This window comes from Ptychodera flava (genome assembly GCF_041260155.1).
Source record: "Ptychodera flava strain L36383 chromosome 3 unlocalized genomic scaffold, AS_Pfla_20210202 Scaffold_25__1_contigs__length_14229661_pilon, whole genome shotgun sequence".
Taxonomy (NCBI): Eukaryota; Metazoa; Hemichordata; class Enteropneusta; family Ptychoderidae; genus Ptychodera; species Ptychodera flava.
Window position 1 is genome coordinate 1,037,521 of NW_027248279.1, and position 72,089 is coordinate 1,109,609.

At 39.6% G+C, this 72,089-nt stretch overlaps 4 protein-coding genes across 4 annotated transcripts in view; 1 reads left to right on the top strand and 3 right to left on the bottom strand.

The window, feature by feature from the left end:
- Positions 1-44,122: 44,122 nt before the first annotated feature.
- LOC139125386 (uncharacterized) lies at positions 44,123-47,921 on the top strand. The gene is made up of 3 exons (XM_070691474.1): positions 44,123-44,373; positions 45,937-47,213; positions 47,576-47,921. The coding sequence occupies exons 1-2, from the start codon at positions 44,270-44,272 to the stop codon at positions 46,631-46,633; spliced, it is 801 nt and encodes a 266-aa protein (XP_070547575.1). The 5' UTR covers positions 44,123-44,269; the 3' UTR covers positions 46,634-47,213; positions 47,576-47,921.
- A 2,864-nt stretch (positions 47,922-50,785) lies between these two features.
- On the bottom strand, positions 50,786-51,211 carry LOC139125166 (protein NYNRIN-like). Its single transcript, XM_070691271.1, has one exon. The coding sequence runs from the start codon at positions 51,209-51,211 to the stop codon at positions 50,786-50,788; it is 426 nt and encodes a 141-aa protein (XP_070547372.1).
- A 649-nt stretch (positions 51,212-51,860) lies between these two features.
- Positions 51,861-52,779, bottom strand: LOC139125167 (uncharacterized). Its single transcript, XM_070691272.1, has 2 exons — positions 52,546-52,779; positions 51,861-52,355 (listed from the first exon to the last, which is right to left on the bottom strand). The coding sequence occupies exons 1-2, from the start codon at positions 52,777-52,779 to the stop codon at positions 51,861-51,863; spliced, it is 729 nt and encodes a 242-aa protein (XP_070547373.1).
- An 18,187-nt stretch (positions 52,780-70,966) lies between these two features.
- The window catches only part of LOC139125170 (transcription factor Sp4-like), a 1,161-nt gene continuing 38 nt past the window's right edge, over positions 70,967-72,089 (bottom strand). The window contains exon 1 of the mRNA XM_070691276.1: positions 70,967-72,089. This exon is cut by the window's right edge and continues 38 nt beyond it. Within this exon, the coding sequence (XP_070547377.1) occupies positions 70,967-72,089 (1,123 nt within the window).

Consider the following 72,089-nt stretch of genomic DNA (forward strand, 5'->3'; position numbering starts at 1 on the left):
AAATTATATTTAATTATATATGTAGGCTCACGTGTTACCGGCACGATTTTGCTTGGGTGTCACGGGCAACCCGGGAACTTCTCTGGTGTTATCTATGGTAAGCTTTTCACGGACAAAATGCCACTGCCAACTTTGGAAAAATTTGAATACATCGAATCAGATGTTATCGAGATATTCTATAGGAAAACGATATCTTCGAAGCTGATCTAACGCTAGGATTTAAGATGGAGAGCAGCCAGACAACAAGACAACATTCGATTATGACGAGGAAGAAAAGACTAAATGGAAAGAGTTACCTTCAACTCAGGTAAGTTTCAATTGAAGTATGCTTAAATAGTTTATGTTTATGCGGACTTGATATAAAAGCAGATTAAAATCACTACAGCCAAAATAAGTTGGACATATTGACTGTCTTGACAAAAAATAAAACCTTTATATTTCATGAGCTTTTCAGTGCAACTAAGAAAGCCAACGAGATATCGAAGGCTGTGATTCTATGAAACATCAACTAATCTCGGCGGTATAAGTTAATAAAAAAACGCAGACTGTGTCAATTATTTCAGTTTAATTTAAATAAGGCCGGGCCCTTTACTAAACAGAGTCGTTCTGCGGTCGAGACATTTGACTCTGAATGTATACAAAGACATAGTATATAGCTCTATTATTTGCCTCAGATTAGCTGGTTTTTTCTCCGTTATTTTCACAATTTGCTTCAATGCACATTGTACAAGATACACCCTCGAACAGCCACAGAGCAGGATATATATTTCCATATGGTTTGAAAGGACGCAAGGCATGTCAACAATAACAATTTTGCACTCTCCCCGCAGGTAGATAATGTTATCATCGCCAGCATTCCGAATTCCGGTTACTTCATTGTGAAGTCAAAGCAATATCAAGATCAATTTACAATTGATGAAAGGGTTGTGAATATAACATGTGCCCTGGACAGACTTTTAAGAATAAGTGTGCCACCAAAGGCAGTGCTCAAAGCAATAACGTATAACATAACTGTAAGTCTTTTATTTGTTTTAGGATATTGCGAAAAATAACATTTTGTTTTTATCGTCCAAATTCATTTTATTTTAGCCATTTAACTTCTAACAAGCATTCAAAATAAATATCGATTGTCTTAAGTTATTCAAGAAACATGACTGTCGACATTTCGGGAATGATGTATAACAATACAAATTTACTGATATAAGAGATATATGTGTCCTATTTTCCAGATTGTGTACCCTCACCCGGCTATACTAGTACGAGAGGCTCTCCGCCATCTTGGCCAAGATGGCAAACAAGCGCTCACTCCAACCATACACTTACGAGAGAAACATGGAAGAAAATGCACTTCCGAAAGAATGTAACAATAACATTGCCTGTGATAAATCAACTCGACAAAAATGACCAACAATTTAAAACCCTTCTATTTGAAGATCTTCTCAACAGCAACTCGTGGCGTGAGATCACCGATGATGTCCAACTATATCCCACAGAGAATCTGTTTCCTTTAAAACCGATCACTTCTCTGGGTAAGTATTCTTTTCAGTCTGGGCATGTAAAAATATTAAAGCTTCAAGCAGCATTGGCGGGGCCCAAGCGGTAGCATTGTTTCAAGTTCTTGCACAGATGATATTATGTGCAAAATTTGAGCTTGGAAAAGTCTCTTGTATCTTTTACCAAATACAAGGATTTTGAACATCTCATAGTTACTTTAGATGTCATTGGTAAGCATATCTTTTAGGCGAAATCAAATATGGCGGCCAAACTACTTGACCGATAGAAATGATTTTTGCAAACTGTGAAGAGATCACTCTAAGAATAAAATGAGTAAAATTTCAGCTCAATAGGTATTTTAATTCTGAAGAACAAGATTTTTAAGACATAATTGGTATTTTTCGAAAATCCAAATGGCACCAAAGTCACGTGACCGCTCCGAATGTCTTCTAAAAACTTGAAAGAGATCATTCTTTGGATGATATGAGTAAAGTTTTACTTCAATCTGTGTTTTAGTTCTGGAGAAGATTTTTAAGGATTAAATCGGAATTTTTCAAAAATCCAATATGGCGGCCATATCACTTTACCGATCCAAATGTCGTTTTCCAAAAATTGAAAGAGATCACTCTAAGGATGACATGAGTAAAATTTCAGCTCAATAGGTGTGTTGGTTCTGGAGAGGAAGATTTTGAAGATTAAATTGGTATTTTTTCGAAAATTCAATATGGCGGCCACGTCAAAATTTCCTTGCAAACTTTAAAGAGATCACACTGGGGATGACATGAGTAAATTTTCAGCTCAATCAATGTGTTGGTTCTGAAGAAGACATTTAAAGATTAAATTGGTATTGTTAGAAAATTCGATATGGCGGCCAAAGTCACATGACCGCTCGCGATTTTATTTGCAAATTCTGAAGACCTTAGGTCATATTTGCTATATGAAAAAAATCAAATTGACCAGACCCCTGGATCACCTGAAGAAGCCGTTTTTTATGTTTTTTTGGAAAATCCAATATGGCCGCCAGGTCAAGTGACCAATCGAAATTAGTATACCAAAGTGCACGAGATCTCACAGGCACCTATTAGCCCTGCAAGTTTGTGGTAAGCGGTGTTTGAGTTCCAGGTCGACAAAAAAGAGCAGAAGAACCAGAAGAAGAAAGTTGAACTCTTGTAAAAACAATAGGGGCCCAGCCCATAGGCTTTTTGCTATATAATTTCACTATGTCTTACATTTACGTAATCATATTATCACTTCTTGATTTCGAGGTGTTTGTTGCTTATATCGATCATAAAGCTATAGTGCTAAATATTTTGGGGTTGCATATTTTGAGAACAACACTTATTGTCCTCAACATTTTGCGAAAGACAGAGTTCATATAGAAGACATATAGCGAATAGGAAACAGTTTCATCTTGAAATGGACTAACTTTAATCATTGAAACCACACTTCAAAAGGAACGAACAACTTTCTATTTTGCATCATAACTCATACGTCCTGCTCACTGTACATGCAGTCAAAAGATAATATCTTCCTTATAGTTTATTGATCTATATCGAAAATAATGAACTTACACAAAAAAAGAAATAATAATGGGAATTCAATCAAACTGAGTTGATATAAACAACATACTGTACACACATGAGTTAAAAAGTACATCAGCAACTTCTAACTAGTAACTTTGTAGCTTCAAACGAAATATCGTCTAACAAAAATAACGGAACTTTCCAATGCAATAATGTACTGACACTTTACCCAAAAAGTATCAAAATGTACCAATATTAATGTCTTTCTTGCACTCTTTATTTTTTATTTTTTTTTTGCGTCATCAACATCAGAAGTGACATTAAAACCATAATAAGACAGAACCCCATAACAACGGAGATCACTCTGTGGCGATCCGAAGGGTTTTCCCGGGGGATACGGGGTATTCAGCCGCTAGTAATTTTCCGAGCGAAGCAGAATAGCAAGATTGCATATCGATTCTATATAATGCGTATAATGCACATTGATATGCTGTGGACGACCTTTTCGTCTGGTGTGAGCTCACTGATTGACTAAGATAAACGTTCTACTATTGATATGCAACTATTTTGATGCAGAGCTCATTCTGTCACTGTCACTTGATTTCCATCTCGACTGAGACAACAAACAAAAACAGACACAAACAAACCTATTTCAGGACTTAAATCAGAAATGTTTTTGAAAACATGTTAACAAAATTGATATTTGGAGTATCAAGTTCAACTGAAGATCAACTGAAATAAAAAAAGTTGAAGACTGAAACTTCGGTGTTTGAAGGACTGTGATACACGAACATGTGGCGAAGAAAGTGTAAGAAAGAAGTGGTGAAGCGTTGATTCCTGCGGCCGCGAGGTTGAATGTGAAACTTAATACTCCTTGTGATTTGATTATTGGACAATATCCAATTGCAAGGATTGCGAAGTACTCATCATCGTGGTTTTCAAGAGCCATTTTATCGCTTGCGTTGCTGGCTATAGCGACAGAAATTTGTCTTTGCCTTGGCCGACAATGTAACTACACTATCGCTTGTCGATGTGATCAGTCGCGGGGTGAATTATTTATACATACTCAATTGTTACACTTTTGCAGTTGTTGACTTCCGTGGGCGACTGATCTATGGTATATGGATAGCAAATCATGCCTCTTTATATAGTACCCCGCAAGTATTTGAATCCATATGATCATCAATGATATATATATATATATATATATATATATATATATATATATATATATATATATATATATATATATATATATATATATATATATATATACTATTTATTTATATAAATATATATATATATACTATAGCTATTTATTTATGTATGTATTTATAACATTTTGTGTCTTTGCTTTGCAAGAATTTGAAGGAAAAACAATCATGTCTTATATACTGACGTTATTCTTAATTATGCTGGTATCTTATTTTACTTCACAATAAGAGGTGATGACCTCCGGCGACAAAGAACAAATTTCCTTTATTTGAGCCTCTAACAGGTAACCAGTAAACTAACATATAGCCAACCCTGACACTCTGATTCGATTACCATGTCCTTAAATCGATGAATACAAACGACTCTCTCTCTCTCTCTCTCTCTCTCTCTCTCTCTCTCTCTCTCTCTCTCTCTCTTCTCTCTCTCTCTCTCTCTCTCTCTCTCTCTCTCTCTCTCTCTCAACGTAGATTCACACTTTAATACTCATAATTGCAAGCACGAGCCTTGAAAATGATCTCGCAAAAGAACCAACATTTGAAGCTATGAGGTTTGTGGCGGGTAGAACATGGATCAAAATACTCTACAAGATGGTCAGAAAGTTTTTACAGGTAAATGTAATGTTAACAGTATTTACAATTTTTGAGCCTTCGGATGTTCAATTTTTTGTTAACATCAACACAATTGGTTCTAAATTTGGAAAATTGGATAAGAGTAATTCTTTGGAAATTATAACGAAATCTATTTTTTTAAAGCTAAAATTGTACAATTTGATAGAAAAGAGTAAAATTGGATATGATGTTCTCACCGAACAAAACAACAAAAACATCGATTATTGCATGATTCTTTTGTCGGATTCAGTTTTATGAAAAGAACTTTATTTTCGTGTAAGTGTTACAAAGAAACGTCACAAAATGTATAAAAAATCTGTGATTAAGGCATTCGAGTCAGGGCACTTATTCATTGCCCCCGACCTTAAATCGTAAGTTCATGACTTTATAAATACAAGATTTGCCCCTGACCTTTCGTAAGTTCTGGACTTTATAAATACTAGATTGAGTCAGGGCATATTTTAGATGACCCTTGTTGATTCGATTGTAAATCGATCGAAAAACTTGATTTGGAGGACGCAAAGTGACAATCTGAGATTAGTTCTAAGATTTTAGTAATGAAGTCACTACTGACGATTTAACATATTTTCATTTAACAAATTATTGTTCATATGTTTTACACAATATTGCATTAGATACTATCATGCACTGATTCTTACTCATAGCACTTCAACAGCATCGTAAACTTTGAATAAAATTTAAGGATCGAAAGCAAAAATGGCGTGATCATAAATAAATTCTAAAATTAAATTGAAATTGTGCTAATCCAATCTTCTCAAATTAGTTCCAATCATGTTCATCAAACAATGCTCTCTCTCTCTCTCTCTCTCTCTCTCTCTCTCTCTCTCTCTCTCTCTCTCTCTCTCTCTCTCTCTCTCTCTCTCTTCTCTCTCTCTCCGTAGTTTCACATCTTTAATCCTAAAAATTGCAAGCGAGAGCCTTGGACAAGTACAGATTGTCGACGCTATTGACGATGTAGGACTTACAACAACATTGTCTGGAAGATACTTTTCCAGAGGGTAAGAAAGCTTTTACAGGTTAATGTAATGTTAAGAGTATCTACATGCTTTTCAATTTCGGATATTCAGCTTTTCGTTAACATCTAACAAATCTCTGTCTATCTGTCTCTTTCTGTCTGTTTGTCTGTCTGTCTGTCTGTCTGTCTGTCTGTCTCTCTCTCTCTCTCTCTCTCTCTCTCTCTCTCTCTCTCTCTCTCTCTCTCTCTCTCTCTCTCTATTCTTTGAACTGAAAGCAAGGGCTTTAAATGTGATCGCGATAAAGAATTGGTAGTGGAAGCTATTAGCTATTTGGTGGAGAGAACATGGAGCGGAAGATACTTAGCCAGATTAATCCTATTACAAAGCGTTCAGAATAGAGAGAGGTTTCTTGTAGACTGCGTTGAAAGTGAGAATGTTGAGGCCAGAATAACTTCTTGGGCGAAGTATGGATACATGCAATCTGATTATGATACAATACCATTTACAAGTGATATAGACATAATACACAGACAGAGAATCAATATCAATGTCAGTGATGAATTTGAGTTTATAATGCATATGAATGCTATTATATAACCTGCATTTATAAACAGCGGAACTATTGCACGTTAAGCGTAAAACGTCATCCAGATGTATCTGAAAAACATTTAAATAGAGGATCAGTAATATTCAGTTACAGTGAAGCCGATAATAAGACACTCAACTTCGTGGTAAAATGGGTGAGTGTTTGTAAGAAACATGTGAAAATCACTACTTTCTTCGTACTTTGACATAAGCATTCTTTCGGTTTTTTAATTCATATGCGTGTCCTAGGGTTAGCTATTTCCCTTTCCGCTGCTTTAAAAATGCATGATAAACATAGCAAGAAAATGTGTCAAAATGTTACTGGTTATTGTCAATTGCCACTAATAACACATTGAAACATGGAAATTGTTCTTTTTTTCTACTGCAATACGCATATTTTGTGTACTTACAGAAGAAGGGACGCTTTACTGATTCAAAGATGAAAGGCAAAGAGCAAAAGATAACAGAGGCTATTGTTCAAGGTATACCATATTCTCTGTTTGATCAAACATTGAATGTTCGCCAAGATTATTGATCAGTTTGTTCGTTGTCTTTAGCAGTTTTAAGAACGAAGGTGAAATGCAATGGTAAACCCCATACCCTATTAGACCAGCAAACCAAAATATGAACTCAGTTACACCATGCGCTGGCAAATGTTTACACATCTGGTGACTCTGCGGTTGTACTTCACTGACAGTTGATAGTTGGGAGGCTCTTTATGCTATACAATAGCGATTTTCAACAATCAAAATTCCACTTATCCCCAGTATACCAAGCAGTCGATTTTGATAAACAGATCACCAAGGTCGCCTTGTTATTTTACATTTAATTTTTGAGCCAAAAGAATTTTAATGCACGTGCGTTTTTTTGAGTAAGACAAACATATGCATGACTTTCTTTGTAAAACTTAAATTTTTGAACTTTTCATCGACCAAGCTGATAAAAAGTGTACGACACAGGTGACCTCTTCGGAGTTGAAATATATGTCAGTGAGCCACTACCTAAAAAACGTCTTTACGCTGTATACAATAGTAATTAAAACCAATGCAATTATTTCAATTTCGACCTAACTTGGAGTGTATACGAAAACAAAGCGCAATTTCCCACCTGAAAGTGATTATTATAATTATGTATGACAAAAGACGTAAAGTCATGTTAAAGGTATGATCATGCTATTAAGAATGTTAAAAATTAGATCATTAAACTTTGACCATTATAAGTATATTTGACTTTGGATTTAGCGAATACTGCATGTCACAAACTTTCCTATTCTGTTTTTCCTCAGTTCGGGGTGGCCAGTCTGGAAATTTGCCCTCCATTCACCTTATTTCAACCTGTTTGAGGACTGACCACGAGGATAAATCATACATCATTGACATCATACCAGGAGTAAAAGATATGGTAAGATTTCATTGTACACGTAGCATCTAACCCCTACAGTTCCCGTTTGAATAAGAGTACAGCAAAATTTTACAATACTTTATTTAATCATCCTTCACCTTCGTCTTTTCCTATTCACTCTGTTGTCATCCAATTTCCTTCCTGTAACGTACGAGTTTCAGGTACTTTATCCAAACGAGTTGACTCATCTGAAATATTAAGTGCCGTATGATATCTGGAAAGGGAAAGAGAAGGCACAAGAGATCAAGTAATTTCAAAACAAAGATAAATTTCCTTCGTTACACAAAACATCCAAAACTTTTGATGCGGAATGGAACTGACAGTGTGAGGCTAGATAAGACGTAGCAATCAGCTATCAGCTGTAAAAGGGTCCCTGTAGAGGGACCTTGGTGCAGCTGACATTTGTGGAGGGACCGTGGCTGTACTGAACTGTTCAGCGCTATGGATTTATTATCGAAAGTCGACAACAAACAGAAGTTTTGCCATTCAATCGAATCTTTTTTGCTTTCCAAAATTCTAAGCTTGTGATCTTTTTGAAAGTCACGATAGTCCTAAGAATACCTACGTTTTCGATTGTCGTTGCATTTCTTCATAAATATGTTTGAAAATATTTTAGACCTCTCTGATCACTATTGCTGTCCCGCACAAGTGCGATAAAAGATATCTGCCCGCCGATGGCTGATTTAACATGCTCTGGCGTCGGGACCGCGCGAGACACTATTTGACAAGTTTCGTATGTCTGATTGGTAAAGGTACGTTTGGGTGCATCTAATTTCAACTTGACTGAAAATACAAAACATATATCCTAGTTGATAGGGCGTTTTAGCCATTAAATGAAAGTCACCCATGGAAATAAAACACAGTTCGCGACGATATTTTTGCAATTTGCAGCAATAATTTTAATTCATCAAAATCAAACAAAAAGGGAGAAGAGATTTCATGTGGCAATCCTATGCATCTTTTTGATTTACGTCATTATATTAGACTGTCATCATGGAGAAACATAACTTTTCACCTTCAGCTCGAAGTTGTGTGGCTCCGCGAAAAACACTCGTATACAGTGACGTAAAACAGGGGAAAGTCTTATGAAATTGTATATACTCATTTTTGTAGGCTCACGTATTACAGGCGCAATTTTGCCTCGGTGTCACGGGCAAGTCTGTTAAGTTTCCTGGTATTATCTATGCGACGCGCATTACGAACGGAATTCAAATGCCAACGATTGGGAAATTCGAGTACATCGAATCAGATGTTATCCAGATATTTCACGGGAACGACGATGCCTTTATAGCGGATGTTACACTAGGATTTAAGATGGCCAGCAACCAGACAACAAGACCACATTCGATTATGACAAGGGATAATGGAACTATATGGAAAGAGTTACCGTCAAATCAGGTACGTTTCCGTTGAACTATGCTTGAAATGAATGACGTACTATTTTTTGTGCATCCGAAACACAGAAGCAGAATAGGATAACGAATGGTCAAAATAAGCTTGGGCATGTTCAGTATATTGACAAGACTGTAGATTTTATCAGCTGTTCAATACATTTTAGAACGCCAACAAAATTAATGGTTGTACATTCGTTAATCATTCGTCAGTCTCTGCGATAAGTTCAAAGACGAGGAATATGTGTCAGTCATTTTAACTTGAGAATGCCCTGCATAAACATAAATCATCCCACGATCCAGATATTTATCAATGGACCAGCAATTTTTATTTAAACGTAGCCATAGTAGTTCGGTTACACTATCGATTGCCCAAAATTAGCTGTTTCATTGACAGTTTTGTATCATAAAGTTGCTTTCAAGCAGAGTTGATGCAATCTATACCCTCTCGCAGCAACAAGGATGTATAGTCTCTAAATGATTTGGATAAATAAAGGCATGGAAGAAAATAACTATTTGTCACTCTCCCCTCAGGTAGAAAATGTTGTCATCGCAAGTATCCCAAAGTCTGGTTACTTCATTGTGAAGTCAAAGCCATATCAAGATCAATTTAGAGTTGATGTTAGAGGTTGTGAGTATACGTGTCCCCTGAACAGACTTTTAAGAATAAGTATTCCTCCAAAGACAACGCTCGATTCATTAGTGTATGATATAACGGTAAGTCAAATGTTTGTTTTGCGAATTACGAAAATTCGTCGTTCTGCTTTGCTCTATTCTTTAATATTCTGTTATAAAGGCTTCACATTTTTTAATCATTCATGCTATTTTTGGTTGTCTTAAGTTATTCAAAAAAGTCACACGATTGTTGATCTTTTTTTAATGACGTATACCAATACGAAAATTGCTATTAATAAGGGATATCTGTCTCGTATTTTTCAGATTGTGTACCCTAACCCAGTTCTAGTCCGAGCCGCTTTCCACCATCTTGGACAAAACGTTGAACAAGCGCTAAGTCCGATTATATATTTACGAGAAAAACATGGACGAAAGTGCAGTTTCAAGAGGAGGTAACAATAACGTTGCCTGTGATAAATCAACTCGACAGGATGAAAGACAATGTACAACGCTCCTATTTGAAGATTATCTAATCTACAACAAATGGCGTGACATCACCAATGGTATCCAATTATATGCTCATGGAGAATCAGTTTCCTTCAAAACAGATCACTTCTCAGGGTCAGTATTCTTCACAATTTGTATTTATAAAATATAGGAAACCTGTTCTGTCCAGTTCTTTTGATCAGTATGTTATATTCGATCAATCTATCTTACTGTTACATTATAGTTGAAACCACCGCTGCTTGTTTGAGGAAGGTATTTTCGAGTGAGTCGTTGTGTCAAGTACTTCGACGTTGCGTTTACCCTTTATTAAAACAAAAGTTGTGCCCATTACGCTTCGCGCTAGGTAAAGTTTAAGTAGAAGGCAGTTAAGTAGCAAATAGTAAACGTGTCAGTGTAAAAATAGTACAAATATCCTTCATTGCCAATCAGAACTTTGGAAAGCTTTTATTTATTCACACCTAGCTAATCTACCCATAATTAACAATATTTCTTCAAAAGGTATCGCCATCGATGTTCTGCCTGTGTTCCTCATTTTGCTCTGCTCCATCAGTGTTGTGACATCCATCGTCAGCGAAGTGGCATAAAAAGGATAATGCCTCCAAACCAGCTTGCAATTCTATAGGCATTATTAACGGCAGCTCATGTGCCGCCAACTTTTAAAGTTCATCAATTTCGCAAAATCATCATAAAACATGTTTTGCAGGCTGATATACCGATTTTACTTATTTTTGACCTTGAGCTAAAATTTTGAGGGGAAAGTGGACTTGTTCGAAACTGCCCTCCCACTGGCATACACGTAAAAATATGCCGTACCACTGAATTTCGATGCCCTCTGCCCCCAGTATCTATGGCTTGCCTGCTACCCACCCCCAACACAATACAAGCTCCCCATTGCTCTGTCCCCACTACTGAAATTTCCCCTTTTCCCACTGGACACCGAAGATCAACCCAAAAACGTGCGAGCATCAAGCAGACTGAGTATACCTTAATACATTGCTCCCCTCAAAGTTAGTTCTATCAACTATTGCTTTTCCCTCCCTCTAGGCATTTTTTCAGTACCCACTGTAAAGTTTTCTCCGCGTCCACTGAGAATAATAAAATTCTCCCCGCGCACAGAAAATATCGATTTTTTTTCTCACAGTCCGCTAATCAGTTTGGAAATTTACCCTTCCGCTGAAAAAAAAATGCGCACGAACATCTTTTTTGCACGAACAGCTCAGTTTGCGGCACTGGCAGTTACAAGTGCTGCCAATGATAAGAAATGTTGACCGGAACTACAGTCATTACAGCAGGCTGTAACGAATTGATGATATTTTTGCATGAAGTGCTTTGAGTGAGATAACCGTCATCAATAACAACATTGGTGATTTTAGATCTGATCTTACGATGCATTTGCCGGTGAGTGAAAAAAATGCTATCGACGGTGAGTCACTCCTGACTGAAGGCAGTAAATGAACTATGTCGCGGTCATCGATCGCCGACTTGTTTTATTATTCACAGACTGAAATCAAGTCTGTGCGAAACGGGTGATCGGCCTATGACAAGTAGAACAGGCGATGCAAATCTTGTTCAATCTTTATGAAACATTATGAAAGCACAGAATTATCAGAATTCATGTTCGATATGAACTCTTAACATAAACAAATAAATCAGGATATGATGGCCAAGCCTCATATGACCGGGCATTTACTTCGATGTATCTAAGGAATACAATTTTTATCCATGTGAGAGTTTATTCATAATACATAAAATGCCTGTACGTACGTAAAGTCACGAGCAAACTGTTACACATGCCGACTGTGCATGTCAACGATAATTAGCTGAATATTCTCTGTCTCTGTCTCTCTCTCTCTGTCTGTCTGTCTGTCTGTCTCTCTCTCTCTCTCTCTCTCTCTCTCTCTCCTCTCTCTCTCTCTCTCTCTCTCTCTCTCTCTCTCTCTCTCTCTCTCTCTCTCTGACTCCATAGATACACTTCTCTAGTCTTTCGATTTGCAAGTATGAGCATTTATTATGATCTTGCACACGCATCGATAGTTGAAGCTATTACCAATTTGGTGGCGAGATCATGGACCGGGAGATACTTTGCCCGCTGGATCCTATTACAAAGCCTAAAGAATAAAGACAGGTTACTCATTGACTGCGTTGAAGTGAGAAAACTATCGATAGAATAACCGATTGGAAGAATTATGGATACATGATGTCTGACGATGATACAGTCCCATTTACAAGTGATATAGATATGATGCATAGACAGAGAATCAGTGTTCATGTCAATAATGAATTTGAGTTTTACAGCAGATTTGAATGTGATCATATCACCTGTATTCATGAACAATTGAACCATTGCACGTTAACCGTAAAACTTCATCCAGGTGTACCTGAAAAACATTTAAATAGAGGATCAGTTATATTCAGTTACAATGAAGCGGAGAAGAAGACACTTGACTTCGTAGTAGAATGGGTGAGTGCTTGTAATACAGCATGTAAAGATACGATTTGATTCCTATTCATTCGCGTATCATAGGGCTAGTTATATTTCACTTCAAACCTTTAAATGCATATGATTAACACTGCAAGACAATGTGTCAAAAAATGTCTGTTACTACTTATTGCAACTAATTTCACTAAAAGACATGTAAATTGTTATTTTGCATTATGTGATGTGCATACATTTGTACTCAGTCTCTTCTCTCCAAATCATTCATTTGTCTGCGTCTCGGCTATATCTCTTATTGCCTTGTTCAAACTGAACGAATCACTGCATCAATTCGAACAATACAGATAAATTTACAATAATGAGTGACTCTGCATTATAGAATAATACACGTGAATTTCACTAGAATCAACATGAATACCGGCTTGCTGAATACTATAAATGGATTATTATCTTTATTTATCTGTATACGCACTGTTCAGCAAAAATATCGCAGTAATCCATGCTGATACGGCAAATATTATTGGGTTTTCATGCAGTGAATAACATTGCAAGAAAATATCTTGAATATTTTTGTTATTGTCTATTGCAAATAACAACAGCAAGACATGTGTAAATTGCATTTCTGGAGTATGCGTATTTTTCTATTCACAGAACAAGAGGCGGTCTGCTGATTCGAAGAAAAAAGATACACAGCACCGGACAACTGAGGCTGTCGTTCAAGGTATAGCATATTCTCTGTCTATCCATAATGGTTAGAATGTTAGTCAAGATATTTGATCGACTTATTCTGTTGTCATTAGCATTTTTCCGGAAAAAAGTGAACTGCAATGATGAAGTGTATACCCTGTGAGACGAGCAATGCAATGCTTACACTAAATTACACAATGTTCTGGCAAATCTTTGAATTTATGGTGACTATGCGATAGTACTCACTGACGAGTTATATATCTTTTCCAACATGATTTTGATTCCCGCATTGTTCACTAAAATCATTTATTACCACAGTCCCTTTATTTTATTACGAACAGTTTTCCTTAAAGTAGAATTATATACATACATTCATTTTACAACATGTAAGCATTGAGGTAGCGTGCGCCTCGAAATTTTAACACTGGAACTTTTTTTCTAATAAAAGAAACTTAAAAATCATTCCATTTTGATAAAGAGAATACAAACTGACGGTCAGTGGGCCAGATGTGTTATTAGAGAAACAATTTGTCCATCTTGCTTTTGCGAAAACGGAAGAGTTCTTTAAAGCCCTACCCCTATTTGTTTTCTCTTAGGTAGGATATAACATCACTTCGAAGTATGCTTACCCTTAAACAAACCTTAACCCTAATTCAAAACCCCTCCAAAAGTTGTATTTGATGTGCTTCTTCCGAAGAAAGTCCGTGATTAAAGTTATTTTCAAGAATGAGGGCTTAAAGGAATTTTTGCCATCCAAAATACCGCCATCTCCTTGTAAACCCATAGACCGAAAATTGAATATCAAATTCACAAGAATTGACGAATTGAAAACTTTAAGCCAACTTCTAAATATTCACACCAGTGGTAGACTAACAAGACATTGTAAAATATTATGATCATGTGCCCGAGTAACATTCTAGCTTCATAACGCACCATTCTAAATTATCAAACTGACTGCCTTCCATCATGGTTTTGCTTGCTGGTAAATAATAGCTAACAGTCAAAGTTCCTACGTTTGCTCAACTTCAAATACCCCGTTCGTGAATTTATTTTATACGTTTTTTGATGTTTGTTTTGTTACAATGGAATATATTCACGAAGATAATTATAGATAATTCGAAATTTCAGAGAAATTATTTTTAGCTCAAATATCGTAGCTAAAAACTATCGATAGCTGAAGGCATATACACTGTTGTAAGGGACAGTTTCGAATAGTCATTTACGGTAGAGGATAGGAAAATCAATAATAAGTGCTTGGTATGGCTCAGGTATCCAACATTAATGTAACTGACGTTTCTTTCTTCACTAGGTCAAGGAACTGTCAACAGATACAGCTATGGTCAATGCGCTGTCATCAGGTATCGTCTTGGCCAAAGTTCTTCATCCTCCTTGCAAAGAATTCCTCAGGGAGATAAATCCATTGTCTAGGGATGATACCTGAGCAGTCACTGTTATTGTATTTTAGATTGTGACATCTGAAACGAGTGGTCATTGCCAATAGCTTATTACTTGAGCAGTAATTTAAATTTCAGAGCATCTTTCAAAGTGGCGAGAGCGCATCAAAAAACTCTTGTCACACAGAGAAGATAAAAAGTATGGCATACTTTTTATATGTACGAAACAATAACATGCAAATGCTATCAAATTGCTAAGTCGTACTATTCAGAAGCTACTATCGTAACCGAGAGAACGCTATCCCGATTTCAAGTCTTTGTATTAGCTTTAAAGGATTGCAAACTAAGACAAACAGAAACACTAAATCATTGTAAAGATGACACGACAGGGTCTGCCTTAAAATTCAACAACGGTCTGAGCGAACATTGAAATTTGAACAGACAACTAATTTACCTAAAGCAAATATTTATTTGAAATAAAATTGTTTCCATTTTATTGTCAACAGCGGCACCGTCCTTATTTTAAACGATGAATGGGGAACGTCAAAAGGTGGCATTTCAACCGTTCATCGTCTCATCGCCAAGCAAGCCAAAGATGCTGGTTTTAATGTATACGTGACAACATTAAGCAAGCCATCAGACGACAAAAAGTCGGATGCAGAGAGCACAGGCATAAAAATAGTTTCTACTGTCGTGAAAGGCAATCGTCCACTTGATTTAGAAAATATCAACACATATTATGCCGTGAATTTTCCAGATAGAATCCTGCATGAAGTCAACCCAAACATCATAATCGGTCACATACCAGTTCCAGCAGAGGGCGCACTCTATATAGGGAAAGACAAACTTGGTGGAGGACGGTATTTCAGTTTGCCCACACTATACCAGAAGACACCGACGTTTTCAAAGAGGGCGCAAGTCATAAGAAGACCGAAGAAAGAGAAAATAATATAATGGAAATAGCGAAGCAATCAGATGTCTTCTTCTCCGTCGGCCCTCGTATATTCAACCGCTACGATGGCAAGTTTCGCGGCAAGAATGTGGTTCACATGCAGTACATTCCTTATCCTGATGACGGGTTCTTTGACTTAGAAATCACACCACCTGTCCCAAACCATCCAGTTCGAATTTTGACTTTCGGTCGTGTTGATGGAGTTGGTCACCTTAAAGGCTATGACATCATTGCCGAGGCTCTTAGCGAAGTCTGCGAATCGTACAACAAAGTGAATATGAAATGCCCGATGTGGGATATAATAGGAATCCCAGAAGGTCATCATACAGAAAGCGATGCTTTCATTCGTAAATACAAAAAGTGTAAATTCCTCCAGTACATACTGCACCCATATTGTACACAGCAAGACATCATGAACAAACTGCAGCAAAGTCATCTAGTTATCATGCCTTCGATAAGTGAACCATTTGGTATGGTTGGTATGGAAGCAATCGCAGCAGGAGTTCCAGTCCTTATGACTGCACACTCTGGTCTCGCTGAGTTCATGAAAACACACTTCGGCTTGGATGGGAAGGAGTTGGTTGTCAACGTCGGCCTGGATGATACCGACCGAGAAAGAGATGTCGAGAAATGGCGGATGCGTATCATAGATATGCTTGACCAGGAAAGCATACACGAAAGGTTCAAGAAAGCAAAACAATTGAAAGAGGAATTGAAATCCTCACCAGAGATTAAGAAAAACCATGAAGATTTCGTAAAAATGCTTAGAGGAAGTGTGGACATAGAATGACGGTTAAAGCTGACATTCGGGATAAAATCAATAGTTTGTATAAGATCATTCTTACAGTAGACATAAATGTAGCAATGCATTTTTTCTGGGTGGTTTGCGTTACGCAACACTGGAATTACGATGTGTAGAAATGTAAAAATACACTATACGCTAGCATTTCTTACAGATATTGCACTTAAATTTTGCAATTTTTCCGATAATACATTGTTGTTTTTTAAGTTGGACAAAAGAAGACAATACAGATGTTTGATTAAATTGGGGACTCGTACCTTTCAAGAAGTTGCAGTACTTACGGTCGCTTTTAGTCTATTTCATAATATATCTTGTGATGCTATTACAGCTCACAGTCTCCCTTTGGGGAATAATTAGCGAGAGTAGGGGATACAGAATCAGATTAGTGGCTTCAATTCTTGAAAGATAACATCGTTCTTTTGTAACTTATGATTTCATCTTGTCCCTTTTTCTCAATTGTCATAAACTTTCTTTACTTTAAGGCTGTTCTTTATTTTCCTCGTATAATTAAACATTTTACCGGTAGATCATTTTTTCAGAAAGGGCAACGGTGTTTTAATCATTGTTAATAATGACAGGATACGAATCTTTGCTTGTGCACTTTCAATTCATACCAAGTCGGGGTAAACTGCATGTCACAGTGCTTTATATATGTATTTATGTTCTCTTAAGTTTATGTCAGTACTAGTAAAGTACAAAGAAGTTCTTCTAAGCGATCTAGTAAGACACGGTTTGCTGACGTTAACTTCAAAATAGCGTCGATGTATAGTGTTTATACGCTTTTATTATAGCTATATTAATATCAACAAACACGTGATTTATGAAAGAAGAACGAATGACAGCATTATTTTGGCTGAAAAATAGCCTAAGAGTAGACGTGAGTCTATCAGCTCTAGCAATACCATATACATCATTTTACTCCTATAAGTGAATATTATTTAATATCCATGAGAAACGATGTCTTCCACCACTTGCATGTTTGAAGAGATGATAAAGTCCTACTTTCTCCGAAGGGAAGTAAAGAAAACGTACACTTTTTCGAGGAATGCCTCATTATTAGTTGATCATTCTATTTTAAATTGATGTAATCATAGAAGAATGTGTATCTTATCGGAGGCTTTACTTCACTGAAATCTTCATGAATGCGTCAACGATATCTTATTTACGTAATATGTGATCGCAACTAATTATCAGCTTTAACTTACAATTATGTCACGTTTTTTTATGTACGAAGAAATATAAAAAGGCATGTAATAGTGTTACAATTTTTTCTGACAATAATGCGTCACTGTTAATCGCAAAATTTTGCAAATTATTTCTACATGATGTTCCCCAAAAATCATATCTTATATTTGTATCGTTGTCAATAAAAATAAATTTCACACGTATAGTAGCAATGTATACAATGAATACGGATATTTAGGATAAATGTGATTGAAGAATCCTCTGAATGTAATGAAACAAAATTTCAAAATAGTGCCTTTACTTCAAATATTGTACAGTAATTTAGACGGATATTCTGAAAAATTAAGATTTTACAGCCATCGTCAAGATATTGTACTTAGAACGATATAACATGTGTAAGTCTAGTATTTTTTCTGGCTTTGCATTTTATTTTTAATGTTCTCTGTAACTTTTTATCCTTATAATGATATGCATTTATTTTTAACGAATAAAGAATAAATCATCCTGTTAAAATTATTCTCTTCATGGAACTTTGAAAAGGTATATACAAGCTGTAGTCTGTCTTTCTCACAAGTCAACGTAGGAAACTTTTCGCTGCATTAATAGTTATTAAAAGTCGGTTTAGGTATTTTTATTTTTAGAAAATACAAGAGGCATATTGTCTTCAATAATTGTAAGAGTATTTTACCACATTTTTCAGTGAAACTACTCTCCTAAATGCTTCGCAAACGTACAATTTAGCATCGATTTGGTAAAAACAGTTAACTGTTTAGTCTTACACAATGATAATTTTATCAGTGATCAATACAATATTTAATGGGTACAGACAATATAAGTGTTTGACAGGTTTTTGTTTGTAGGACATAAGGGTTTTTTCTCTCTACTGACGTTGTGAGCACAATATAGTGGATTTACTTCAAAATATTATCATTCATGTCCGGAATTTGCATATGTTTTCACTACTATTTGCACATATAACCTATCATAAGCTGTCATCGTGTTAGAAGCATATTTCACGTGACTTTTGCATTTAGTTTAAATGTTGGTATCAAAAGATCAGAGAAAACCCATCTTTCAGGTTAATATCTATAACTATCAAATCACGTTCCAAAGAACTTTTGAGTGATGCCATTTTTAGTATTTCAGAAGTTTGTTTGAATTACGTTTTCAAATCAGTCGTAGATGTGTGAGAATTTCCCTTACCTCAAAAAAGAAATACAAAACAAAGAGTACATGTTCTTCTTCTTCTTTTTTCAATTGGTGTTATTCGCTTGAGATCTTGTTGACAGTAGTCCTTTCTTTTTACTAAATAGATTTGTTAATCAGTGAAAACCAAACTAAAATATCCGCAAAAATGGCCTATTCCTGTCATTGCTTCAATTACTCAAATGTGAGTAGACACTGCAAGGAGCTACGAATATTTCAAGTAGTTTGTTATTCTTGGCGGTTATGTTCTTGTCTAACTTGGTGCTCGTCATTGTAACTTTATCTACCTCGCAGACATGCTGCTCTTTACTACTTAGTTCATTTGTATGGTCCATATCATTCCATCATATAAAATAATGTACCTCATCAATGAAAGGTTTTCCGATTCCTAAACGTTACTCGCTCGGAAAAGTTAATTTGTTTCAAAGTTATATAATGAGGTCACTATGATAGTTCAAATCATAAAACGCCATATTTGACCTCAAATGCTGTGAGAACAGATTTAGTCCAGCACTATAGCATATATTACACTTGCCGTCAAGAGTTACAGGTTATCGTAGAAAGTTTTTTTCGATGTCATGACCCGCAGCTGCTTGCATAACATTTTGTCTAATGAAACAATTGTAACACTCCGTGATTCGATTGGATTCCTAATAATCAATCAACCACGGGGAACGTGTCCTGCGTCCTCTCAAAATGCCGAATGCAGCATGTCGATATTCTGCGAATGCGCTAGGCAACGCTCATTGTCGCGGCCTCAGTCGTTGTCAGCAACGCTCGAAGCCCGTCTCCTTGTCTCGCGAACTGCCTCACGATTGGAAACTTGTGGCTTTTCATCCTGTATCTCATGACTATTTATAATGGTAGGTTAGCCAAAAGAGCTCGAGGTCTCAGTTAGGTACATGGGATCTCTATTGGAGCAAACTTGTTTGTCAATAGGTCATGTGACCAGGGTGACCTATGACCTAGATTTTTACAACACGCCAGTAGCTCATTAGCTCGGCGCATATCTATTTATTATCGTTCAAATGCACTGGCATGTTTCGAAACCAATTCATTGCTGCTATACAGCTTATTTATTTATAATTATTTTAGAATGCACCTCAGGGACAAATATCAGGGCTTTAAAATTTTAAGTATTCTATTCTAATCTACCACTCGCGAGGGGGGGGGGCTCATTTTAAAGCTCTTTGTGTAGAAAATGATTTCACCGTCTTAGTTTTTAGCAAATTAAAAATGTTAGTTTCTCTGTAGAGTTAACACAGGGATGGCGGCCATTTTGAATTTTAAATGTCGAGAAATCTTTGGTAATTCGTCTCTCTACTACAAAATTTTGCACTCTGATCCCTACTGTTTATTCTTGATTTGGTAAGAGAACGGTCGAATGTTTTATTGAGGAAAGTTAGAGTGAAGGTTAAAATCTGGAGGCGCATACTACCTTAAAGGAGTGAAACTGAATACGTGTGTCTTGAGTGCGTTCGTCTGGTGAGGGACCCATATCAGTGTAGAATTTCAAATTCTATAAGTGCGTTAATCTCAGAGCCCTCCGCGTAAATGTAGTATTTATCGTCTTATGTTTGTGAAATTGAAAATTAATTTTTCGTGATTGAGTAAACGCAGATAAGGAGGTTATTCTGAATTTCAAATATTGGAGAATTTATTTAATGTATGATGCCAGTAATTTTCTAAATAAAAAGCGCGACCTAAGAGATCGAGACACAAAAGTAAATTCCCCGTGCTATATGTACGATACAGCACAGTTGAACTCTAATTAATTTTCCACAAGGTTTATACTTGATGAATAAACTCGAGGAATGGATTCATGGGAAGGTGACTAATATGTATTTGGTAAAGTTAATAAAACAAAATTGTGCGTGAAAACTTGTATTTTGTTTCATGTTGTATGTATTAACCAAGGGATTAACCATAAACTACAAGCAGTCTTCGCAACTTTTTGCCATGCTGTGTAAAACTGCCACAAAAATGCAAGATATTCCTATTCTTCAACTTTCTAATATCCAACCTGGCCCGCGACTAGTATTTAATGCAAGAAACAACCGCAGGCGATGGCAAGTTTATTGCCCTGGCATGTCGATAATTCGACAAGCAAATAGCGATTTAACCTATTACAATTCAAATTGCAAAGTAAACTCAGATAAGGTCAATGGTCCAATAACTTAAAGGCGTAATCGGTCTATGTAGTGCTGAAAACATTTTGCGTAATGAGGGTTACTCCTAGAAATCTTTAAGTAAAGAACTGGTGTCAGTCATTTCTCTTTCGGGAACAGAAAGTTCTGTAAATTGCAAATTGTAAAAGCAAAGATGTCGGTGCTCATGAAGAGATTCCACTAACATTAAAATGTGGCCATTATCCTGATCATTGCTGTTGATTTTATTGATAACCTGCCACAAATTGAATAACAATACAGTGAAGAGGTATTTCAGCCGAATGCGTTCAATACATTGACAAACGAATCTTTCTTTGACTACCTGGTTACACCTTGAGTATTTTTCCCCTAGATTTCTAGGGAATGGTTCTACTCCGGAATAAAAAGGACGCGACGCGTTCTACAGACTCAGTACGCCCAAAGAATCATGTGATGCCGGTACAAACAAACCCCATGTGTACTAACGCGTATGGAAATACACGTAGGTCTATGTGCGTTTGCGCACATGGCTTTGTTTGTACCACTCACTCCACATTATCACGTTTGTATTCATTTATTCGTGGATGAATTCATGAATTCATGAATGAATAAATGAATGAATGAATTTATTTAATTCTTAATTTATTAATCTCTTTACTGAATCATTTAATAATTCATTTATTTATTTATTTGTTTTCGAAAATAAAGGAAATAAACCCAGTTACAGGCATCTTAGGAAATACAAACACTAAAATTAAAAACTGCAAACAACAACTACAAATAAAAAAGGCTGAGTTTCAGGGAGGGAGGATATTAATGGTTCTGGGGTTAATAGAGGGCATATAAAGGGTTTGCACGATATGTATGAACGGAGTCTGTAAGCTATCTGGTTCTTTTTTGTACCATTTTCAAATTCATATTCGGATTACAGGTAATTCAATAAACAATAATAATACCATGATTATGTCATCCAATGTTTTTTGTGTTTAGATGTTGGTTCTTGTTGCGGCGACATGCCATGTTGGACGGCAGATTTTGATGGAATTTCGAACAGATGGGTCAAATAGGCTAAGTGTTTAACTTTGACGGCCACTCAAAATCTGACTAACATTGTATGTATTTTTACCACAATCTATATATCAACAATAAAGTTACGAATCATTATTTTGAATATTTTGCTCGAGAATTGCAATTCTCAACACTTCATAAGCCAATCATCGAGTTTTGTGACAGTCGTGCGTGCATGCATATTAGAAATCTACTAACAACACTTCGCGCCACCTCATTTAGTTGTGGTAAGGCGTGTTCACGACCTCCAGTCAAACTATAGCTCTGAGTTTACGACATGGTTTTTTTCTCTTCACTAGGTAACATGCACGTTTCAAATGCACTTAGGTCAGTTTTTCTGGGTAACACAAGTAACGAAACTACAGTGACGTGTGAACAATAAACATTGGAATAACCATCCATTGCCCTGAATGGCGTACTTTACATTTGAGGCCTAGGAGTTTCCCCTAACTTAGTCTGTACCTACAACATTGTAATGCTTCATGAATTCGTTATTTATCGTCACTGCAAAACCCTTCTGCTGACATTAATATCTGAGTTGCGACATTGCACTAAAAGAAATCGAAAATCACTATTTACAAATTTACTGGTCCTCATCTTTCACTTTGATTGAAGATTCAGGGTTATTTTCGAACGTTGTATTGAGTACCTCAAATGGCGGCTCTTGTTGCGGTGACTAGAATGGCCACGTAGTGTTTGACCCGATTGACCTTGTTCGGGTCAAAGGTCTGTTCAACCCTTATCAGTACGGAAACTGATATACAGAGTAATTTGTACACCTGCATTCAGCTGAAAGCATGCAAAAAAAGAAGTACCGCCAGACTGGAGCAAATAAACATCAATTTTAGGGTCTACGCAGTATATTGGTCGTTATTAAGTGCCAGATTGATTAATAGCATTCAGTATTTACATTAAGTTTGATAAAATAATAAAACAACATAGCAGTGATATATTTTCAAAAACACATATTGAAATGGACATACAAAACTATACGGTTGATTGCACGGACTTGGTTCAGGTAAGTAGTTATGTGATTTCTGGTGTATTTCTGATAATTTGAGTGAATATTTAAGGGTGACGAAAACAAGATATATGAATTTTAGATAAACTAGACACATCGCTGCTAGGTCCACTGCGCACGTGAAGACAACTCTGATATGTTCGCCAGGTACTACCTGATACATTTCTGCATTTTGTGTGTGAAAAACTTAGATATGCGTAACAGCCAACGATTAAGAGATATTTTAATTTACCCAATTTAACTCAAATCTTTGGTCGGTTTTGTAGTGGAAAGATGCCGACTAAATGTGAGAGCTACCTCTGTCTCGAATTTCAGCAAGTGGCTGTTTGATTGCTGGTGTAACAATAACAATTGCTGGTTTGAACTCTCAAAAATGAAATTATCATATGGCACACGATACCACACCGTTATGCAGCAACGGTATGGAGGGGGAAATAACAAAAATGAGTTACGGAAACCACAAGTTGTACTCGAGGGTCCCCTGGCTTGTGACTTATCATAGCGTCATGGGGATCTACGCAAAGTGTCACCGACATAAAAGGACGTCATTTCCATACAACGTGATCAGTTATCTATTCATGTAATTTATAATTTCAGTGTTTGTGAGCTTCTTCCGATTTAAGCATTATTGAACCGACTAATAAAAACGTTTGGGTTAATGTGCAGCACTGAATAAGCTGTTATCCAAGTGATTAGCTGAATCTTACCAATATAATTAAAACAATACAAATAAACTCACTAAGTTGCTGTGAATAATGACAATGGACCAATCAGAGAAAGAGCTTATTCAACGCTGCACATCAGCAGAAACGTTTCGTAAGTAGACAGATACATGGATATGGGTAGACTGGAGGAAAGATAGATGAATTGTCAAACAGATTGACGAAGAGATGTGTTAGTTTGCAGATAAAAAATGGCGGAGAGCTAGATAAAGACTGAGATGTCGTAGATACGGACAGATAGAAAGACATATAGATTTGATGTAAATTGAAATTCTTTGCTGTGGTAAGTAAGAAGTACACCTAGAGGTATGTGAAAATGCAGTTGAGTCTCCCTTAGCGGTAATTTTTTTTCTCCGTCTGTACCAGTGATATCCGAGAGCAGCAGCAACGCCGATAAGATAAGCAGGCCAAAAACGATCCCAGTAATTGCTGATGAATTTGGAAGAAGTACAGGAAGGTGAAAGGTAATAGATATATTTGGAATCTTGTATAACGGTGTTATAATAAATTATGTATTAAAAGCCGAGCATTATCAAAGCCTGAATGTCCAATGAAATATCCACTATATTAACACAGACAGTAGTTGGGGAAGATCTTTCGCCACTACTGTCCATGACTGAAAGAAATGATAATTTTTAAAATATGTTATTTAGCATACAATAATGACAGATAGGCACAACGTTTGCAAAGTACATAAGAATTCTCAATCGAAAGATGATTTCTTTGATGCTGTGAACGCTGAAATACTGTCATGTGATATATTTTCAATTTGAAGAAGGTTGAGGTCAAGATATGGGACGACGACTTTTAAAGTGGGTCAATTAATATGCTTTGCAAGTAATACGGGCGTGGGGTATAACACTTCAACGAAGTTCTCGAGTTGCGAGTTATCAAGTGTTACATAAATATCTCGTATTTACGGAAATGAAGGAACGCAATATACCTGAGTGATTACCTTACAAATATAGAAAGTATAAAGCCACAGAAAATAATACGACAGATATCTGAAGGTTCGAAGACAATAAATTGACCTTTTAAGCTGACAATTCCTAGTGGTTTTTAAGTTCAGAGCCCAGTAAATTATATATTTTTCGGAAAGCCTAGATATAGGGAAACATTTTGGTTAACATAGTGTCACCTTTGTTTACATGAATATAACGTGATAGGTAATTTGCATAACCTTTCAAAAATCGGTTTTCCCCATGTTTTGTTTCAATGCTTTAAGATATGTGCTGAAATTTGTATGAGTGCAAGCAGTCTCAAGGATCTTTTAAAGTTTTTTTCAGAATTTTATAAACCTTTTTAAACAATTTTATGACAGAAAAACGTCCAGAGCGGTGAATTTAACCCCAGTTGATTTTTTTAAAATTGTGCTGAAAAAAACTAACCAAGATATGAACAATCTGAGACACAATTTGGAAGAGCGTTGTGATAGCTTGCACTCCAGCAAATTTGAGTATGATATTTTTAAGTATTGAGAACAACATTGGGAAAACTGATTTTTGAAAAGTAATGCAAATTACCGGTCACGTGATTGTTATGTAAACAATGGTGATACCGTGATTACTTAAACGTCCCCTATATCTAGGCTTTTAGAAAATGTATCATTTACAGGGTTCTGAACTTGTTAATCACCAGACAATTGTTAGATAAAAAAGTCAATTTCTCGTCTTGGAACCTTAAAACAACGGCTGACTTACAGCGTGTTTGCAAGGTTATATCTGATTGGTCGATTGTCATTATTCACAGCAACTTAGGGAGTTTATTTCATTATTCAATTATAATGGTGAGATTCTGCCAACCAATTGGATAAAAGCTTTCAAATCGCTGCAAGTCGCCCCTAAAACAATGGTAGACATTTAATGATATGCAAACCTCCAGCAGAAACTCCTCGTCTCCCTACCAGTTTAATTCTGCACTGATCTTCAGACACAGGTTCCCGTATTTCTTTACTATTTTTCATAGTATTTGGTAGCCGGTATCAGACATTTCGTGTTCGTGTCTGCTACATGCACGATCTGCCTTCGTAGCAGTACTAATGTAATCTCCATAGTCTGCATTGGTGACGTAAACCACATTCAATGTACTCGCTGTCTCAGTTCCTTCTGTCGTCTCCTCTGAGCTGTTAGTGATTTGTTGACCGTTTTTCTGCCACACGAAAGTTGGTGCCGCATTTGCGGACATCACACAGGTAAACGCTGCGTACTTGCCGATGTCTGCCTCAACCTACATTCCAACTTTTCCCAACACAGAAACTGGTCTGCTTGGGATTATAAGACACGCATAATACTATTGTTCTCGATGTTTATCTACAAATGTTAGATCGGCCCAATGTTTTGACACCTTTCACGAAGCGCGAATGTGATTGGATAAAATGTCTGTTCAGAGAATTTGTTAATACCCCTAGGCCTATGTACTGGTCAGACATCCTGTTGCCTATGGTAGTACAGTAACTAAACTCCAAAAAACTGTTGCACTACCACATAGTTTCGTTTGAGACGCCATGCCGAGTTCCTTCTCAGTAGCTTCTAACATAGGGGCGGATTTAGATCAGACGCTACAAGACAGCAAATGATACAGAAATTGTGTGACATACATTAGAACTGAACATTCATCTACATTGAAACGTTGAATATATTGTACAGTATAGCAGTCGAAAAAATCCGAACTTCTGGCATATGTTTTCACCATGATGTGACGCAACAAATGACTCAATCGCCACGCTAAAACCCGGATGTTCCGCGACAAGAATAGAGAGAAGCCGCCGGGGATGTTGTGGGAGGGGCTAGAACTGCAACAAATCACCATCAAATTGGTGACGATCATATTAGTTTAGTAATTATAAAAATACATTCAAATTTGCAGCACACGTGGTATGGCTGACAAAAGAAAATTCATTCCATGGTGTCCCACATATCTACATAGTGGATCCATGGAGTAAAAAACTATGATGTCCCTTATATCACGAACAAGTGCTGTGCCTATATGGATTGTAAGTACTGGCACAAAAATGTATATGTGCTACTCTGACTATTCTCATCAACGTCAACAGCGCAGTTTCCCCATACCGCATTTAAAGAAGGCAATTCATACGCAGAGACGCTTACCGACAATTCATACTTCGGGCTAATTTTATTGCATTGCGGTCTTGCAAGCGTTATTGGCCGAGCGAGCGACTAAATTTCAAGCAGCATAATTAAAAGGAAATAGCGCCCTCACGAGCATGTCTATTTTTAAGAACAATTAGTGGTAGTCTGTGTATTGCTTGTGTGGGATTTAACGTAATAATATACGTTATTCGTATAATAGAGCCCCACCCCTAGAATTTAAGGCGAAACAAAGCAAAGTATGTGTTTATCATCCGCTAGGGCAACAATGTTAATTACCCGCGTGAGCCTATTTTCTGAAATCAATAATATACAAACATGACAGTCGGCTACAAATGCAGAGAGGAAAATATAGAACTTGACTCACATGTGTCTCCTTGATAATATTTTTCTGAAGAATGAATGTATTCTACTTAATTTCCTGCAAGTAAACATTACGAAATGAATTTAAACATCACTTTTGGCTTTTTTATCTTTAGCTGGATCTTGCGATCTTAAAACTTAACTAAGGAGTCATCATGCCGCGTCTTTTATACAAAGAGATTTTGGATGAGAAAACAAAATTCCTTCAATATTTGTTCGTTGGAAATGCACATTTATTACTATTAATAATTGCCACTTAGAAAGAGTTATTATACCAATTAATCAATATGGTCAGATTATTATCTTCCATCACCTTTTGCTGTAAGTATTGCTTAGTAACTTGGAAAAAGGATGGTTGCAAAAGAAGATTCACGTGCATCTGTCTATACGTAGAGGCTGCCTCACTCCATTCATAAACTGTACCCTTTACGGTAGTATCAAGTGTATCAAATATTTAAGCAATAAAGCGGCTTACCAAGCTACTATTTACCATGATATTTTCACCAGTTCACGACATATATGCACGAGCGATAGCGCGTGCATACATGAATTTAAACGAGAGGTATATCGTGGCTTGGTGTGATTTATTGCTATATATAATAACGGTATATTCGAAATCCTGGCATGGAATGTCAAAAAAGGAGTTTTGCTGATTCGAAGCTGAAAGCTTACATGTGTGTCAACCATGGTACATTGGGAATATATCACGGTTCTTTGCATGTCTCGACCAATCAGGTCACTGCATTTGCGCCATCAATATGCTGGTATTATAAAATGTGATTTAATTACTTGAGTTTACACATCTTTAAAGAGAAGCAATAATATTATATTGAAAAAAAATGATAACTCACGTTGTCCATCTTTAACGTGATCTAAAATATAATTATGTTATATATTTTATGCTTGTAAATTTATCAACATGGTTGAATCTCAATTAGTATCAAACTAAACGCCATCCGTCTAAAATAATTTGTGTTAGGAGTCCTACGAATGGCGAATTCATATCCTCTTAGCCTGCTTTTATGACACAATCAATGACACTTAAATGCTGTATGAGTTGCTGATAAGCACGAAAGTGTTATCGCCAAGACATGGCCTACATATACGCATGCGCGTTCTACGTGCAAATATTCAGGCTTATGCAAATTGCACCCAAGTGGGGATTTCCCCGTAATGACGTACTGTAAATAAAAAAACGTAAACCCCCTCACATCGAGTATACAAAGGCAGCATACACATCTTCCAGAACTATAACGTCGTTATTTTGACACGAATTAGAGACAGATATTCTATACATCACATCAGAATTGGAATAGATATGGAATAACCGACCGATTACAGAGATGTGTTGCTGACAAGGACAATCTTCACTGAGATCGTAAGGAGAGGCAGTTCTCATAACAACTCAAGGTAATTAGGCAACGGCCTTTTTCGTGCATTTGACGTGAAAGTTAGTATTAATACATTTGCTGAACTTTCTTATTCTACAATGTTGACATGGATACCTACATTTGCTCTGCTTTGATCGTGTGCTTTTATGAGAGTATTTTAACATTCTGTACATTTATGACTTCGTTCTATAACATATAGAATAACAATCACGTAAAATGATATCATATCGAAAGTGTAATTGTTCGCGTTGTCTCATGTTCACAAGATAATCAGCAAATGAAACCTGTGTGTACGTTAAAGCGATGACGTTGATCGATTTGGAAAGTGTAAACATGTACATGACTACATGACAACAACGAACGGAGAAGATGCGTTATGCTGTCCCCTTAGTATAGCAAGATATATATTCGTACACTCCGCGAACAATCGCAAAGTCGGTACATTTAATAAGAGTTCAAAGGTCAAGGTCAAGGTCAAACAACAACAGACGTCAGCCATACGAAATTAGGCAATTTCACACTTTTTAGCTCACGTGTGTAAACACGTGGGCTATTGTCATAGCGATGTCTGTGTGTCTATCCGTGTGTGCATGTGTGCATGGTGTGTGTTAGTGTGTGTGTGTCTGTGTGTCTGTCTGTCTGTTTACACGATAACTCAAAAACGCCTGAACGGATTCAAGTCAGATTTGGTACACAGGTACCATGTGCTACTTGCAAGAAGTGATTAGATTTTGGTTGGTGTGGCTTGCATATTAATGAAGTTATGCAATATCGTTTTTTTCCATACAATGGTTTCCCTATGGAGACGGTAATGACAGTGTAGGCATATATCAAGCAATACTGCACAAAATTTAATGAAACTTTTCACAGATGACAATCTAATAACACTATGATGATACTGTGAGTGTCATGTCAATGATCTTCTCATTTGCATATTTAATGAACTTTTGTTATTAGTGAGATAGCTCTGAAATTCCTGCACCAAACTTGATGATACTTGCAATAAATATTGATCTGATATATATCTAATTATACTTTGAAGCATTAGGCAGTGTCAAGTTAATAAATAATCATTTGCATATTTTATGAAGGTTTTTATTAGTCATATAACTCCGATATAACTTCACCAAATGTGATGAAATCTGCTGCAGATACTGATCCGACTGATATCTAACTGTATGTAAAGCATTTAGTAGTGTTCAATTAATTAAGGGTTCATTTACATAGTTAATGAACTTTGTAATTAGGTATATAACTCTGAAATTACAGAAACCCAAGTCAGTGAAATTGGTACAGTTATTGTTTTGATAAATATCTAATTGTACTTAGAAGCATTAGGCAGTGTCAAGTTAATAAATAGCTCATTTGCATATTTTATGAAGTTTAGTAATTAGTGATATAACTCCAAAATAACTGCACCAAATGTGATGAAATCTGCTGCAGATACTGATCCGACAGATATCTAATTGTGGTGTAGAGCATTTAGTTGTGTGAAGTTAATTAAGGGTTCATTTGCATATTTAATTATCTTTGTAATTAGTGATATTACTCCAAAATTAAAGCATTAAATTTGATGAAACTTGCTACAGATGTTGATCTGATAAATATCCAATTGTACTGAGAAGCATTGAGCAGTGTCAAGTTAATAATTAGCTCATTTGCATATTCCATGAAGTCTTATAATTAGTCATATAACTCCGAAATAACTGCATCAAATGTGATGAAACTGCTGCACACACTGATACGACAGATATCTAACTGTGTTGTAAAGCATTTAGTAGTATAAAGTTAATTAAGGGTTCATTTGCATATTTTATAAACTTTGTAATTAGGTATATAACTCTGAAATTTCGGCACTAAAATTTTGTGAAACGTGCTACAGATATTGATTTGATAAATATTTAATTGTGCTATGAATCATTGAACAGTGTCAAGTTAATGTAGGGTTTATTTGCATATCTAATGATATTTGTAATAAGTGACATTACTCTAAAATTACAGCATTAAATAAATAAAACGTGCTACAAATGTTGATCTGATGGATATCTAATTGTTCCATAAAGCAGTGAGCAGTGTCAAGTTAATTGACATCTCATTCGCATATTAAATAAAGTTTTGTAATTAGTAATTAAACTCTGAGAGTACTGTGCGAAGTTTTAAAAACACCTGTTACATATAGTGATAACATATATCTCATTGTTCTGTGAAGCGTACTTACTCTAATGAACCTGTTGTAAAACACGTGAGCATATTCAGTTCATATCTGGTTTCATTTGAAATCAAACTCTTGCTGTGTCTTAGGGATGGTTTGTTTTATTGTTTGTTTTTTTGTTTGTTTGTTTCGTTGGTTTGTTTGGTCATTTTCTTTGATACGTTTTGTACAGACTACATGCCCGTTAATCTCTATTAGTAACTATTCTAGGATATGTTCACAGTCAGTTTTTCTTGAAGTTATTGTTTTCGAAAGTCCACATTTACATAGTTCTAATAACTACTTACTATCTCACGTATGTGATTAGCCATGGCGTTTTCTTTCGTTTAAGAATATGTACACGGCTCTGAATTACATTAAGTCTCTCGTCGCGAATCTGCCCAAAGTATACAAAAGGTTTGCCCTTGACAACTGTAAGAATAGTAATGTTTACACAGTGACGATAGTGTATGTCATTTGTAATGTTCCTTTTAATCGAGCGTAAATCCTTAATTACTCTAAAAACGTTATGCTCTCGACAATAATTTGACTCAAAATGCATTTATCCAACAAAATATTTTAAATCGCCTACTTGCGACATCAAAGTTATATAAATCCATGATCTCATCAAGAGACCACTTAGCATTTAAATGCACTTTACCCAGGACCATTTATCATGCTCTAGAAGCCGATTTTCATGATTTTTTTTACACAACACGCTACTTTTATTGTTTGACATTTGAAAGATACTCTGACTGATTGAATTGGTGACCATGTATATATTCGACCCCGGTTTTAGACACGATCAATGAAACCATCTAGAAAACGGATGAATGGTCATGACCATGAATTCATTTTCGCCATGATTGCGTTATTGTGTCTGAAACTAGAGATTGAGTGTTACTAGGAGAGTCAGTCCAACTACAACTATTGAAGTCACTGGTGGAGGTCGGGGACGCGCAAAATACCATAATAGTGTGAAGTAAAAGAATAGACTGTTCAAACAGTCTCCAATCTTCAAAGAATCTTTATTTACCAACGTTTCGGTGACGCATGTCACCTTTTTCAGGGTAACACTGATAAAAAGAAAGCAATACATAACGATAAAATTCAATAGTGCTACAAACTGCAGAAGTTAAAGAAACAGTACAATGGGTGACTTAAAAGGATTGCAAAACATCGTGTAGTGAGTAAAAAGTACAAATAAAATTTGGTTTGCGTGGAGCAATGCTAAAAACATAGTCTGAATGCTAAATTATGTGCCAAAGAAAATAAAAACAGGTAGAAATTTGGGTTGTAACTAACCTTAAGAGTGCGTAAAAAGGCCCGCGTGAAAGCCTATTAAGCTGGATGACAAGTATTGATGAGTGAGAATGGCGGACCCCCTAGGGCTGTTGGTTCAGAAAAGGTAGGGCAAAGGGCTCCTTAGTAAAACAGGAGAGAGGTAAACAAAAGAACATCGAGGGTGTCCAGAAGATGGGAAAATGGGCTCTGGCCTTCACGAATGTTAATACCGTGAGGTGTTAGTGTGATGAAAAGGGTGATGTATTTAAGTTCAAGAAGCCGTCTTTGACGAGTGCTGGTGGTGTGTATTTTACATAGAACACTGGCTTGAAAGTGCGACAGATTATGATGTGTTTGATTCAAACGTTTTGTCAACGAATGAATGAGATCACTCTGTAACTTTGCCCCCGGTACGTTAAAGTGGCACTCCGTCTTGGTAACATGTTTAAAACACATTGTTTCAATGCAACGGTCGATATTTGATGTGGCCGACTGCACGCGGGTCGCAAGATATCGACAAAAACATGTCTTCAAAAAAGTAAAAGTTTGAATTCCGGTAGCCCACCTAAATTCAGCTTCCGAACATCGAACGTTCGGCTCTGGTTCCATTGTCAATTAAACTATGGAGTACAAGTCTACGCTTACGCTGCTGTACGCCACAGTACCACTGGCGTCGGGGATCTGTCATGCACCGTGGGAGAAAGCTGAGTCTTACTGACTTTGCGAAAGAATGAAACACATTTTTTGCTGATTCCACCAGAATTGGCATAGTTGACTAGCCAGTTACGTGCGTTGATACATAGTGGCCGCCGCATGGTATGCATAGGCGCATACCAAGCATACCACGTAGAGGGATGCCTTAGATCAGAGAAATCAAACATGCCAGAAATGCCAAGAGATTTTGACCGGTTGACCTCGCTGTTAATTTATGCAGGAAATTACAATAACAATGCTTGGTCGAATGACGCAGTGACTTGAGGGTGGGATCGCCAGTGGTATATGGGGAGGAGTACCTTCCCGATGGTGATAAGTGGTGATAAGACAGTGCAGATTACCGTCGCCTAGGTGACTGGCGTATACGCGTGCCTAAAGACACCTATGGTTGATTTTTTTCCTGTTGACCAGTCGGATGGCAGAGTTGCATATACCTGGACTGAACCATTTGGTTTTTTGTGGATGTCGGTGGTACTTTGACATTATAAGTAAAGATGCACATATATTGAGTTTATTGTCTTGTTTATGAGCGGCCAGTATTTCCAACAGCATAAATTATGTGCATTTGACTTGAAGAAATAAATAATTTTCGATAAAACATCGCGAATGTACCTACATTGCGTTTAAGGTGGTTGGAAAGGCTATTTTTGCACTAATTCTTTTCTCAGAGTTAATGTCAAGTTTCAAGTGTTAGAATCAAGATATTTAGTTCAAATTTTCAGGATAACTCCCTCAGTTAATATTATCTCCAAATAATATACAATTTGTATATTTGCAGCCATGATTTTGAAATATGACACCAGTAAATATTAAAATTTAATTTTTCATATTTTTTTTACATATTTGAATTTAATAGTAATTGGATAGTATTAATATTACCAAATTAGTTATAAATATGTTGACACTATTTATTGTAAGATTTGTACGGCAGGATTTGTAAATAAAATTTGTTTTTATGATTTTACATGGGATTTTACATGGGTTTATATATCAAAAAATTATTAAAAATTCTTTCAAATTTCAAAATGTGATTTTTCAAAAAGTACTTCAAATACAGGAAAATTGTGCCGTACAAATCTTATCTGTAACCTTGTTAATAGGCTGTAAAAATTCCATGTCCATATCTCATTTCAAAAATGATTAAATTGCTATACAATTATGTAGGAAAACTGTTATTCTGTCAAAAATGTTGAAAACAAGCCATATTTGCACCCCTCTTTTGAAGTCATAGAGCAGATTTTTTTGGTAAATCTCACTTTTGACACCTCTTTGACACTCAAAGAATCTAAAAATGCATTTACAATAGCAGTCACTCACTCTGAATGCCAGCACCGCCTTGTCAAACTTTCCTGAAAAACAGAAATAATGACTTTCCCTTTTCAAACATTTTATTAACAGCTAGGGACCTCTACCATAGTTAATACACTAAGGACTCCCCAACTTCTTCTTATTCGGTCAGTTTTTCAGAAGTTTTAACAGGCTATAACTCTGCAATGCCTTTGTGCCCAAATGTCTAGTTTTTTATTCCACAGAGAATGTTGACTACTTTTATATTTAATAGTTTTGTTGAAATTTGTAACTGACGCTCTAGCCTTTCCAACCGCTCGACGTACACTTAAGTGCTCAAAAGAACCATGAAATCGCCCGACTTTCGATTGAAGAGATGAGTTTTGCCAAACCGCGTATACAGAAAAGTGGCAGATGACTTTATTTTAGAATCATAGACAGTATAGCGAGATGTAAAAAATGTGAAACAGGCTCCCCACCTAACTATCCTAAATGTTTTTGTGTCGAGTTGTGTTTGATTCGTTTCGAAAATGTGTTCCTACATTCTTATCCGATTGTTTGTGTTAATGAAATGTTTGTTTCGCTTTGGATATTGTAGAGAAGTTTGGATTAGTGTGTACGGTAATGTTTTGTTTGTGTGGGGAAAGCTTATGGCGAGACGCAGCCGGACCTATGTTGTTACAAAAGTTGATAGAGTCGCCCTTTGACGCTTGCGTTTCGAAACCCGAGTGTGGTTTCTCATCAGTCGCAGTGTAGATTCTTTCCTTAGTTTGTGTTTGTGAAAATTTATTTTAATGCATTTTAGTGGTCTTGCTTTCCGATTAGCGAGGCAAGTATATTAATTTTGGTCACGTTGTGAGTCCGTTTGGTGGTTCGGTTTGTTTGTTCTATATTTCTTTACTTCGGTAAATTTTGTTTTGACTGGTGTGTCTTTTAGATTTTTGCGGATGTTTGTGAATTTTTAGGCAATAAGTACCACTGCGGGGTACGGATTTTATGTTTATTGGATCAAGATACTTACAAGTGTCCTGCTTGATGTGCTTGTTCTCGTACATTGTAATTAATAGTTCGTTTACTTTGTTTACTGTTTGTTCTGGCTTGTTGTGTATAATACTGAGTGTTACGTAATTGCCTTTCGCATTCGAGTACGTAATCGTTTGTGTTGACAATAACGAAAAACCGACCCTTGTCGAAGGGTTATTTTCCCAAAATTTGTCCATTGTTTGCAAGCTGGTTTATCGCGATTCTTTTGGCACGCGACATGTTTGTTTCCTTGTTTGAAAGGGTATCTCTAGAAGCGCGAGTTTAGCAGCTTCAGATAGCTTTCAAGTTTTTGTTTTTTTGTTGTTCGTGGAGTCAAATTTGACTTTTCTTTGAATTGGTGTTGCGATTGTTTGTGTCTCACGATGTAGCGTAGTCACATTATACGACTTTATTTGTTGAAATCCTGAGGTGGTTTTATTCTGTTTGGTTTTGTTGGTGTCCGAATGAATTTTAAGGCTTTTGCCTAGTACTATTTTTCGGAGTTTCATAGTTTGAGCGATGATAGGTTGTTGTTGAATTTCATGTTGTTGTCGGCTTTTCTTTGGAAATAGCTGATTTATTTCCACGGCCATGTTTTCTGTTACGTTACGTGATTGTTTATTTTGTATTTAATGTTGTGTTTCAGTTGTTTGTTATGTGTACGATTTTTATTTCTTTTAAGTGTTTGTGTGTTCTATGTCATTTTATCGTATTTTTTGGTAGTTCTCTTTTTGGAGTATTTGGTGGCCCTGAAAGGGCCGCTTGGTATGGGTTTTTGTTTGCGCTTGGCGCGTTTGTTTTGGCGATGAGCCTAGCTTTTTATTCTTCTTTTCGCCGATTCGATGTGCTTGGTGAGTAGGTGTTTGCCGCCTTCTTGTCACTGTGTGTGCGTACATGGACAGTCTGCATAGCCCTTGAATGTGGTCTCGATTTTGATCAAACTTACAATTTAGGAGTATATATCAAAACTGATAAATGATTTATGTGATTACTGTAGCTATAGATAGGCTACATTCAGGACGGGCAGCGACGGGCAGTAATTAGTAGGCAAAACAGGTGGTTTTCACCGTGGGCAGAACTCGGTGCAATGATACTGAACATTAATAGTAAGCCTGTCACCTTGAAGGTAATGCTGTAGGTGAAACAAGGACTTCAAACGCACGATGGTACAACACAACCACAAGTGAAACGTACACATAGAAATACACGCGTTCCTACGTTGTGCCCACCCGGGCCACGCGATTAAAATATGACTGATACTGCTGGATAGTGTTAATTGGGTCGGTAAACAGTCAATTAATAGTTTAATTGACTACCTGGGTGATTGGCAGGTCGTGTCCAACGACGCATATGCAAAGCAGGCCAAAAGACAAAAGCCCCAAAGTTATTGACAGCTGGCCAGGGGTCACCATGAATACGTAATGAAGCTTCACTACGCAGAAACTGCGTAGTCAAGCCCTTCTTAACCGGTCAAACTCTTGGCATTTTCCCTCAATGGGTAAAGCATTACTTATGGACCCGGAGTTTTAAAAACTGAGTTTTGGGCCTACATAGTTAAAGGACTACGATACGTAAGAAACTCTTGTAATTAAGTTTACATAAACTCTGTCTCCTAGACCAAGACCAAAAATCATACAACAAAATATTATGATTTTAACCCTCTCAAAAAACAATAAATTATTGAAATAGAACATTTAAAGTCTCAAGTGCTGAGGATTTCATGGACAATATGCGCGATAGTCATAGCGAGATACTTCCGGAGAATAGCATTTGTTATCGCTGATATTGTTCAGTGATCGTGCAAGGATCTCATGTTTTACTTGCTTTTCTTACAGTACTGGTATCGCTGATTATGTTTATTCTGGTCGATGATTTGCAGTTTTGATGACGTTTTGTGCCCATAGTATTCACACAGCAGGGGACGTGCTCACAGTTATGGTGACGTTTTATGACTCAATACTCTTCACATCATTGAACGCGTTCGCCTTTCTAAATTGAGTACTAGATACAACATCTACGGAACAAGATTAGTGTTTATTTGGAAAAAAACTGTAAATAATAATTGCTTGCATTATGCCTTGAACAACTATTTCGGCAAATGACAGGCATCAGTCATACATTATCAGGGGAAGAATAGAAATTATGAATAATTAACAACTCCATCCTTTAAAATAAACTTATAACATGTACCATTAGAACGACCCAGCTAAGGTTCATAATAACTTCTATATCAAACGAAATACTCATTTCCGTCGATTTAGAATAAATTGTTATACTTCATCAGTGTGAAAAGTCTTTTAATCTAAAAACTATTTAAAATCAAAATCATGATTTCAGCAGTTTTTGTTCCTTCATTAGAAAATGTTGTCTTAAGAAATTGCATAAGAACATATGTGAAAATGTGTGTATAGTTTTACAAGTCTTTATTCTATTGTCATTGATAATTTTCTTCATTGAAACTGATCCCCTCAGTATTTATCTTTCTGTATACATTGAATTAGCTTTTTGAACACTAATGTTTTGAAGCTTTGAGCGAGTACCCATATTACAGCGGTGTCTTTATTTTACGTGACTTGAACCCGCTATTGTACTTACGTTCCCTGAATCATAGTTTGTATCATTTATATTTGTAGACTGAAAAATCCGTCGCTGAGGACGCTCCCTACGCTCGTCTCCGACGACGACTTGACGTGGTCTGTCACATGCAGCAGCGAGATGATAGAACGTTAGTCACTCCTACAGCTGTTTTCGTTGCTAAAATATGTGACGTTTTATGCAGATTGCTGTTGAATATTTATTGAACTCAGAAGGGGGGGGGGCGTGGAGAGCGCCCTCGAGCGACGGATCTTCCAGTCTTTTATATTTGGTGAACTGCAGTGTCTAACACTTACTCTGTACGTATTTGTGGCACAGCGTTTATAAAACTCATCATTTATGCATAAACATAATTGCAAAGTTAATGAACTAGACAAAATATGTCTTGATCAACGTGTTCTGAGTATCTCCTTGTTTCATCAAAATATTTACTTTGAACCAATGACAGTTTGACTCAACCTTTGCACCCTGTATTGTTACTGTGATTTATCATCCATCAATAAACCTACAAACTGTGATTATCAGTAGCGTACTTAACAATCGATTTTATCAATGCTTCGTTCATAACTAAGTTGTTTAGCATTGAGATAGAAAAACGTGCACGCACAATAGGGTGACAAGCAATCTCTAATAAATCTACCGTTTGGAATTTTCGACAACTTCTGCTTACTCGTCAGTTTGTCACCAAAATTTATGAAAAGTCAATATGCTCAGTTACAGAGTGGTTTGATCGGTGCACGCATCGTTTGAGCATAAAATGTCTTTTGTTTAAAAGTCAAGGACAGCAAAGTTTGATGGCAAGATATTTCAAATTTGCAGTAAAGCACATGTGACGAAAGTAGAAAGCCGCAAAAAGACCGGGTGATAAGCATCTGCTCCTTGCTATGAATGACGTAATGCACATATGGGGCTCCTACAAGTTCCCAAGCCAAGTTTGTTTCCAGATAGTGCTTCATGAATACGATATCTGCGCTTCGATGCTGCAATAAAACGAATCCAAATGACGATTGAGATATTTACGTCCACCTTCAATTTGATGAGAGACTCTGAGGCAAGGTCAACGATATGTGTAGTGCAGTCATCTATTGACGACAGAGACGGCGATGTCAGAGGTAGAATGCTTGTGGCGGCAGAATATTTGGTCTGATTAACCCTTTTCAGGTCACCAGTCCGTTCAACCTTTATCAGTACGGATACTGAGATACAGTGGAATTTGAACACCTGCATTTAGTAGGTATTGTGCAAATAGATATGCACCGCCACACTGGAGCCGTCAACATCGTAAAGCGATAAATTTAGGAGTTAAAGCCAGACACAGATCGTTTTCAAGCCTGACTGATTATGAGTGCAGGGTTTACGAGGGTTGATAAAAATTTATAAATACATCGTTAAATATGATAACAGGGGGAGGCTTGACTCTGGTAATGTGGAAAGGATTCACGAAAACAAATTTGTTGGTAGCTCGCATAGTTTCAGTTTAAGTGTGTGATTTAAGTAATATAATGTGTTTCATGACCATTTGCGTGAATATGTGTGTTTAACTGGGGTAAATGCGATACTCGAATCGGGGACTAACTAGCTGCATCACTTTCAGCTCTACTCAGACTCCAGTGAAAAAAGCTGACTGGGAACAACAAATACTTCATTTGTGAAATAAGCAGACATAACAGCCGATTTCACACAATCGAACAATGCTTTATTCAACGACTTGAGTCTACGGCTTCATTATAGTGTATAACGCTGACTATGGAGACGTTTCCTGCTTCCCGATGTTTAAAGCCTTATCACTTTGCCCAAGGATATAATCTATTGTTATAGGATTGGGTCGGCCTGCCAATATCAGTGGTTTCCTCACAGCCATACAAAACTTCACCCATACCTCAAAACTTCTTAACCATACACCAACCATTTTCATGATTTATAACCCACTCCTGATATCCGTTGTTGTATCATACATTTAATTTCATTTATCTTGTCTCAAAACATTAATTCGAATACCACAGTCATTTAGTTTCTTATCACATAAATATAATATGTACATGTATTCTTACATACATAAACTAAATTCCGTTAGACAACAAGACTCATTTCCCCCTATCCCTGACCGACTGATAGTTTGGCCGTGATTTGTTGGGCCCTGTCAAGGAGCACCTTCTAAAGTTAATCAAGAGGTGGTAGATAAGGGATATGCGTGTTCCGTCTTTTCTTTCTACTGAAAAGCTAAGCTTCACTTTTACAGACAGAGTATACCGACACGCCAACTTTGAGGGTGCCCCAGGCGGGCCTCGAAACCAAGGCTGGATGTAGGCCTTACTGCGTTCGCCGGGCCCGAGCCAGGCAGCCATAGCCACTCGGTATAATGTCAGTCAACATGTAGGCATATAGGCCTACACTAATATCATGTACGGTGATTCTTTTATTGAATAATCAAGTCGTATATAGATATTCTACATATTATATATGTATTATCCCAGCAATGTGCCAAGCGCCTGTGACTGTATATGGTTAAACGATGGTTTCTGAACTCTCTACTTAAGCGAGACCCCAAAACCAGGGGAAAGCCTTATTTGAACTGTCTTCTATGTATACACATAATCGCATTGTTATTGAACTTTGGAGAATACGTACGCGTATGGATCAACGAATCCTGTGTGTCTCGTCGTTTCATACCAATATCGTCACTTTGAATCAGTGACACTTTGACACAACCTCTGTACCTTGTATTGTTACTGTCTTCTGTCAATAAAACTACAAATCATGACTATCAATAGTTTATTACAGCCTTGCCATTATCAAAGACGCATAACTGCGTTGTGAAGCGTAAATGCATGTTAGAAATCCACCTGAGCTTTGCACAGGTGGTGCTGTTGTTCTATGTAAGACAAGCACAACCTTGGTAGCAATCTCTTGTCAGACTAGTTTTGAAATCGCTTCCACTGCATAAAACACCTATAATACTTACTGTATTAACATGGATTATTGCCTGTATTTTAGCTGAAGTGCATATACAGATGAATACAGTCAAGAATACAGTTTTTGTATTCAGCAAGCCTGTATTCATGTGGATTCATGTGAATTCACGTGTATTACACTATAATACAGGCAACTCATTAATGTGAATTTATCTGAATTATTGGGTTTTCATGCAGTGTTCATGTCTACTTCCTCGTCGCCATGTATCCTACATGTGTGTGTAAAGGCTGAATTACAGAATGCATTTGTCTGTACATGCATCATTGAAGTTGAACTTTAAAAAACACAACAAATTTCGGATTTCAAAATAACGTTCTTTAACTTTTTCGGGACAGCACAAACAAGGTAAATACAAAACCATGAAAGTTACCAACTAAAGAAGATAACCATTGTCCTGAATAACGTAATTAACATATGGGGCTACGGGTTCCCCTAAGTCAGTCTATATATAACAATAGTATGACTTTTCATAAATTCCTTCATTATCGTCACTCCGCATTCTTTCGATTGACATCAAAATCCATGATGACATTACACTGCAGGAAATAGAAAATGACTATTGAGACATCTACTTATTGTTTCAGTTCGATGAAAGTTTCCAGAGAAATATCAAAGTTACCTGATTTAATTCAATCTGTTGATAACTGGTGTAGCGATTGTCAGAATGGCTACGAAGTGTTTAAGCAGACTTGTCTTATTTAGGTCGTCAGTCTGTTCAGCAGTTATCAGTACTGATACTGCGACACAGAGGACTTTGGATACCTGCATTTGAATTGTAGTCTGTAAGTCGATAAGTATCACCAGAACAGAGACGAAAACGTTGTAAAGCAATAAGTCGTTCAGCTAACGCCTGGTACGCGCCGTTTTTACAAACATGGCTGCTTGTCACAGTTACGGCCATTTGAAATAATTGTTAACCAAAATAAGAGCGATAAATATCAAAGGACTCTTCGGAACGGAATACATAAACAATCAGATTATTAGTTCAAATCTGTGGTTTAAGTAATTTTTCGTGTATATTTGACCATCTGCGGGAAAATACATTGGATAGGCGGACGCGTTACGTGAAGCTTCGGCTAATTATTCGCATCACTTTCAGTCCTACTGCGCAAACCCCACTGTGAGAAGTCAGCCAGGAACTATGTGATGATGGTAATACCTGTAGTTACGAAACAAAAGAAAAACAATACTTGTGAAAGTGCATGTGTGTGAAATGAACAGATATACCTTTCCAACGATCGAGGCATGTTTTTAATTTACCGAAATGATTTGAATCTTCGGCCTGCGTCGTAGAGCAATGAATGAGGCTGACACTGAGTGAGCACGATAATTTGTGGAAGCCAATATTAATGTTTTCTAGTGAAAATAATGCATTGAGAAGGTAACGTATAATTATACGTTGAGTTCCCTGAACTCTGTAACAACGTTATGTGAAGAGGAGATGTTAACTTATCTCGGATAATACCCAAGGTCCCTTCGCTATCAATTTTGCCAGACTGAATTTATCGCCTAATTTATATACGATTTCATTGCACTTTTGTCGTAAATGTTAACAACATGCACGAATTATGTCACAGTTACAGTGTTGTAGCCTGAGAGTTTGCTTGTTTCGAGTTGGATAACTTATATAATCTAGAGTAAGTTTACACTTAACCTTGTCAAGGCTTAGTAACTTCAGTCCAACGACGATATGTAGAAAATACAGCTTCGGATGTGATAAAGCACTATAGACGCTACTGTAATATTTAGGCTTCATTCTCATTTGAGTAAGAGGGATTATTGAAACTATTTGTGTTTCCAATGCTTGTATATGTGCATGTGTGTGAAATGATCGGATATGGATTTCCAACGATTGAGGCATGTTTTTGACTTCAGCCTGCATCACATGCTGAAAAACGACATTCGAGTGTTGATGAATGATGATGATGATGATGATGATGATGATGATGATGATGATGATGATGATGATGATGATGATGATGATGATGATGATGATGTTGTTGTTGTTGGTGGTGGTGGTGGTGTTGATGGTGGTGGTGGCGATGATGGTGGTGATGGTGGTGACGATGATGACTTTAAAGATAATGCGGCGATGGTGGCGAGTTGGAGGAGGATAGTGTGATAGTCTTCAAAATTTGCGCAAAAATAAGATATCACGCTCACGATACATTGACGTCCGTCCCGAAAAATTGACCCATCGAAATACCAACACGAAATCAACAACATGGTCTTACTTGTTTATACATGTAAAAATTCACCCATAAACTTATCCTTCTCGTCCATAATATTCAATTGTTCTGTTGTATTTCGACTACTTTTAACATTGAGCTGTTATTGTCATTTTAATTTAATCATGGCGTGGGTTTAACACAAAAGAATTGCAGTATGCCAAGCATGGACAAGTGATTATTTGTACATTTGTAACTTTTCTAATATCGGCAGCAATCAAAGTATTGTATATCATCTCTTATTGTTTTTATGGCTTCGGTATGTGACAGCCACGATACTGCATAAATGGACATTCAAAAGTCAAAGGAGGGACAACTCAGGAAGACGACACCAACTCACGGCAGACAGGCACTCACAGGCAACGACATAGACTAATGTATCAGTGGGTGGGCTATGAGGACTAGCCATGGTTCCGTATTCAAGTTCAAGTATTTCAGTGAGAAAAATATGTTAATGGGTGAACTTTTAATGTGTAAACGAGTAAAACCGTTGTTTGTTGGTATGTCGTGGCGCAAGTATTGTTAGAGTCCAAATTGAGAGGAATTGCGCCGTATGTAACATGTTTCGCGTACATGGACGCTAATATATCGTGAGTGTGAAATATAAATTTACTTTGCTCCAATTTGGAAGATTATATTGGAAGATTATGATAATAGAATGATGAAGAAATGTAGGCGAGCTCAAACTTTAAAGTTTGATAACAAGATTTATGAGCAATGGACAGGCGTTATTTATTGTTTCAGTAGATATAAGTGAGGGGCCGAAATAGAGTGCATGGTCTTTGGCTGCCATGACTACTGTATGTATGACACCGTTCTGGTAAAAAAAGTACTTCGATAGGAATACAATGAGTCAAGATCAAATTTCAGGGAGGAATTTTTCGAAATTAAAAGAAAAAAGGACTCGGTGGCACATTCTGTACGACCGGCTCTACGCCCCAGATATTCTATGAAACACACGTCATGAATTATTTATGAAGCACGTCGCTGTTCTATACCGACATAAGGAAGTTAATAACCTACTGAGGCCTCTTTTGCGAGGTCTGCAGCTCTGACACAGTTCATTTTTTATCGTGTCCTTCTCTCCGACCTTCTCGGCTTTCCTTGATCAGAGTTACGTCATCCTATTAGGCCTCAGATTTCTTTGACTTTGATTTGCTCTGATCAAGAGTCAACATGGCAAGCTCAGACGTAAAACGTAGCACTTCCGACAGCAAAGGGAGTGAACGTGTTAAACGCTCCGATGGTAATGGCGGACGACGAGGCAGCAAAACCAAAAGGTAAGCTGGTAGGGCAATAACATGGTATATCGTTACAAATGGTATCCTGACGTTGATACATTTTGTACTGCAGCTGTAAATAGTCACTGTAAGTGTCAGGGCTACGGAAAATGAAGTATAATACTTAAGAAGCTGTATTACCTCAACAACCAGAGACGGCGTTCTACAAAAATAGCCTTATATTCTCACGGCTACAAGTACGGTAAAACTAACGCCCTCTATGGTGTGATGTGAAGAGAAAAGAAGTCAGTTGTTACCAAGATTTTGAAATATTTTATCACTGTATTCTGATATGGACTTGTTTAAGTGTTATCATGCAATCAGGTAATTTGCAGCTACGACGTATAATCTTCACGATATCGTATTTATGACATTTCTAACTAACCTTTGATATTATTTTATGACGAATCGGTTCAAAACAAACATTAAACACCTAGTGCCTTCAGTTATGTTTGCAATTGATAAAGGATATTCGAAATGAACGGTTGAGCGAATTATGTCATTTACTTAGGGGGGGGTATTGGGCTAACAGATGAAAAAAGTATATTCCTTCGATGAATCTTACTTCACTGCTTAAAAGTGTTACATTGCCTGGACACACTGCGCTTTATTATAAGATCTATTATTGCTACATTGAAACTCTGGTACTTTACTATAATGGATCAAGTTTTAAAATCACCAGCACTTTTTCTCCTCATCTTTCTACAATTTATGCGTTCCGTCATTTAACTCAGTACATGGACCTTTCAAACCATCCATTTATGAAAAGTCTAGTATGGACTCTTTACAGTATAAAGTTATAGTATAAAGCTAATTAGTATTACGCTATCAGTTTCATTTGACCCAGTTTGTCATGGATTTAATTGGCCACACCAAATCATAGTTCGTCAGTGAGCGATTTCCTTTTAAGTTGGGTGCATCAATAACGAAACAATACAGGTAGGCAAGAATAATCAACTAACCCATTTCACTTTTGCCTTTTTTATATCAGACAGTTGAAGACCATGATGTTATTCTATGCACTCAAAAAATCACCTTTTTTGTAATGAGTCAGTGAGACTTTCTGATCTTACCACATTGGAATAACCATGACGTTTTAGATCAAAGTTGAATCGAAAAAATGGCCATCGATTCTTCGAATCAAAATTGTATCGTCTCATCATTCATATTAGTATAAGCTGCCAGCGAGCAGGCATATTCGCCGTTAAACTGAGACAAATATGCCGGGCCCCATGACTCGAAGATAAACAATTATGAAAGAGCCGATAGCTTATATACCCCTTCAAGTAAAAATTCACATAACGATTACTGGTGCATCCTGGTATATCAGATATTTAGATTCTCTTCTGATTATATCATTTTCAAAATATCTAAGCTTAAGACTGGTAGTAAGACTAAACTACAAATCTGGCCCTGTGGAAGCCACGAGCCAATAGTATTTTTGTTTAGGAGACATGCAAGAATAGATGAGACCGTTGCGATGTGTTTACACATCAAACTGTTTTAATACCAAACAATTATCAAAGCAAAACCAAACATTTTTCTCCTTTTTTTCGTTGACAGCAATATGGCAGACAAAGCGTTAATCGTGAGCGACCGATGGGGTCCATCAATTCATGGAGGAGTCACCGATGCACTTCATCTGGTGATCAGACTACTGCAGGAGATGGACATATCTGTCCATTGCACTGCTGTACAAGCATCACCAGAAGAAGAAGAGGAGGCGGAAAAGCTCGGTGTAACTCTTGAGCTTCCAACACAAACAGGCATTTTTGAATTCAGAGAGCCAAATAGCGATTGGTTGTTGTACCACAACGAACACTTTCCAGATTTAGAAGAGTTGACAAATGTCAAATTCGTGTTTGGCTTCAGTGCGTTCACCTCAATACCAACCTTCAAAATCCTGAGTAAGGTGTTTCCGAAGGCGTCATGCTATCTGATCAATCTCTTTGATAAAGATGACATAACCCCCTTAATTGTCGGGTGCAGTGAAAAGGAACTGGAATTTCGGAAGCGAATCATGTCAGATGAATTTAAGAAGGCAAAGTGTTCGTTTTCTGTCGGAGAAAGTGTACTCGCGGCATACAAGCGACGTTATCGGGAAACCAATCAACAGCTTCTTTCGCCAATGATAAACGAAGAATACTTAGCGGCTTCCGGATCAGATATACTGCCGGTACTCAAAGGCGAAAAATTCAAAATTATATCCGTTGTCCAGAAATACGAGTTTGAAGACCCCAAAAGCTTGATGTTGTTATAAGGGCGGTAAATGATGCTGCTGATCTCATATATGAGCTCAACAAAACATCGACGGTATGGAAAATAATAGGAATACCACCAAGTAAGGCAAAAGACATAGTAAAGAAGCTGAACGTGCAGCTCAAAATTGAAGATCACGCCTAAATTCGTGACAAGTACTGAAGAACTTAACAGTGACCTGATGTCATCTCATCTTGTATTAATTCCGCCATCTACGACAAGTTATGGTAACCTTACTCTGGCAGCTATGTGCGCAGCGATACCCGTAGTCTACCCTCATGGGTCTCACAGTGATGAGATTGTTAGTAAACACATAGATAAGCTCGAAGCGACTGAATGTGCAGTAGACATGGATGAAGACCAAGAAGACTTGAGAGCCAAAATAGTGTCGGTCATAACGAAAAACCCGACAGCATTTCAGCGTGCAAAGATCATAAGAGATCACATAAAGGAGAATGTAGCCGGGGATCCTCAGGATGGCAATGAATGTTTTGTTGCCTCGATAACTGCCGATATGCAAGACACCTCTGCATACAGAAATGACCAGGATACAAAAATAGAACCCACAGTTGAACAAGAAGGTATTAACATACGGGCTGTTGTCTTTTGAATGAATTGGGAAGTGTGTGCGTATTTGTGGAGGGATTTACGCGTGCTCGTGCGTGAATCTTGATGTCGCAAAATAATGTTGAAAACAGGAAGGCTTTAACTGCTGTTTATGCCTTATTCCCTGAAACTGAAGAATACGTTTACTGTTAACATAAAGGGATTTGTTAAATACGTATCGCTACATGAGAACCATTGAAGAAAGCGTGACAATTACATGATCAAATTAACTACATTCAGTGCATTTATGAACCTTGCATGGGTCATTTCATCTCAAACTCTGGCCTTTCTCGATTTACTTATATATATGTTCTTCAACTATTACTTCCCTTGGTAGGCAATTCAGTGATCTCTGACAGAGAGGATGAAACTGCTGTGGGAGAGGATGAAGTCAGTACAGGTAATATCTCAGAAAATAAAGAGACAGAGGAGTACTGGAATATTAAAGTTACATAATTTTTCTGAAGACTATCTTCCTGCAACCTGAAACGGTTTCCCGTTGTATCTACTAGAAGGCGGAAAATACTGTATAATTCATCACTATGATTTTTATTACGTTTGCTCGATAAAACAATCATCGTTTTTATGTGAAACAAACTGTCACAAGGAATAACTGTTTTTCTTTGTCTCTCAACAATACCGATGGACTTCAGTTGATGGCTTTAAGTCAATAGCAACTCACAGAAAACATGATATACAAATGACAGAAAAAAAGTCGATGCAGATTTAACTTCTTAAATGGTAGTTAAACATTTTTTATCGTCATAACCTTTTCAGGTTGTGCTCATTTCCTAAAACTGCCATTTTGGCATTTTATTTTTTAATCATTTTACAAACTAGATTTTAATCTTTCTGAAGTTGATGATAAAATTCTAAAAAGTCTAGGTATATTCAATTGATTTGAAGAAATGTCATTTGCAAGAGTATATACCTGTACAGTTTCAGAATTACTATCAAAATGCAATCGTGCTGGTCAAAAGAGAAGCTTAAATACTTAACATGTACATAGCAATGTCTGATGATTGATGTCCTGATGGTGTCAAGATGCACATTTTGTGTCATTTATGTGTTAATCGGTACTAAGAAATAATTTGTGTTATAATATATATATATATATATATATATATATATATATATATATATATATATATATATATATATATATATATATATATATATATATATATATATATATCGAAGTATAGGAATTTCCTCGTAGGAAATTACAGTGCTCGAAGCTGAAAGCAGAGGGCTATAAATAATAACACAAATTACTTCCGAGTACAAAGTAATGGTGCCGGTTACTTAAGTTTCATGCATCCTGCAATGTTCAGGAAATGATTCTAAGCAACATTCTTATATATATATATATATATATATATATATATATATATATATATATATATATATATATATATATATACATATATATATATATATATATATGGCGCTTAGGTCGGGCATCCGTGTGGGGCGGGCGTAAACTAGGGCCCTCACGCCTCCCGCGGGAAGAGCGGACACAGACACACACACGCCGAGAGAATTCGTTTGGTGCGCTCAACCGCCGAAGCGGCCACGGTGTCTTTATTTCCCTATGTCAAAGATAGATCAAGTCCATGTGAGTTGCCGTGTCAAAGTACAACAAGTTTTAAACTTCAAAAATAACTACTCAATCCTAATAAATCTTCGCGATAAACACAATAAAAGTTGACTCTAGATCTCAAGTAAGACTTTGATGCAAGTTTTGATGACGGATGGCTAGGTTATAAGCTGATAAATAAATGTTTAAAGAGAGAGCGCTTACCTATGTCAAAGATAGATCAAGTCCATGTGAGTTGCCGTGTCAAAGGTCAAACTCGGGGACTTTCCCTTACATGTCTGACACAAGAGGGCGTTTATGACAGTTCCCATTGAGTGTAATGTATAGAGTTTTCATATGACTGAACTATGAAAATGCATGCTTAAACAAATGAATAAAAGAAATTCTAACCATAAATTTATTCAATGCAGGTAACACCTGGCCACATACTCCGCCAGTTTATGGAACGATGTCCCTATCGTTCAACCATAACACCTAAAACTATATCACCTATTTAATGATTCCTTAAGTTACTTGACCGACACAACAGTCAGTTTGACTTGTTTTACCCATGAAATCTGACCGTGTCCTCATGAAATGACACAATAAAGTCATGCAATAGCAATAGTACATCAACCTATCAGGTTGGCGTCTCACTCTGACAGGATATCGCTGAGCTGTCTCCTCCTGTATAGTTTCTTCTCCTGTAGACTGGTCACACAACGTTGCCTCGTTTCCTGCGACAGAGCTCTGTGCTACACTCAACTCTCCGTCTACATAGGTGTCTGAACATGACTGCATCTGTGCTAAGTTGATTCTGGTGAAGTAATCACTACACTTTGATCAGACTGTGATGCTTCATGCTGAGTCTCACTACTGCACTGAAGAATGTACTCTCCTTCTCCTGGCAGTGTTCTTGAAATGCAGTCTTCTGCTTCTGCCTTTTCCATCGTTTCATTTTGTGCCGGATCTACTACGTTGTCCTGCACTGCTTCAGTGAAGTGTCCTGCACCACACTGCATTTGATTTTCTGGTTTTGTCTCCATCGCTACTAATGGTACAGTTTCAGCAACTGTGACCTCACCGTGGTATCCTCCCATATTGTCTACTGCTTGGCCAAGGTGGGCTCTGTCATCTATTGGCTGTATCTCATTTAATGGTGTGCAATTAAGTATGTGTGTCTGAATGAGTTCATCATCATCTGAATGATCAGAACCATAGTCTTCTACAGCTTCATCTGCCGTTTTACATGATCGGTCCCAATGTCTCTCTTTCCTGTCAATCTTTCCTTCTAAACGGTCTGGATTGGGTGTCAAGAACATGCAAGGCTTTAGCATGTTTCTATGCAAAACACGCTGTTTTTCGGTCTCCTCTGACTGAATTACGTAGACTGGAATATCTGGTTTTTTACTGATGACTACATAAGGGACAGGTTCCCACTTGTTGTTCAGTTTATGCCTTCCAAGAACTGGGCGCTTATCTTGAACAAGAACTCTGTCTCCTGGCTGTAGAACATCTTTCTTGTCATATGTGTGTTTCTGTTTCTCTCTTGACACATCTGCTCTTTTTGTGGCTTCCTCATAAGCGATCTGGAGTCTGTCACGCAGACCTGAAATGTACTCTGAATACTCGACTTCCTCTTCTTGGTCGCCCAGATTGACTCCAAAAGCAAGGTCCAGTGGCATACGTGGATGACGCATGAACATGAGGTAGAATGGGGATGTCCCTGTCGACTCATGCCTGGTACAGTTATATGCATGTGTCATGGCACTCACATACTCCTTCCAGTTGGCTTTCTGAGATGGATCCAGGGTTCCCAACATGTCCAGCAGCGTCTTGTTAAATCTCTCAGTCATGCCATTGCCCTGTGCATGGTAGCTTGTAGTTTGGCTTTTAGTTGTACCTGCAAGTCTGCACAACTCCTTTATTATTTGGCTCTCGAAATTCCGACCCTGGTCCGCATGGATCCTAGTAGGGAAACCATAGTGGGAATGAACTCTTTCCACAAAATCTTGCCACAGTGGTTGCCTTCTGGTCTTTTGTGGGATATGCTTGTGCGTACCTCGTAAAATGGTCCGTCACCACTAGTATATTGTCCACACCACCCTTCGAAGGCTCTAATGTGAGGTAGTCAATGCAGACCAGCTCAAGTGGTTTTGTTGTGCGAATGCTGACCAATGGTACACGTGTTGCAGTCGGTGGCGACTTTCTCAGAACACATTGCTTGCATGTCTCACACCAGGACCTAACGTAACTCTGCATTCTCGGCCAGTAGAAGCGTGCGCGTACTAAATCCAGAGTCCTATCAAATCCAAGATGTCCATTGTTGTTATGCAGGGCTTGCAGAGCATCATCAATCAATCTCTGTGGGAGTACTAATTGCTTTGTCTCCATCTTTTGCTCATCCAAGTAACACCTGTACAACAATCCATCTCTTATCTGCAGTCTATCCCACTGTTTCAGCAATAGGTTGGTGGTTTTGCATTCAAGAGCTCTCTCCCGTCGACTTGGCCTCCTACCATGTCTGAGGAAATGCAAAACCTTACCAACAACTGCATCTTCCCGTTGCAATACCTCCATGTCAATGGCACTAATGCCAGGCAAAGCCGGAGATCCCTTGTTTCAGAATGGGTTTGCTGATTCCTCTCTTTGCTAGTATCGTTCTGGTGTCCCTTTCCTTTCATTACACCAATGACGACTCTGAGAGCATCTTGTACCTCCTTCTGGGGCATTCTGGACAGGGCGTCCGCATTTGCGTTGCTCTTACCTGGCCTGTACTTTATCTCAAAATTGAAGGCTGACAACTCTGAGACCCATCGCTGTCGTGTCGCATCCAGTTTACAAGTAGACATCACATACTTGAGTGGGTTATTGTCAGTCAGAACGGTAAACTGGTTGCCATAGAGGTAATCCCTGAACTTCTCAGTGACTGCCCATTTCAGGCACAAGAATTCAAGCTTATGAGCTGGATATCTAGTCTCAGCTGGGTTCAATCCTCTGCTCGCATATGCTATCACACGTTCATGCTTGCCTTGGGTCTGTGCTAGCACTGCACCAAGTCCATCGATGGACGCATCTGTCTGTAGCACGAAAGGTAGACTGAGTCTGGGTAACCAAGGACAGGTGCTGTTGTCAACTTTTTCTTCAGTAGACTGAAAGATGACTCACACTCTTCAGTCCATAGGAACGGTTGGGGTTTACACTTCTGAGTGTTCTTCCCAATCTTTTTCCGTGGGTCTCCCGTCGTCAGTCTGTACAGAGGAGCAGCTATGGCAGCATAACCCTTGATGAAACGTCTGTAATATCCAGAAAATCCAAGGAACTGGAGAACTTCCTTTGGGTTTGCTGGTCGCTTCCAATCTGTCACCTTGCTGATCTTCTCTGGATCGGTTTCAATACCATCCCTGCTCACAATATGGCCCAGGTATCCAACTCGTTCTCTCAGCAAATGGCACTTCTGGGGCTTCAACTTGAGGCCATGTTTTCTGAGACACTCGAATACCATCTGTAGTCTCTCAAGGTGTTCCTCAAAAGTCTTCTGAGAAAACAATAATATCATCCAAATAAATCAATACACTTTCAAAATTCTGATCACCAAAACAACACATCATAAGCCTTTGAAAAGTCGCCGGTGCGTTCTGGAGGCCAAAGGGCATGCGGTTACACTCATATAGTCCCATGGGCGTGGTGAAAGCAGTCTTTTGGCGATCTTTCTCTGCCATCTCAACCTGCCAATAGCCTGAGGTCAGGTCTAGTGATGAGAAAAAATTAGCGTTGCCCAACGCTTCAAGGGCCTCCTCAATCCTTGGTAGAGGGAATGAGTCTCGTACAGTGCGAGAGTTTAGCTGGCGATAGTCAACACATATTCTCATACAACCATCTTTCTTGCGCACAACCACAATAGGAGATGCATATGGTGACTGGCTAGGCTGTAGAACTCCCGCTTCTGCCATCTCTTCCATATTCCGCCAGACTTCCCGGTAGTTTGCAGGGATTATCTTACGATGAGGCAATCATATAGGCATGTCATCTATCAATGGAATCTCATGCTGGATTGTTGATGTCCGTCCATAGTCCATGGAATGCTGTGAAAACATCTTTGTTTCAATAGAGTAGTTCTTGAACTTGCTTCAGTTTCTCCTTACTCTGAATCGTAGCTTGTGAGAGATCTACCTGAGGGTAGTCCGGCTTCTCTGCACATGAACGTTGGTGGTAGCATCTAACACGGTCATGCTTGCTTGTAGACTGGCGTCTTTTCCTACCGACTGGTCTCCATCAACATCAACATCAACTTGGCGTCTTGCTGGTCTGCTTCTGTTGGAAGGGGATGATTTAACTGTCTCCGCTGCTGGTTTATGATCCATCTGCAGTGTCTCAACAACCCTTCCACCAACAAACACCTCACCAAGTATTGCGTTAGGTCTGAGGACTACTGGTCTGGTGGAGATGTTACAAAGTCGCACTGTGACTCTACCACTCTGCACATTTGACAGTGTTCTTCCCACCAGAATTCCACTGGGCAGGTCTCTGTCTTGTGGGCTTTCCACTAAAGCGGTGTAATCTCCACCATTTGGTCCTCTTGACACACGACATCCGATATGCACCTCCCGTCCTGGGCCAACTGTACGAGGGCGTCGACCCTTGAACTTTGCATATCCAACTCTACCTCTCTTACCACCAAAGTCATTTCGTCCGATCTTTGCAAAAGCACCATACCACGTTTCAGATTTCTTCTTTGTCTTCATTAGGTAGCTTCTACCATATTTTTCTCTTTCTTCATCTCTACATGCCCTTATCAAATTAGTTCCTAAGTAAGGGTACATCCTTTCTATAGTCATCTACAGGCACTACAAATGCAGGCACTCCTTGGTAAGTATGTCCTAAGAAGGAAATTGCTAGTCGAACAACACCACTGTGGGGGACACTGTATCCACCTGGTCCTTCAATTTCAATGTCACTGGCTTCAAACTCTTGGCTACGCAGCTCTGGATGCTGATGCACAAAAGTCTCAGTAACCGTAGTAACCATGGATCCGGTATCCACCAGTGCAACACAGGTTACACCATTTACCTGGACAGTGTCCTCATTTGTCGGGCCAACTAACTGCTGGTGTGGCGCTGAGAAATTAGGTGGAGAATCCAACATCTCGCTGCCCACTTCACTAGTCTGGTCCCCTACAGGTCTAGACTCTGGTGTGTTCAAACGCACATCATTAGGGCTGTCCGTATTGTTGTAGCCCATGGTTGCCCTCCTGCCATGAGCTTTATTCGTTTAAAGGAGGCGCTGTCGTTGTGGTATCACCACCTGATTTGGAGTGGATGCACACCCCTGGCGTAGTGCCCTTCTTGCCCACACAGATAACATACGACTGGTTTACCATCGCGACGACGGAGCGGTTTGTTGATCAAACCTTGGTTACCTTCTTGCGACTTCCGACCACTTTCCTTGTTTGGCACACCTTGTTCAATCTTTTGCTCCATCGTCATCATCCTCTTGCCATACTCCTCCTGATTTGCTGCTATCTGCCTAACCATCTCGGTCAGCTCTGCAATTGCAGTGGTTTCCTTGTTACCTATGTTTCTATGCTCATTGCCCTGCTTTGGCTGACTGGATCCCACTGTTTGCTGTGGCTGATTTTGTGCTTTATTCCTTGACTTGTCCGGCATTTCTGCTACCTTCTTATTTTCACGTGCCATATACCTTAACTCTTCCTTCAGCACTTTGAAACACATACCGCGAGGTTCATTGGTGCAAGGCGTTGGTAAACTGCACTATCCTGTAATCCTCTCATGAACTGCTGAGTCAGCTTATAGTCCCTGTCCTGGAAAGGTATTCCACCATTTTGTTGTTCTTCTATGGTGCGCAGAATGTCCTCAAGGGCAATTGCATATGAACGGGCTGGTTCATTTTGTCTCTGATAGCGCTCGTAGAATGAAGCCATTGGATCAAGAGACATCTGAAAATCACCGTACTCGGCTCTCAGCTCTTCAAATGCCCTGTCTGGTAACTGCTCATGAACAGGCAAATTTAACACCAATTTCCTTGCTTCACCACTCAAATGCCTGACAATTGTTGGAAACTGCAAACTCAATGGTGTCCCGCCTGCTTGTAGCAAGTACTGCATATCACGTATCCAGTCTTCAATAAAAGCTTACCATCCTGAATTCCACTGAATATGGGTACATTTTGCAGCTGGTGGCTGGACACCATATTAAACTGCTGTTTGGATATAGGTGTAGTGGGCTGCCATTGTTGTGCAGACTGGTTTGCCTGGTTTGCCATACCCTGCCCAGGTTGCATTGTGGGAGTTGGATACCCTTGTACCACAGGGGTCTGTCCAGTTGGAAATGCATACTGCCCAACCTGTGCGCTAACAGGCATGGTGGAGTTATTACACATCTGCTGCTCACTGACCGCTGGTCCACTTGACAATGTATACGGGTTAAACTGGGTGCCAGCAGGTATGGATGAGGTATTGTACATCGGTTGCCCACTGACTGGTGGTCTGTTGTAGTTAGACGGGGCATTACCTGCGTGTTGCTGTGGGACTGCACGATGCAGGGTACTGTTTACACTTGTATGTGGGCTAGCTGATACACCTGGTTGGCTTTGTACTGGTGTGTACTGATTTGCTGTGTTTGATGTGATTGCATCACGTTGTTGCCTGAGGTGGTACCCGCAGCAGTCTGCACTGCTTGTGGTGCTGGGTTGGAACAACAGCTGGGCTATTCAACAGACTGCCACCATCACTGCTCACAGGGTGTACCTGTTGGTTGTGTTGATGTAAGACTGTTGTTTGCTGACTGGAAACCCTGCGGGTTGCTTGTTGTGTGTTAGCTGTGTTGGGAGTAGAAGTAAGTGGTTGTCCCTGCTCGTTCAACACAGTACATAAACTATGATCATAATGTAACATTTTGTTTTGTGGTTGATGTGCAGCATGTGATCTACCAGTTGCTGGTGTCAAACTATAATTTGTTTTGCCCGTAGGCGGATGACGTACATTAGGATTCATCGCTGGGGTGGACAACTGGTGATCTGACTTAGTGGTTTGCATAGGCACCCCATCTTCTACAAAATTATGATGCAAAACTGATACAAAGATAGATACACAATATAGTAGGATATAAAACCTTACAGTGTGCAAGAAAAAGAAAAAAACTTTTCTACACAGTAATACTAATATTACTAAAATACTAGTAGCAAACACTGTACAACGTCCCCAAATACACAGAGGCAAACATGTACTGTACTCTGTAAAATAATACCTGTGAGTACACAGAAAAAACTTATACATCGGTATCACACACTGTGTATGTTCAATAAATAGAACATCACACTGAATACCCCTTTGATATGAATACTATGTTACAGCACAGTGTTGCTAAGATGTAACTGTACTCTCCCTGAAACGTGATCACTGGCCCAATTAAGCAACACTTTGTACACTTTGTCTGTTGCTAAATATTCTCACAGTATGCTAAATAGAACCAGTATTTCAAAACTGTGTCATACAAAAATGGCTTGTTTGTTCAAGTCCACAGTTGTCTTGTAAACTTCACTGTTGTGCACTGTAAATATACTAAAATAAGCACTGGCACCACCAAAATGTCAATACTGAAAAGACGCTGGGTAGTTCTTATTCTAAAAATAGTAACATTACTCTTGCTCCTTCAAACTGTTCAAAATTTGCAAAAAAAACTAAAAGTCGAAAGTATGAAGCTGTCACCGCTTTACAAAATTATTTCACAATGTCTGGCTTTCAAACAGTGCACTGGTAATGTAATGTTCAACGGCTGTACATAAACAAATCACTGTCGCTTACTGTCTCTATTCACTGGCTGTACACTATACGCGATCAGCTGATCGATGCAAATGTCCGTCTCGCGTAGACACCAGTGGCAATACTCATAGTCCTCCCTATGGTTTGGTCGCTGTGTTGCTTGGCAAAACACACTCCTAATGACGACAAACACACTCGCACTCCCATCTAAAGTTCGCCGGATACGGCCCTGCTGAACGATTTCTAAAGGCAAACTGTCCTCCGGTCCTCAGTCTCTATATCAGACACCGTACGGCAGCACCAATCACGTCGGGGTCACCAATGTGGCGCTTAGGTCGGGCATCCATGTGGGGCGGGCGTAAACTAGGGCCCTCACGCCTCCCGCGGGAAGAGCGGACACAGACACACACACGCCGAGAGAATTCGTTTGGTGCGCTCAACCGCCGAAGCGGCCACGGTGTCTTTATTTCCCTATGTCAAAGATAGATCAAGTCCATGTGAGTTGCCGTGTCAAAGTACAAGAAGTTTTAAACTTCAAAAATAACTACTCAATCCTAATAAATCTTCGCGATAAACACAATAAAAGTTGACTCTAGATCTCAAGTAAGACTTTGATGCAAGTTTTGATGACGGATGGCTAGGTTATAAGCTGATAAATAAATGTTTAAAAGAGAGAGCGCTTACCTATGTCAAAGATAGATCAAGTCCATGTGAGTTGCCGTGTCAAAGGTCAAACTCGGGGACTTTCCCTTACATGTCTGACACAAGAGGGCGTTTATGACAGTTCCCATTGAGTGTAATGTATAGAGTTTTCATATGACTGAACTATGAAAATGCATGCTTAAACAAATGAATAAAAGAAATTCTAACCATAAATTTATTCAATGCAGGTAACACCTGGCCACATACTCCGCCAGTTTATGGAACGATGTCCCTATCGTTCAACCATAACACCTAAAACTATATCACCTATTTAATGATTCCTTAAGTTACTTGACCGACACAACAGTCAGTTTGACTTGTTTTACCCATGAAATCTGACCGTGTCCTCATGAAATGACACAATAAAGTCATGCAATAGTACATCAACCTATCAGGTTGGCGTCTCACTCTGACAGGATATCGCTGAGCTGTCTCCTCCTGTATAGTTTCTTCTCCTGTAGACTGGTCACACAACGTTGCCTCGTTTCCTGCGACAGAGCTCTGTGCTACACTCAACTCTCCATCTACATAGGTGTCTGAACATGACTGCATCTGTGCTAAGTTTGATTCTGGTGAAGTAATCACTACACTTTGATCAGACTGTGATGCTTCATGCTGAGTCTCACTACTGCACTGAAGAATGTACTCTCCTTCTCCTGGCAGTGTTCTTGAAATGCAGTCTTCTGCTTCTGCCTTTTCCATCGTTTCATTTTGTGCCGGATCTACTACGTTGTCCTGCACTGCTTCAGTGAAGTGTCCTGCACCACACTGCATTTGATTTTCTGGTTTTGTCTCCATCGCTACTAATGGTACAGTTTCAGCAACTGTGACCTCACCGTGGTATCCTCCCATATTGTCTACTGCTGGGCCAAGGTGGGCTCTGTCATCTATTGGCTGTATCTCATTTAATGGTGTGCAATTAAGTATGTGTGTCTGAATGAGTTCATCATCATCTGAACGATCAGAACCATAGTCTTCTACAGCTTCATCTGCCGTTTTACATGATTGGTCCCAATATCTCTCTTTCCTGTCAATCTTTCCTTCTAAACGGTCTGGATTGGGTGTCAAGAACATGCAAGGTTTAGCATGTTTCTATGCAAAACACGCTGTTTTTCGGTCTCCTCTGACTGAATTACGTAGACTGGAATATCTGGTTTTTTACTGATGACTACATAAGGGACAGGTTCCCACTTGTTGTTCAGTTTATGCCTTCCAAGAACTGGGCGCTTATCTTGAACAAGAACTCTGTCTCCTGGCTGTAGAACATCTTCCTTCGCTTTCTTGTCATATGTGTGTTTCTGTTTCTCTCTTGACACATCTGCTCTTTTTGTGGCTTCCTCATAAGCGATCTGGAGTCTGTCACGCAGACCTGAAATGTACTCTGAATACTCGACTTCCTCTTCGTGGTCGCCAGATTGACTCCAAAAGCAAGGTCCAGTGGCATACGTGGATGACGCATGAACATGAGGTAGAATGGGGATGTCCCTGTCGACTCATGCCTGGTACAGTTATATGCATGTGTCATGGCACTCACATACTCCTTCCAGTTGGCTTTCTGAGATGGATCCAGGGTTCCCAACATGTCCAGCAGCGTCTTGTTAATATCTCTCAGTCATGCCATTGCCCTGTGCATGGTAGCTTGTAGTTTGGCTTTTAGTTGTACCTGCAAGTCTGCACAACTCCTTTATAATTTGGCTCTCGAAATTCCGACCCTGGTCCGCATGGATCCTAGTAGGGAAACCATAGTGGGAAATGAACTCTTTCCACAAAATCTTAGCCACAGTGGTTGCCTTCTGGTCTTTTGTGGGATATGCTTGTGCGTACCTCGTAAAATGGTCCGTCACCACTAGTATATTGTCCACACCACCCTTCGAAGGCTCTAATGTGAGGTAGTCAATGCAGACCAGCTCAAGTGGTTTTGTTGTGCGAATGCTGACCAATGGTACACGTGTTGCAGTCGGTGGCGACTTTCTCAGAACACATTGCTTGCATGTCTCACACCAGGACCTAACGTAACTCTGCATTCTCGGCCAGTAGAAGCGTGCGCGTACTAAATCCAGAGTCCTATCAAATCCAAGATGTCCATTGTTGTTATGCAGGGCTTGCAGAGCATCATCAATCAATCTCTGTGGGAGTACTAATTGCTTTGTCTCCATCTTTTGCTCATCCAAGTAACACCTTGTACAACAATCCATCTCTTATCTGCAGTCTATCCCACTGTTTCAACAGTAGGTTGGTGGTCTTGCATTCAAGAGCTCTCTCCCGTCGACTTGGCCTCCTACCATGTCTGAGGAAATGCAAAACCTTACCAACAGCTGCATCTTCCCGTTGCAATACCCCATGTCAATGGCACTAATGCCAGGCAAAGCCGGAGATCCCTTGTCTTCAGAATGGGTTTGCTGATTCCTCTCTTTGCTAGTATCGTTCTGGTGTCCCTTTCCTTTCATTACACCAATGACGACTCTGAGAGCATCTTGTACCTCCTTCTGGGGCATTCTGGACAGGGCGTCCGCATTTGCGTTGCTCTTACCTGGCCTGTACTTTATCTCAAAATTGAAGGCTGACAACTCTGAGACCCATCGCTGTCGTGTCGCATCCAGTTTACAAGTAGACATCACATACTTGAGTGGGTTATTTTCAGTCAGAACGGTAAATGGTTGCCATAGAGGTAATCCCTGAACTTCTCAGTGACTGCCCATTTCAGGCACAAGAATTCAAGCTTATGAGCTGGATATCTAGTCTCAGCTGGGTTCAATCCTCTGCTCGCATATGCTATCACACGTTCATGCTTGCCTTGGGTCTGTGCTAGCACTGCACCAAGTCCATCGATGGACGCATCTGTCTGTAGCACGAAAGGTAGACTGAAGTCTGGGTAACCAAGGACAGGTGCTGTTGTCAACTTTTTCTTCAGTAGACTGAAAGATGACTCACACTCTTCAGTCCATAGGAACGGTTGGGGTTTACACTTCTGAGTGTTCTTCCCAATCTTTTTCCGTGGGTCTCCCGTCGTCAGTCTGTACAGAGGAGCAGCTATGGCAGCATAACCCTTGATGAAACGTCTGTAATATCCAGAAAATCCAAGGAACTGGAGAACTTCCTTTGGGTTTGCTGGTCGCTTCCAATCTGTCACCTTGCTGATCTTCTCTGGATCGGTTTCAATACCATCCCTGCTCACAATATGGCCCAGGTATCCAACTCGTTCTCTCAGCAAATGGCACTTCTGGGGCTTCAACTTGAGGCCATGTTTTCTGAGACACTCGAATACCATCTGTAGTCTCTCAAGGTGTTCCTCAAAAGTCTTGAGAAAACAATAATATCATCCAAATAAATCAATACACTTTCAAAATTCTGATCACCAAAACAACACATCATAAGCCTTTGAAAAGTCGCCGGTGCGTTCTGGAGGCCAAAGGGCATGCGGTTACACTCATATAGTCCCATGGGCGTGGTGAAAGCAGTCTTTTGGCGATCTTTCTCTGCCACCTCAACCTGCCAATAGCCTGAGGTCAGGTCTAGTGATGAGAAGAAATTAGCGTTGCCCAACGCTTCAAGGGCCTCCTCAATCCTTGGTAGAGGGAATGAGTCTCGTACAGTGCGAGAGTTTAGCTGGCGATAGTCAACACATATTCTCATACAACCATCTTTCTTGCGCACAACCACAATAGGCGATGCATATGGTGACTGGCTAGGCTGTATAACTCCTGCTTCTGCCATCTCTTCAATAGTCCGCCGGACTTCTTGATAGTTTGCAGGGATTATCTTACGATGAGGCAATCGTACAGGCCTGTCATCTATCAATGGAATCTCGTGCTGGATTATCGATGTCCGCCCATAGTCCATGGAATGCTGGGAAAAGACATCTTTGTTGCGATAGAGTAATTCTTGAACTTGCTGCAATTTCTCCTTACTCTGAATCGTAGCTTGTGAGAGATCTACCTGAGGGTAGTCCGGCTTCTCTACACATGAACGTTGGTGGTAGCATCTAACACGGTCATGCTTGCTTGTAGACTGGCGTCTTTTCCTACCGACTGGTCTCCCATCAACATCAACATCAACTTGGCGTCTTGTTGGTCTGCTTCTGTTGGAAGGGGATGATTTAACTGTCTCCGCTGCTGGTTTATGATCCATCTGCAGTGTCTCAACAACCCTTCCACCAACAAACACCTCACCAAGTATTGCATTAGGTCTGAGGACTACTGGTCTGGTGGAGATGTTACAAAGTCGCACTGTGACTCTACCACTCTGCACATTTGACAGTGTTCTTCCCACCAGAATTCCACTGGGCAGGTCTCTGTCTTGTGGGCTTTCCACTAAAGCGGTGTAATCTCCACCATTTGGTCCTCTTGACACACGACAACCGATATGCACCTCCCGTCCTGGGCCAACTGTACGAGGGCGTCGACCCTTGAACTTTGCATATCCAACTCTACCTCTCTTACCACCAAAGTCATTTCGTCCGATCTTGCAAAAGCACCATACCACATTTCAGATTTCTTCTTTGTCTTCATTAGGTAGCTTCTACCATATTTTTCTCTTTCTTCATCTCTACATGCCCTTATCAAATTAGTTCCTAAGTAAGGGTACATCCTTTCTATAGTCATCCACAGGCACTACAAATGCAGGCACTCCTTGGTAAGTATGTCCTAAGAAGGAAATTGCTAGTCGAACAACACCACTGTGGGGACACTGTATCCACCTGGTCCTTCAATTTCAATGTCACTGGCTTCAAACTCTTGGCTACGCAGCTCTGGATGCTGATGACAAAAGTCTCAGTAACCGTAGTAACCATGGATCCGGTATCCACCAGTGCAACACAGGTTACACCATTTACCTGGACAGTGTCCTCATTTGTAGGGCCAACTAACTGCTGTTGTGGCGCTGAGAAATTAGGTGGAGAATCCAACATCTCGCTGCCCACTTCACTAGTCTGGTCCCCTACAGGTCTAGACTCTGGTGTGTTCAAACGCACATCATTAGGGCTGTCCGTATTGTTGTAGCCCATGGGTTGCCCTCCTGCCATGAGCTTTATTCGTTTAAAGGAGGCGCTGTCGTTGTGGTATCACCACCTGATTTGGGAGTGGATGCACATCCCCTGGCGTAGTGCCCTTCTTGCCCACACACATAACATACGACTGGTTTACCATCGCGATGACTGGAGCATTTGTTGATCAAACCTTGGTTAGCTTCCTGCGACTTCCGACCACTATCCTTGTTTGGCACACCTTGTTCAATCTTTTGCTCCATCGTCATCATCCTCTTGCCATACTCCTCCTGATTTGCTGCTATCTGCCTAACCATCTCGGTCAGCTCTGCAATTGCAGTGGTTTCCTTGTTACCTATGTTTCTATGCTCATTGCCCTGCTTTGGCTGACTGGACCCCACTGTTTGCTGTGGCTGATTTTGTGCTTTATTCCTTGACTTGTCCGGCAAATTTAACACCAATTCCTTGCTTCACCACTCAAATGCCTGACAATTGTTGGAAACTGCAACTCAATGGTGTCCCGCCTGCTTGTAGCAAGTATTGCATATCGCGTATCCAGTCTTCAATTAAAAGCTTACCATCCTGAATTCCACTGAATATGGGTACATTTCGCAGCTGGTGGCTGGACACCATATTAAACTGCTGTTTGGATATAGGTGTAGTGGGCTGCCATTGTTGTGCAGACTGGTTTGCCTTGTTTGCCATACCCTGCCCAGGTTGCATTGTGGGAGTTGGATACCCTTGTACCACAGGGTCTGTCCAGTTGGAAATGCATACTGCCCAAACTGTGCGCTAACAGGCATGGCGGAGTTAATACACATCTGCTGCTCACTGACCGCTGGTCCACTTGACAATGTATACGGGTTAAACTGGGTGCCAGCAGGTATGGATGAGGTATTGTACATTGGTTGCCCACTGACTGGTGGTCTGTTGTAGTTAGACGGGGCATTACCTGCGTGTTGCTGTGGGACTGCACGATGCAGGGTACTGTTTACACTTGTATGTGGGCTAGCTGATACACCTGGTTGGCTTTGTACTGGTGTGTACTGATTTGCTGTGTTTGATGTGATTGCATCACGACGTTGCCTGAGGTGGTACCCGCAGCAGTCTGCACTGCTTGTGGTGCTGGGTTTGGAACAACAGCTGGGCTATTCAACAGACTGCCACCATCACTGCTCACAGGGTGTACCTGTTGGTTGTGTTGATGTAAGACTGTTGTTTGCTGACTGGAAACCCTGCGGGTTGCTTGTTGTGTGTTAGCTGTGTTGGGAGTAGAAGTAAGTGGTTGTCCCTGCTCGTTCAACACAGTACATAAACTATGATCATAATGTAACATTTTGTTTTGTGGTTGATGTGCAGCATGTGATCTACCAGTTGCTGGTGTCATACTATAATTTGTTTTGCCCGTAGGCGGATGACGTACATTAGGATTCATCGCTGGGGTGGACAACTGGTGATCTGACTTAGTGGTTTGCATAGGCACCCCATCTTCTACACAATTTTGAAGTGATGGGTTCACCCCACTACCGGGCACTAGACTGTGTGCCATGATGCAAAACTGATACAAAGATAGATACACAATATAGTAGGATATAAACCTTACAGTGTGCAAGAAAAAAAAAAAACTTTTCTACACAGTAATACTAATATTACTAAAATACTAGTAGTAAACACTATACAACGTCCCCAAATACACAGAGGCAAACATGTACTGTACTCTGTAAAATAATACCTGTGAGTACACACAAAAAAACTTATACATCGGTATCACACACGGTGTATGTTCAATAAATAGAACATCACACTGAATACCCCTTTGATATGAATACTATGTTACAACACAGTGTTGCTAAGATGGAACTGTACTCTCCCTGAAACGTGATCACTGGCCCAATTAAGCAACACTTTGTACACTTTGTCTGTTGCTAAATATTCTCACAGTATGCTAAGTAAAACCAGTATTTCAAACTGTGTCATACAAAAATGGCTTGTTTGTTCAAGTCCACAGTTGTGTTTAAACTTCACTGTTGTGCACTGTAATTATACTAAAATAAGCACTGTGCACAAAACCAAAATGTCAATACTGAAAAGACGCTGGGTAGTTCTTATTCTAAAAGTAGTTACATTACTCTTGTTCCTTCAAACTGTTCAAAATTTGCAAAAAAAAAACTAAATTCGAAATATGAAGCTGTCACCGCTTTACAAAAATTATTTCACAATGTCTGGCTTTCAAACAGTGCACTGGTAATGTAATGTTCAACGGCTGTACATAAACAAATCACTGTCGCTTACTGTCTCTATTCACTGGCTGTACACTATACGCGATCAGCTGATCGATGCAAATGTCCGTCTCGCGTAGACACCAGTGGCAATACTCATAGCCTCCCTATGGTTTGGTCGCTGTGTTGCTTGGCAAAACACACTCCTAATGACGACAAACACACTCGCACTCCCATCATAAGTTCGCCGGATACGGCCCTGCTGAACGATTTCTAAAGGCAAACTGTCCTCCGGTCCTCAGTCTCTATATCAGACACCGTACGGCAGCACCAATCACGTCGGGGTCACCAATGTGGCGCTTAGGTCGGGCATCCGTGTGGGACGGGCATAAACTAGGGCCCTCACGCCTCCCGCGGGAAGAGCGGACACAGACACACACACGCCGAGAGAATTCGTTTGGTGCGCTCAACCGCCGAAGCGGCCACGGTGTCTTTATTTCCCTATGTCAAAGATAGATCAAGTCCATGTGAGTTGCCGTGTCAAAGTACAACAAGTTTTAAACTTCAAAAATAACTACTCAATCCTAATAAATCTTCGCGATAAACACAATAAAAGTTGACTCTAGATCTCAAGTAAGACTTTGATGCAAGTTTTGATGACGGATGGCTAGGTTATAAGCTGATAAATAAATGTTTAAAGAGAGAGCGCTTACCTATGTCAAAGATAGATCAAGTCCATGTGAGTTGCCGTGTCAAAGGTCAAACTCGGGGACTTTCCCTTACATGTCTGACACAAGAGGGCGTTTATGACAGTTCCCATTGAGTGTAATGTATAGAGTTTTCATATGACTGAACTATGAAAATGCATGCTTAAACAAATGAATAAAAGAAATTCTAACCATAAATTTATTCAATGCAAGTAACACCTGGCCACATACTCCGCCAGTTTATTGAACGATGTCCCTATCGTTCAACCATAACACCTAAAACTATAACACCTATTTAATGATTTTTAAGTTACTTGACCGACACAACAGTCAGTTTGACTTGTTTTACCCATGAAATCTGACCGTGTCCTCATGAAATGACACAATAAAGTCATGCAATAGTACATCAACCTATCAGGTTGTCGTCTCACTCTGACAGGATATCGCTGAGCTGTCTCCTCCTGTATAGTTTCTTCTCCTGTAGACTGGTCACACAACGTTGCCTCGTTTCCTGCGACAGAACTCTGTGCTACACTCAACTCTCCATCTACATAGGTGTCTGAACATGACTGCATCTGTGCTAAGTTTGATTCTGGTGAAGTAATCACCACACTTTGATCAGACTGTGATGCCTCATGCTGAGTCTCACTACTGCACTGAAGGGTGTACTCTCCTTCTCCTGGCAGTATTCTTGAAATGCAGTCTTCTGCTTCTGCCTTTTCCATCGTTTCATTTTGTGCCGGATCTACTACGTTGTCCTGCACTGCTTCAGTGAAGTGTCCTGTACCACACTGCATTTGATTTTCTGGTTTTGTCTCCATCGCTACTAATGGTACAGTTTCAGCAACTGTGATCTCACCGTGGTATCCTCCCATATTGTCTACTGCTGGGCCAAGGTGGGCTCTGTCATCTATTGGCTGTATCTCATTTAATGGTGTGCAATTAAGTATGTGTGTCTGAATGAGTTCATCATCATCTGAACGATCAGAACCATAGTCTTCTACAGCTTCATCTGCCGTTTTACATGATCGGTCCCAATATCTCTCTTTCCTGTCAATCTTTCCTTCTAAACGGTCTGGATTGGGTGTCAAGAACATGCAAGGCTTTAGCATGTTTCTATGCAAAACACGCTGTTTTTCGGTCTCCTCTGACTGAATTACGTAGACTGGAATATCTGGTTTTTTACTGATGACTACATAAGGGACAGGTTCCCACTTGTTGTTCAGTTTATGCCTTCCAAGAACTGGGCGCTTATCTTGAACAAGAACTCTGTCTCCTGGCTGTAGAACATCTTCCTTCGCTTTCTTGTCATATGTGTGTTTCTGTTTCTCTCTTGACACATCTGCTCTTTTTGTGGCTTCCTCATAAGCGATTTGGAGTCTGTCACGCAGACCTGAAATGTACTCTGAATACTCGACTTCCTCTTCTTGGTCGCCAAGATTGACTCCAAAAGCAAGGTCCAGTGGCATACGTGGATGACGCATGAACATGAGGTAGAATGGGGATGTCCCTGTCGACTCATGCCTGGTACAGTTATATGCATGTGTCATGGCACTCACATACTCCTTCCAGTTGGCTTTCTGAGATGGATCCAGGGTTCCCAACATGTCCAGCAGCGTCTTGTTAAATCTCTCAGTCATGCCATTGCCCTGTCATGGTAGCTTGTAGTACGGCTTTTAGTTGTACCTGCAAGTCTGCACAACTCCTTTATAATTTGGCTCTCGAAATTCCGACCCTGGTCCGCATGGATCCTAGTAGGGAAACCATAGTGGGAAATGAACTCTTTCCACAAAATCTTAGCCACAGTGGTTGCCTTCTGGTCTTTTGTGGGATATGCTTGTGCGTACCTCGTAAAATGGTCCGTCACCACTAGTATATTGTCCACACCACCCTTCGAAGGCTCTAATGTGAGGTAGTCAATGCAGACCAGCTCAAGTGGTTTTGTTGTGCGAATGCTGACCAATGGTACACGTGTTGCAGTCGGTGGCGACTTTCTCAGAACACATTGCTTGCATGTCTCACACCAGGACCTAACGTAACTCTGCATTCTCGGCCAGTAGAAGCGTGCGCGTACTAAATCCAGAGTCCTATCAAATCCAAGATGTCCATTGTTGTTATGCAGGGCTTGCAGAGCATCATCAATCAATCTCTGTGGGAGCACTAATTGCTTTGTCTCCATCTTTTGCTCATCCAAGTAACACCTGTACAACAATCCATCTCTTATCTGCAGTCTATCCCACTGTTTCAACATAGGTTGGTGGTTTTGCATTCAAGAGCTCTCTCCCGTCGACTTGGCCTCCTACCATGTCTGAGGAAATGCAAAACCTTACCAACAGCTGCATCTTCCCGTTGCAATACCTCCATGTCAATGGCACTAATGCCAGGCAAAGCCGGAGATCCCTTGTCTTCAGAATGGGTTTGCTGATTCCTCTCTTTACTAGTATCGTTCTGGTGTCCCTTTCCTTTCATTACACCAATGACGACTCTGAGAGCATCTTGTACCTCCTTCTGGGGCATTCTGGACAGGGCGTCCGCATTTGCGTTGCTCTTACCTGGCCTGTACTTTATCTCAAAATTGAAGGCTGACAACTCTGAGACCCATCGCTGTCGTGTCGCATCCAGTTTACAAGTAGACATCACATACTTGAGTGGGTTATTGTCAGTCAGAACGGTAAACTGGTTGCCATAGAGGTAATCCCTGAACTTCTCAGTGACTGCCCATTTCAGGCACAAGAATTCAAGCTTATGAGCTGGATATCTAGTCTCAGCTGGGTTCAATCCTCTGCTCGCATATGCTATCACACGTTCATGCTTGCCTTGGGTCTGTGCTAGCACTGCACCAAGTCCATCGATGGACGCATCTGTCTGTAGCACGAAAGGTAGACTGAAGTCTGGGTAACCAAGGACAGGTGCTGTTGTCAACTTTTTCTTCAGTAGACTGAAAGATGACTCACACTCTTCAGTCCATAGGAACGGTTGGGGTTTACACTTCTGAGTGTTCTTCCCAATCTTTTTCCGTGGGTCTCCCGTCGTCAGTCTGTACAGAGGAGCAGCTATGGCAGCATAACCCTTGATGAAACGTCTGTAATATCCAGAAAATCCAAGGAACTGGAGAACTTCCTTTGGGTTTGCTGGTCGCTTCCAATCTGTCACCTTGCTGATCTTCTCTGGATCGGTTTCAATACCATCCCTGCTCACAATATGGCCCAGGTATCCAACTCGTTCTCTCAGCAAATGGCACTTCTGGGGCTTCAACTTGAGGCCATGTTTTCTGAGACGCTCGAATACCATCTGTAGTCTCTCAAGGTGTTCCTCAAAAGTCTTTGAGAAAACAATAATATCATCCAAATAAATCAATACACTTTCAAAATTCTGATCACCAAAACAACACATCATAAGCCTTTGAAAAGTCGCCGGTGCGTTCTGGAGGCCAAAGGGCATGCGGTTACACTCATATAGTCCCATGGGCGTGGTGAAAGCAGTCTTTTGGCGATCTTTCTCTGCCATCTCAACCTGCCAATAGCCTGAGGTCAGGTCTAGTGATGAGAAAAAATTAGCGTTGCCCAACGCTTCAAGGGCCTCCTCAATCCTTGGTAGAGGGAATGAGTCTCGTACAGTGCGAGAGTTTAGCTGGCGATAGTCAACACATATTCTCATACAACCATCTTTCTTGCGCACAACCACAATAGGCGATGCATATGGTGACTGGCTAGGCTGTATAACTCCTGCTTCTGCCATCTCTTCAATAGTCCGCCGGACTTCTTGATAGTTTGCAGGGATTATCTTACGATGAGGCAATCGTACAGGCCTGTCATCTATCAATGGAATCTCGTGCTGGATTATCGATGTCCGCCCATAGTCCATGGAATGCTGGGAAAAGACATCTTTGTTGCGATAGAGTAATTCTTGAACTTGCTGCAATTTCTCCTTACTCTGAATCGTAGCTTGTGAGAGATCTACCTGAGGGTAGTCCGGCTTCTCTACACATGAACGTTGGTGGTAGCATCTAACACGGTCATGCTTGCTTGTAGACTGGCGTCTTTTCCTACTGACTGGTCTCCCATCAACATCAACATCAACTTGGCGTCTTGTTGGTCTGTTTCTGTTGGAAGGGGATGATTTAATGTCTCCGCTGCTGGTTATGATCCATCTGCAGTGTCTCAACAACCCTTCCACCAACAAACACCTCACCAAGTATTGCGTTAGGTCTGAGGACTACTGGTCTGGTGGAGATGTTACAAAGTCGCACTGTGACTCTACCACTCTGCACATTTGACAGTGTTCTTCCCACCAGAATTCCACTGGGCAGGTCTCTGTCTTGTGGGCTTTCCACTAAAGCGGTGTAATCTCCACCATTTGGTCCTCTTGACACACGACAACCGATATGCACCTCCCGTCCTGGGCCAACTGTACGAGGGCGTCGACCCTTGAACTTTGCATATCCAACTCTACCTCTCTTACCACCAAAGTCATTTCGTCCGATCTTGGCAAAAGCACCATACCACGTTTCAGATTTCTTCTTTGTCTTCATTAGGTAGCTTCTACCATATTTTTCTCTTTCTTCATCTCTACATGCCCTTATCAAATTAGTTCCTAAGTAAGGGTACATCCTTTCTATAGTCATCTACAGGCACTACAAATGCAGGCACTCCTTGGTAAGTATGTCCTAAGAAGGAAATTGCTAGTCGAACAACACCACTGTGGGGGACACTGTATCCACCTGGTCCTTCAATTTCAATGTCACTGGCTTCAAACTCTTGGCTACGCAGCTCTGGATGCTGATGCACAAAAGTCTCAGTAACCGTAGTAACCATGGATCCGGTATCCACCAGTGCAACGCAGGTTACACCATTTACCTGGACAGTGTCCTCATTTGTAGGGCCAACTAACTGCTGGTGCGGCGCTGAGAAATTAGGTGGAGAATCCAACATCTCGCTGCCCACTTCACTAGTCTGGTCCCCTACAGGTCTAGACTCTGGTGTGTTCAAACGCACATCATTAGGGCTGTCCGTATGTTGTTGTAGCCCATGGGTTGCCCTCCTGCCATGAGCTTTATTCGTTTAAAGGAGGCGCTGTCGATGTGGTATCACCACCTGATTTGGGAGTGGATGCACATCCCCTGGCGTAGTGCCCTTCTTGCCCACACAGATAACATACGACTGGTTTACCATCGCGACGACTGGAGCGTTTGTTGATCAAACCTTGGTTAGCTTCCTGTGACTTCCGACCACTATCCTTGTTTGCCACACCTTGTTCAATCTTTTGCTCTATCGTCATCATCCTCTTGCCATACTCCTCCTGATTTGCTGCTATCTGCCTAACCATCTCGGTCAGCTCTGCAATTGCAGTGGTTTCCTTGTTACCTATGTTTCTATGCTCATTGCCCCGCTTTGGCTGACTGGACCCCACTGTTTGCTGTGGCTGATATTGTGCTTTATTCCTTGACTTGTCCGGCATTTCTGCTACCTCCTTATTTTCACGTGCCATATACCTTAACTCTTCCTTCAGCACTTTGAAACACATACCGCAAAGTTTCATTGGTGCAAGGCGTTGGTAAACTGCACTATCCTGTAATCCTCTCATGAACTGCTGAGTCAGCATATAGTCTCTGTCCTGGAAAGGTACTCCACCATTTTGTTGTTCTTCTATGGTGCGCAGAATGTCATCAAGGGCAATTGCATATGAACGGGCTGGTTCATTTTGTCTCTGATAGCGCTCGTAGAACGAAGCCATTGGATCAAGAGACATGTGAAAATCACCTTACTCGGCTCTCAGCTCTTCAAATGCCCTGTCTGGTAACTGCTCATGAACAGGTAAATTTAACACCAATTTCCTTGCTTCACCACTCAAATGCCTGACAATTGTTGGAAACTGCAAACCCAATGGTGTCCCGCCTGCTTGTAGCAAGTACTGCATATCACGTATCCAGTCTTCAATCAGAAGCTTACCATCCTGAATTCCACTGAATATGGGTACATTTTGCAGCTGGTGGCTGGACACCATATTAAACTGCTGGTTGGGTATAGGTGTAGTGGGCTGCCATTGTTGTGCAGACTGGTTTGCCTGGTTTGCCATACCCTGCCCAGGTTGCATTGTTGGAGTTGGATACCCTTGTACCACAGGGGTCTGTCCAGTTGGAAATGCATACTGCCCAAACGGTGCGCTAACAGGCATGGTGGAGTTATTACACATCTGCTGTTCACTGACCGCTGGTCCACTTGACAATGTATACGGGTTAAACTGGGTGCCAGCAGGTATGGATGAGGTATTGTACATCGGTTGCCCACTGACTGGTGGTCTGTTGTAGTTAGACGGGGCATTACCTGCGTGTTGCTGTGGGACTGCACGATGCAGGGTACTGTTTACACTTGTATGTGGGCTAGCTGATACACCTGGTTGGCTTTGTACTGGTGTGTACTGATTTGCTGTGTTTTGATGTGATTGCATCACGTTGTTGCCTGAGGTGGTACCCGCAGCAGTCTGCACTGCTTGTGGTGCTGAGTTTGGAACAACAGCTGGGCTATTCAACAGACTGCCACCATCACTGCTCACAGGGTGTACCTGTTGGTTGGGTTGATGTAAGACTGTTGTTTGCTGACTGGAAACCCTGCGGGTTGCTTGTTGTGTGTTAGCTGTGTTTGGAGTAGAAGTAAGTGGTTGTCCCTGCTCGTTCAACACAGTACATAAAGTATGATCATAATGTAACATTTTGTTTTGTGGTTGATGTGCAGCATGTGATCTACCAGTTGCTGGTGTCAAACTATAATTTGTTTTGCCCGTAGGCGGATGACGTACATTAGGATTCATCGCTGGGGTGGACAACTGGTGATCTGACTTAGTGGTTTGCATAGGCACCCCATCTTCTACACAATTTTGAAGTGAT

Bases quoted from the DNA above. Each gene is read 5' to 3' on its own strand.
- LOC139125167 (XM_070691272.1), bottom strand. From the start codon at position 52,779: ATGGAAGAGATGGCAGAAGCGGGAGTTCTACAGCCTAGCCAGTCACCA. The intron at 52,356-52,545 runs GTTGAGATGGCA...TTGTTTTCTCAG, and splicing joins TGACCTCAGGCTATTGGCAG to AAGACTTTTGAGGAACACCT.
- LOC139125166 (XM_070691271.1), bottom strand. From the start codon at position 51,211: ATGGAGACAAAGCAATTAGTACTCCCACAGAGATTGATTGATGATGCT.
- LOC139125386 (XM_070691474.1), top strand. From the start codon at position 44,270: ATGGCAAGCTCAGACGTAAAACGTAGCACTTCCGACAGCAAAGGGAGT. The intron at 44,374-45,936 runs GTAAGCTGGTAG...TTTCGTTGACAG, and splicing joins CGAGGCAGCAAAACCAAAAG to CAATATGGCAGACAAAGCGT.